This window comes from Oncorhynchus keta, unplaced genomic scaffold (genome assembly GCF_023373465.1).
Source record: "Oncorhynchus keta strain PuntledgeMale-10-30-2019 unplaced genomic scaffold, Oket_V2 Un_contig_14015_pilon_pilon, whole genome shotgun sequence".
Lineage (NCBI taxonomy): Eukaryota > Metazoa > Chordata > Actinopteri > Salmoniformes > Salmonidae > Oncorhynchus > Oncorhynchus keta.
The window spans coordinates 66,705-138,793 of NW_026278494.1; the positions used below are offsets into that span (position 1 = coordinate 66,705).

The 72,089-nt window shown below is 45.4% G+C and overlaps 1 protein-coding gene and 2 long non-coding RNA genes across 6 annotated transcripts; 1 reads left to right on the forward strand and 2 right to left on the reverse strand.

The window, feature by feature from the left end:
• Positions 1 to 13,229: 13,229 nt before the first annotated feature.
• Positions 13,230 to 52,391, reverse strand: LOC127918320 (semaphorin-6D-like). The gene is given in 20 exon segments (XM_052501632.1): positions 13,230 to 17,179; positions 17,182 to 17,289; positions 19,417 to 19,661; positions 22,226 to 22,282; positions 22,817 to 22,875; positions 24,322 to 24,399; positions 24,684 to 24,824; positions 25,436 to 25,609; positions 25,796 to 25,856; positions 25,859 to 25,950; positions 28,239 to 28,370; positions 29,312 to 29,529; positions 31,791 to 31,879; positions 32,280 to 32,399; positions 32,674 to 32,764; positions 32,889 to 32,990; positions 33,568 to 33,630; positions 36,904 to 37,076; positions 38,986 to 39,162; positions 51,755 to 52,391. Coding segments are annotated over 19 exon segments (3,210 nt in total). The 5' UTR covers positions 39,098 to 39,162; positions 51,755 to 52,391; the 3' UTR covers positions 13,230 to 16,084.
• Positions 27,760 to 28,225, forward strand: LOC127918321 (uncharacterized). Of its 2 annotated transcripts, none has more exons than XR_008099768.1 (3): positions 27,760 to 27,781; positions 27,812 to 28,015; positions 28,046 to 28,225. It is a non-coding gene; the product is annotated as an uncharacterized LOC127918321 (long non-coding RNA). The 2 variants fall into 2 exon arrangements; XR_008099769.1 differs by having other exon boundaries at positions 27,842 to 28,015.
• Positions 37,960 to 38,728, reverse strand: LOC127918322 (uncharacterized). Of its 3 annotated transcripts, none has more exons than XR_008099770.1 (3): positions 38,544 to 38,728; positions 38,405 to 38,461; positions 37,960 to 38,022 (listed from the first exon to the last, which is right to left on the reverse strand). It is a non-coding gene; the product is annotated as an uncharacterized LOC127918322 (long non-coding RNA). The 3 variants fall into 3 exon arrangements; XR_008099771.1 differs by lacking the exon at positions 37,960 to 38,022 and adding an exon at positions 38,124 to 38,186; XR_008099772.1 differs by lacking the exon at positions 37,960 to 38,022 and adding an exon at positions 38,247 to 38,309.
• Positions 52,392 to 72,089: the final 19,698 nt, after the last annotated feature.

Genomic DNA, 72,089 nt, shown 5'->3' on the forward strand with positions numbered 1-72,089 from the left:
ACCAATCAACATACAAGGAGGGAGAGGAAAGACAATCAGTGGCAGCTAATAGGCCGGTGACGACGACCGCCGATCGCCACTCGTGACAGCAACAGTTTGGGCCGTCTGGCTCGTTGTGAACTCATTTGCCAGAATTTTACAAAATTCTGACATAACATTGAAGGTTGTGCAATGTAACAGCAATATTTAGACTTAGGGTTGCCACTTGTTCGATATAATACGTAACGGTTCCGTTTTTCATTGAAAGAATAAATGTTTTGTTTTCGAAATTATCGTTTATTCGTTTGACCATATTAGTGATCAAAGGCTTGTATTTCGTTGTTTATTATAACATATGTATGTCTGAATAGTGAATGTCTGAATAGTGTATGTCTGAATAGTGTATGTCTGAATAGTGAATGTCTGAATAGTGTATGTCTGAATAGTGTATGTCTGAATAGTGTATGTCTGAATAGTGAATGTCTGAATAGTGAATGTCTGAATAGTGAATGTCTGAATAGTGAATGTCTGAATAGTGAATGTCTGAATAGTGAATGTCTGAATAGTGAATGTCTGAATAGTGAATGTCTGAATAGTGAATGTCTGAATAGTGAATGTCAGAAGTGAAGGGATAGACTGTTCTGCTGTGGACTCAGTCAGTATTCATCATAATCACTACTGTCTGGTTGTCTGGATATGGTTTGATGTGTCATGGTACTGCTCTTCAGATGTGGCTGAACATTTTATTGCTACATCATCCCAGTTATACAGACGTGTTGGCACATGACCAGTAAACGAACTGTGTGTATGCTGCCAGTTCCTGAGGCCATCGGGACATTTCCCAGGGCTTAGAGCGTCACAGGTGAGGAGGAGGAGATCTGTCAGGTCTTGCTGCCCTGGGGGGAGGGTGTGTGTTCAGGGTGTGTGTTGTGGGGACGTTGCCTGATGAAACATAAAGCATTAAACTCTGTGGCTGCTTTAGGAACCAACCTACTCCTTAGTGGCCCTTTGAAGCTTCCATTGTGGGAAAATCAATAAAGAGGAAAATAGTGTGTCTGTCTGTGTCGTTCTGTCTGTCTGTGTGTGTGTGCGTGTGTGAGCAGAGTCAAGGAACATACTAGCATGGCTACCCCCCACAGAGGGGCTTTCCCAATTCCCACCTGCACCTTCTTCCCCAACCCCTCCCCACCCCCTCCCTCCCCACCTCCCTCCCTCCCCACACGCACCTCTTCCCAGGTGTATGCTGACTCTTTGATAGGCATGCTGGTGCTTGTCCCACACACACACACACACACACAACACACACACACACACACACACACACACACACACACACACACACACACACACACACACACACACACACACACACACACACACACACACACACACACACACACACACACACACACACACACACACAGATGAGAGTTGACAGGTAAGCAGGTTAAGCTGCAGGTATTGGAACAGGAACACTGCAGTGTGTTTCATATTAAATACACACATATAACTCTGGCTCACCTCTCTACACTTCTCACCTCAATCCATCTCTTCCCTCATCCCCCTCTCTCTCATCAATTCTGCCCACCCTCAAATCGTCTCATCCTCTCCCTTGACCCTCTTCTACTCACATCAATCCACCTCTCCACTCAATCCTCCTCTCCATCCCTCCTCTCTCTACCTCTCCACCTCTCCCCTCAACCCTCCTCTCCATCCCTCCTCTCTCTACCTCTCCACCTCTCCCCTCAACCCTCCTCTCCATCCCTCCTCTCTCCACCTCTCCTCAACCCTCTTCTGTTCCACTTCTCTCCACCTCTCCCCTCAATCCTCCTCTCCATCCCTCCTCTCTCCACCTCTCCTCAAACCTCTTCTGTTCCACTTCTCTCCACCTCTCCCCTCAATCCTCCTCTCCATCCCTCCTCTCTCCTCTCTCCACCTCTCCCCTCAATCCTCCTCTCCATCCCTCCTCTCTCCTCTCTCCACCTCTCCCCTCAATCCTCCTCTCCATCCCTCCTCTCTCCTCTCTCCACCTCTCCCCTCAAACCTCCTCTCCATCCCTCCTCTCTCTACCTCTCCACCTCTCCCCTCAACCCTCCTCTCCATCCCTCCTCTCTCTACCTCTCCACCTCTCCCCTCAACCCTCCTCTCCATCCCTCCTCTCTCCACCTCTCCTCAACCCTCTTCTGTTCCACTTCTCTCCACCTCTCCCCTCAATCCTCCTCTCCATCCCTCCTCTCTCCTCTCTCCACCTCTCCTCAAACCTCTTCTGTTCCACTTCTCTCCACCTCTCCCCTCAATCCTCCTCTCCATCCCTCCTCTCTCCTCTCTCCACCTCTCCCCTCAATCCTCCTCTCCATCCCCCCTCTCTCCTCTCTCCACCTCTCCCCTCAAACCTCCTCTCCATCCCTCCTCTCTCCTCTCTCCACCTCTCCTCAACCCTCTTCTGTTCTTCCCTACCTGCCTCTCTTCTACACCTTCTCTCTCATCTCCCATTCTCTACCCAGCTCCCCCTCTGGTCTTCAGCTGTCCACATAGGGTAGCTCGTTGAAGAACTGTTTTTGTTCCAGGTAGAACCATTGTAGGTTCGATGTGGACCTTTTTCCACAGACGGTTCTACATGGAACCCAAAGGGGTTATACTTTGAACCAAAAAGGGTTCTCCTATGGGGACAGCCAAATAACATCCTTGGGAAATCTTTTTCTAAGAGTGTAGAAACTCATGGAACAGAATCTCTCTCTCCATCTCTATGTCTGTCTTTCTCTCTTTCTCTCATTCTCCAGCTCTATACATTCTCTAATGGTTCCTGTTTCTGTGTGTAATTGATTTCTCTCTGGCTGAGGTTCTGTTGAAGAGGGAGACCAGCAGCAGGCCTTACATATACACAACACTGTGTTTCCTTTAGCTGTCAATGTATACGTACGTACCTTCACTGTCTGTACCACTGATATCATTTTAAAGGACTTAAAGGATCAAAGTCACCTTAGATATCCCCACTCTCTCTTATCATTCTCCTTCCCCCTCCCTGTCATCTCCCGTCTTTCTCTCTTTCCCTCCCTCTCTCTCTTGCACTCTCTCTCTTTCCCTCCCTCTATATCTCTCTCTCCTGCACTCTCTCTCTTTCTCATCTCCTCTCAACAGTCTTTTAAGTGTGTCCTCAAAGCTCTGTGTGCCACTAACTAGGCTAACCCTACATTTTGTGGTTCTGTGGGATATGGATTAGTCTAGATGGTTGTGTGTTTAGTATAGCAGAGAGATTTTCCAGGCCTTCCTTCCTCATATAGCTGCTGAAGAACTTCTCTTTTCAACTCCAGGCTGCTGCTGCTGCCAGGCTGAACGGGGGATTTAACCTCCCTGTCATTATAACTGTGGTTTTAAGTGGCTATTGAACCCTTTCTGTGTGTTATGTGTGTGTGTGAGTGTGTGTGCGTGAGTGTTTCTGTGTCTGTGTGTGTTCGCATTTGCCTGTGTGCATGATTGCACCTAAGTGTGTGAGAGAGACTATCGTAGAGAATCACACACAGAACCTCTCACACACCTTTCCATAACTACAGCTCCTAACTGTAATTGCAGGTTTTCATCCACTGCTGTTAAGAAGAGAAGAGGGGAAGAGAGGAGGGGAGCTGGAACGAGAGCACAGTGAACGAGTACAGGGTGATTATTTTGTTTAATTGCTACTTTCAATCTCCAAAGGAGGTCTGGAGGAGATGAGAGAGAGAGAGAGAGAGAGAGAGAGAGAGAGAGAGAGAGAGAGAGAGAGAGAGAGAGAGAGAGAGAGAGAGAGAGAGAGAGAGAGAGAGAGAGAGAGAGAGAGAGAGAGAGAGAGAGAGAGAGAGAGAGAGAGAGAGAGAGAGGAGGTGGGGTGTAGGGTGAACTACATGGACCATAGAGAGTGTAGGTTGAGGGGTGAACTACATGGACCATAGAGAGTGTAGGATAAAGGGGGTGGGGTTCTATTACAGTAACACAGTTTGTTTTACCCCATTGAAGGGTTGCTGTGGAGATCCACCATCCAGGCCAGCGCTTTTATTTTCTCTCACTTCTCTAGCTGTGTGTCAACACGCTTTACTAGATCCACTTACTACAATTACTGTAATCTAGTTATTCCTGTGTTTGTGTGTGGGTGTGTGCATGTGTGTGTCTTTGTGCCTTAGTGTGTTCCCTTCAGCCGGTGGGTGAAAGGGTTTATTTGGGAATGAGCTCCTAGCTATGTCCTTAGACACACACACAGAGCCAGCGAGGCTGAGTGTGGCGTGGGGGTCGAGGGATGAATGAATGACAGGACAGAATAGCTCTGTGTGTTTACTTTGCTCTGCCCTCGCCTATTCAGCCTGGACATCTGATGAGACAGGGGCGATGGGACCTGCATTATAATCTAGAGACAGAGAGAGAGAGAGAGAGAGAGAGAGAGAGAGAGAGAGAGAGAGAGAGAGAGAGAGAGAGAGAGAGAGAGAGAGAGAGAGAGAGAGAGAGAGAGAGAGAGAGAGAGAGAGAGAGAGAGAGAGAGAGAGAGAGAGAGAGAGAGAGAGAGAGAGAGAGAGAGAGAGAGAGAGAGAGAGAGAGAGAGAGAGAGAGAGAGAGAGAGAGAGAGAGAGAGAGAGAGAGAGAGAGAGAGAGAGAGAGAGAGAGAGAGAGAGAGAGAGAGAGAGAGAGAGAGAGAGAGAGAGAGAGAGAGAGAGAGAGAGAGAGAGAGAGAGAGAGAGAGAGAGAGAGAGAGAGACAGACAGACAGACAGACAGACAGACAGACAGACAGCATTGCAATAGTATCTAACAACAATACAACACAAATCTAAAAGTAAAATAATGGAAATATATCCATTCTACATTGAGCAATGTCGGAGTGGCATTGACTAAAATACAGTATAATATAATACAGTATATACATGAGATGAATAAAGCAGTATGTAAACATTATTTAAACATGATTAAAGTGACTAATGTTCCATTAATAAAGTGACCAGTGATTCCATGTCTATGTATAGCGGGCAGCAGCCTCTAAGGTGCAGGGCTGAGTAACCGGGTGGTAGCCGCCTAGTGATGGTGTTTAACAGTCTGATGGCCTTGAGATGGGAGCTGTTTTTCAGTCTCATCTTTGATGCACCTGTACTGACCTCGCCTTCTGGATGATACCGGGCTGAACAGGCAGTGGCTCGGGTGGTTGATGTCCTTGATGATCTTTATGGCCTTCCTGTGACATCGGGTGCTGCACGTGTCCTGGAGGGCAGGTAGTTTGCCCTTGGTGATGCGTTGGGAAGACCGCACCACCCTCTGGAGAGCCCTGCATTTGCGGGTGGTGCAGTTGCTATACCAGGTGTGTCATGAACGTCGTCAGGGAAATGACCGGACCAAGGTGCAGCGTTGATGGTCAGTGGATTATATAGTTTGTCTTTTACTTCTTATCAATGACAACGGCGTCGTATAATTAGAACCGGATGTATCAGAAAGATTACCGTATTATTAGTACCGGAAGGTGGTGGATCTGGATGTATCAGAAAGATTACTAAGACTATGATGCAGCTCAGAGTCACTAATATTCCCCAAAACCGCCAACTCTCTCCTGCCCTTAGTCGGTCTGCTAGGTACCACACCATACTCACACTTCTAGGAGTACACACAGTGATGAATGGTCGGGATAGGGAATCTTTGTTAAGGAGGTAACCCCCGGACCCTGTTGGTACTCGGTTCTTCTCCTAACTCTGTGTGTGACGGCCGGCCGCCCAACAACCTGCCCGCTTGACCCTATCCCCTCCCCTCTTCTCCAGACCATTTCCGGAGACCTTCTCCCTTACCTCACCTCGCTCATCAACTCATCCCTGACCGCTGGCTACGTCCCTTCCGTCTTCAAGAGAGCGAGAGTTGCACCCCTTCTGAAAAAACCTACACTCGATCCCTCCGATGTCAACAACTACAGACCAGTATCCCTTCTTTCTTTTCTCTCCAAAACTCTTGAACGTGCCGTCCTTGGCCAGCTCTCCCGCTATCTCTCTCAGAATGACCTTCTTGATCCAAATCAGTCAGGTTTCAAGACTAGTCATTCAACTGAGACTGCTCTTCTCTGTATCACGGAGGCGCTCCGCACTGCTATAGCTAACTCTCTCTCCTCTGCTCTCATCCTTCTAGACCTATCGGCTGCCTTCGATACTGTGAACCATCAGATCCTCCTCTCCACCCTCTCCGAGTTGGGCATCTCCGGCGCGGCCCACACTTGGATTGCGTCCTACCTGACAGGTCGCTCCTACCAGGTGGCGTGGCGAGAATCTGTCTCCTCACCACGCGCTCTCACCACTGGTGTCCCCCAGGGCTCTGTTCTAGGCCCTCTCCTATTCTCGCTATACACCAAGTCACTTGGCTCTGTCATAACCTCACATGGTCTCTCCTATCATTGCTATGCAGACGACACACAATTAATCTTCTCCTTTCCCCCTTCTGATGACCAGGTGGAGAATCGCATCTCTGCATGTCTGGCAGACATATCAGTGTGGATGACGGATCACCACCTCAAGCTGAACCTCGGCAAGACGGAGCTGCTCTTCCTCCCGGGAAGGATCTCCATGATCTCGCCATCACGGTTGACAACTCCATTGTGTCCTCTCTCCCAGAGCGCTAAGAACCTTGGCGTGATCCTGGACAACACCCTGTCGTTCTCAACTAACATCAAGGCGGTGGCCCGTTCCTGTAGGTTCATGCTCTACAACATCCGCAGAGTACGACCCTGCCTCACACAGGAAGCGGCGCATGTCCTAATCCAGGCACTTGTCATCTCCCGTCTGGATTACTGCAACTCGCTGTTGGCTGGGCTCCCTGCCTGTGCCATTAAACCCCTACAACTCATCCAGAACGCGGCAGCCCGTCTGGTGTTCAACCTTCCCAAGTTCTCTCACGTCACCCCGCTCCTCCGCTCTCTCCACTGGCTTCCAGTTGAAGCTCGCATCCGCTACAAGACCATGGTGCTTGCCTACGGAGCTGTGAGGGAACGGCACCTCAGTACCTCCAGGCTCTGATCAGGCCCTACACCCAAACAAGGGCACTGCGTTCATCCACCTCTGGCCTGCTCGCCTCCCTACCACTGAGGAAGTACAGTTCCCGCTCAGCCCAGTCAAAACTGTTCGCTGCTCTGGCTCCCCAATGGTGGAACAAACTCCCTCACGACGCCAGGACAGCGGAGTCAATCACCACCTTCCGGAGACACCTGAAACCCCACCTCTTTAAGGAATACCTAGGATAGGATAAAGTAATCCTTCTCACCCCCCTTAAAAGATTTAGATGCACTATTGTAAAGTGGCTGTTCCACTGGATGTCATAAGGTGAATGCACCAATTTGTAAGTCGCTCTGGATAAGAGCGTCTGCTAAATGACTTAAATGTAAATGTAAATGTGATTAGCAGTGCTTGTATGTGTTCCTACCTTTTTGCAGTGGGTAACGTGGACCCAAGTGACTCTCTCAGCTATCAAATGGCAAAGGTGGTGGTTAACAGAACCTGATATGGGCCTTCCCAACGGGGCTGCTTCCAGTCTTTTCTCCTCAGAGACTGGATCCACACCCAGTCTCCTGGTTGGATTGAGTGAATCACCTTCTTCTGTAATTCACCTGTTGGACACAACATCTTGGAAATACTCTTAAAATACTCTTAAAACTCAAAAAATAAAAACTTCTAAAGTTCCATGTGTGTGCGTGCCGCTTTAAGATACCTTAGTACTAAGACAAAAGGAAAACTCACCAAACCCAAAAGAAATGGTACACACCAATCAAACATAGTTAACAGGTATATACTATTTGTTGTGTGTGGGTATTTGCAAACCCTAAGTTAAAAACAAACAAAACATTTCCAGGCCTTTTTAATTTGGTAGTTTTCGGCCTCTATCTCACTCACTCTCCCCAAGATTAAAGCCCCGGGAAACATTCCAAAGAGAGACAATGAAACCTCCATTTTCCCAGAAAAAAAAACCCACAAACACTTCTTCAGCATTCATTATACTACACCGATTCAGAAGCCCAAAAGTTAAAGACAAACAAAGCCTAATAATAATGATAATTCCACTGTACTCCCTCAAATCATTCGTTTTAAACTTCCTCAATGTTTATATGTACTTAATTGAACACAATTAAGATACAATTGTCCCCGGAAGAAAGAATCCTGTTGTTTATAAAATCTTTAAAAAGTTGGTGCTGTCTCATCTCCATATCTCTCTACTCTCACTCTCGTTGTCTCTGTCTCTCTCTCCTGCCTTTCCCTTTGGTCTTAAAGTTTTGGGAAATATGCCCTGGTTTATGACAGCTGGAACAGGGTGCCTTGCAGTCTCTAGCAAAATGGCCAGTTTTATCACAATTGAAACATTTCCAATCGCTCCCGGTCCCTTTACCACTGTCTTTCCCAGGTCTCCTACCCTTGAATCCTCCCTTATGCTGGTCTACAATTACCCCGAGAGTTACAATGAGATGCTCTGCTCCTTTCTGTTCTTTCTTTTCTATCCCTGCTTTGAGTCTGGCTTATGTATCTGTTTTATAATTAATTATAGCTTTTCGACATCTAGACGTCCATCAAATTCGTACTTCACTCTCCATTTTGGGCCGAAATAAATGTTCCTTTTATCCTTAGACTCCATATAATTCCAGAACCTCCTTTGAGGATTTACTCCCCATTGTTAATGAACCCTTCTTGTTGTTATCTCCTAGGAATTCAGAATAATGATTTATTTATGACTTTTGATAGAATATTAGGTCTTACACGTTAGAGGGAGTTCCCAACTTCCTCAACACCTCTCTGACCTACTCAAATAATTAACCATTAATTCCTCCCTCTCGGAATAGTCAGACCTATTTGTGCGCCTCTGGTAGATCTCAACTATCCCCCCTGAAATGTATTTCGACAGGTGATCTATATTCATACAAATTATGTCCCTGACCTACTTTATTGAAACTTATCTATAGAGGTGATTTTTGATCGAATATTAGGTCTCACATGTGAGCGGATTATCGTTTTTGTGACTCGACTGATGAATATATCTAGCTCTACTTTTAGACAATAGACTATTAGGTCTCACACCTATAGTTCCCAACTTTCTCAACACCTCTCTGACCTACTCAAATAATTAACCATTAAAGCTATAGTGATTGTTATCATAATTGGGATTTAAAATTCCCTTGACAAGATCAGACCACATTTTCTGAGTAATCAATGCAGAAATCCAGGTAATTCCATAGTGTTCACAAACTTTGTCTTGCAACTGTATATCAATGAATTGACAAGGGCACTAGAACAGTCTGCAGCACCCGGCCTCAACATACTACAATCTGAAGTCAAATGCCTACTGTTTCTGATGATTTGGTGGTTCTGTCCCCAACTAAGGAGGGCCTACAGCAGCACCTAGATCTTCTGCACAGATTCTGTCAGACCTGGGCCCAGACAGTAAATCTCAGTAAAACAAAATAATGGTGTTCCAAAAGGTTCTAGTTCCCAGGACCACAAATACAAATTCCATCTAGACACCGTTGCCCTAGAGCACACAAAAACTATACATATCTCGGCCTAAATATCAGTGCTACAAGTAACGTCCACAAAGCTGTGAACGATCTGAGAGACGAGGCAAGAAGCGCCTTCTATGCCATCAAGTATAACATCAGATTTGACATACCAATTAGGATCTGGCAAACAATACTTTAATCAGTTATAGAACCCATTTCCCTTTATGGTTGTGAGGTCTCGGGTCCGCTCACAAATCAAGAATTCACAAAATGGGAAAAACACCAAATTGAGACTCTACATGCAAAATTCTGAAAAAATATCCCCCATGTATAACGTAAAACACCAAATAATGCCTGCAGAGCAGAATTAGGCCAATACCCACTAATGATCAAAATCCAGAAAACAGCCGTTAAATTCTATAACCACCTAAAAGGAAGCGATTCCCAAACCTTTCATCACCTACAGAGAGATGAACCTGGAGAAGAGTCCCCTAATCAAGCTGGTCCTGGGGCAGCAACACAAATAGTCCTAACCAAATCATGAGAAAACAAAAAGACAATTACTTGACACATTGGAATGAATTAACAAAAAACTGAGCAAACTAGAATGCTATTTGGCCCTAAACAGAGAGTACACAGTGGCAGAATACCTAACCACTGTGACTGACCCAAAATGAAGGAAAGCTTTGACTATGTATAGACTCAGTGAGCATCGCCTTGCCATTGACAAACACTGCTGTGGGCAGACCTGGCATACAAGAGAAGACAGGCTATGTGCACACTGCCCACAAAATGAGATTGAGCTGCACTTCCTAACCTCCTGCCAAATGTATGACCATATTAGAGACATTTATTTCCCTCAGATTACACAGACCCACAAAGAATTTGAAAACAAATCCAATTTTGATAAACTCCCATATCTGTTGGGTGAAATAACACAGTGTGGAATCACAGCAGCAAGATGTGTGACCTGTTGCCACAAGAAAAGGTCAACCAGTGACCTCTTGACTTAGATCTCAGGGTAGGTGATGCCAATGCATGGTTAGTGTTGTGTCACTGCATGGTTAGAGTGGTGTCACTGCATGTTTACGGTGATGTTACTGCATGGTTAGAATGGTATCACTACCTGGTTAGAGTGGTGTCACTGCATGGTTACGGTGATGTCACTGCATGGTTACGGTGATGTCACTGCATGGTTAGAGTAGTGTCACTGCATAGTTAGAGTGGTGTCACTGCATGGTTATGGTGATGTCACTGCATGGTTAGAGTAGTGTCACTGCATGGTTACGGTGATGTCAATGCATGGTTAGAGTAGTGTCACTGCATGGTTAGAGTGGTGTCACTGCATGGTTAGAGTGGTGTCACTGCATGGTTACGGTGATGTCGCTGCATGGTTAGAGTGGTGTCGCTGCATGGTTACAGTGATGTCACTGCATGGTTACAGTGATGTCACTGCATGGTTTCCGTGGTGTCACTGCATGGTTACAGTGATGTCACTGCATGGTTACAGTGATGTCACTGCATGGTTTCCGTGGTGTCACTGCATGGTTACGCTGATTTGCCGTTTTTCCCCATTTTTTTCCCACCTTTATTTAATCTTTATTTAACTTGGCAAGTCAGTTAAGAACACATTCTTATTTTCAATGACGGCCTAGGAACGGTGGGTTAACTGCCTCGTTCAGGGGCAGAAAGACAGATTTTTACCTTGTCTGCTCGGGGGACCCATTCTTGCAACCTTACAGTTAACTAGTCCAACTCAATAACGACCTGCCTCTCTCTCGTTGCACTCCACAAGAAGACTGCCTGTTACGCAAATGCAGTAAGCCAATGTAAGTTGCTAGCTAGCATTAAACTTATCTTATAAAAAACAATCAATCATAATCACTAGTTAACTACACATGGTTGATGTTACTAGATATTATCTAGCGTGTCCTGTGTTGCATATAATCTGACTGAGCATACAAGTATCTAAGTATCTGACTGAGCGGTGGTAGGCAGAAGCAGGCGGGTAACCATTAATTCAAACAGCACCTTCGTGCGTTTTGCCAGCAGCTCTTCGTTGTGCATCAAGCATTGCACTGTTTATGACTTCGAGCCCAGGGAGGAGCGAGGAGAGGGACGGAAGCTATACTGTTACACTGGCAATACTAAAGTGCCTTTAAGAACATCCAATAGTCAAAGGTTAATGAAATACAAATGGTATAGAGGGAAATAGTCCTACAATAACTACAAGCTAAAACTTCTTACCTGGGAATATTGAAGACTCATGTTAAAAGGAATTACCAGCTTTCATATGTTCTCATGTTCTGAGCAAGGAACTGAAACGTTAGCTTTCTTACATAGCACATATTGCACTTTTACTTTCTTCTCCAACACTTTGTTTTTGCATTATTTAAACCAAATTGAACATGTTTCATTATCTACTTGAGGCTACATTTATTTTATTGATGTATTGTATTAAGTTAAGAGTGTTAATTCGGTTTTGTTGTAATTGTCATTATTACAAATACATTTGAATTTTTTGTATGTATGTGTGTGTGTGTTGTAGCGGGGGGGGGTAGCAGGCATGGGGTCCTTCAGGCCCAGGTTTACAGCATGACTGGAAGGGGGGTGCAGGCATGGTGTCCTTCAGGCCCAGTGTTACAGCATGACTGGGGGGCAAATAGAGGAACCATTAAATAGCATTACATCTACCCCTGTAATGACAACACCATGAACCATGGAATCATAAGCAGAACCCCATTGTGTGTTAGTGTGTATATGTAGAACAGAGGATGTCATTCTTCAGCATTGTTATTGCTCATTCAACGGATCAAGCGGGTTAAGAGTAGCCTCCTCATACCCCCACCCAGGCCTGGTCCGCTCTTCTATATCTCATCTCATCACTGTGACCGTACTGGGTTAGTGTGCATGTGTACGGTGTGGTAGTGTGTGTTCAAGGGCCTGGCACAGTGCTGAGGCTCAGATCTTAAGCCCAGAGCAGGGAGGGACCTGATGTTCATCTCCACGGAAACAAACCACTCTGGAAACTTTCCCACATGACCACACACACACACAAATACCCTCTGCTCTGCAACAGATCTCCTCTCAGATGTTTATCACCAATCCTGCGCTGCTATGACCAAAAGGGAATCGAACCAAGGTCATCTGCAAACCTCAAGACCATGTAAGTCCACTAAGGTAAAGCCTAGGCATGCAACAGCACTACTTAGCTTTGGAAATGCAACAAATCAACATTGTTGTTGGCAAGACAACAACACTATTGGCAAGGCAACAATGACTTATTGGCAACCCTAAGCAGAAACAGCCTGGCCTGCAACACCAAATCTTAACAAATCTCCATCCACATTTTGAATTTCTATTTCTGAAACAATGCTGTGTTACATGTTTAACTGTAGATATGTAGCTCACTCAGTGCCAGAGGAAAACAGGACATTATTTGGCAGAGGTGTAAATAGTGCTTGATGTTAGCTAGTGGTTTGTGATGATAGCAGGGGTGCATGGAGGCAAATAGCCTGTTCTTCTGCTGTGGGATATGTTGAAGAAGGAACACTAGTATAAATATAGGCATTAGTGTCCCAGTTAAGATTTCACTCATGAAACTCTAATTAAACAAAAGCTTTGCTAAATCAATACAGTTGAACATGAACAGTATGTTGATGTCTGCCTCCTCTAGTGAGTTCAGTGATCGCTGCATCTTGTACTCACTAACTGGATTAGAGAGTCACTGGTCTAATCCGCTGTCTTCTGAGAATCATGAAAAACAAGGGTCTCTCTCAGAATCAGAATTCTGTGCAGTAATATTTTATTTCAACTATACATGCAGTGTTAAAAAAAATTCAACAAGAAGTCCTGAAACAAAAGACGATCATTTTGTACACATTCACAGTTCCAACTTTACAACATATCTACAAACACTCTGAACAAACATCAGGAGGGCTTACTGTCCAATCAGAACAGTATTAGAAAGGTAATGTCAACGAGGCTGGTTCATCTGCACACACAGAGCATAGATAGACAGGAGGGTAGGAACGCTTTAGACTGACACTGCAACACAAAGACCCAGGTCAATATGGCAATGCACAAGACAGCTGAGCACAGCCTGTCTGGACGCATGGAACAGGGGTGTGTGTGTGTGTGTGTGTGTGTGTGTGTGTGTGTGTGTGTGTGTGTGTGAGCCCAAACGCTGGTTAGCAGAGGACGACTGATAGACAACAGACTTTAATTAATACCATTATCTTTTTGAAACAAAATGCGGCTTCGGGTTACAAACAGGCAGACAAATTAATTCCCCAAATAAAGTAAATGTACCCAAATCATGAACCTCATTGTCAATGTGAGATCTGACCCACATCCTGTTGTTTTACATGTCCCGGTTACATGACCACTGCTCACTCTAATGGAACAGTTTATTAAGACATCAGATACACATCTTTGATCTATTATCATTACCCGGAGTGTTTACCTTAATACTGGGTTGGATGGTTTATTGAGTACTGTATTGACTGTTTACTGTATATTGGCTGTATAGTGCCATGTTGAGCTGAGTGTTTTGAAGCTAAGCGTTTAGAGAAAAGACAAGAGTCAGTCTACATCCCCATGCCATAATAGTACATTCACTGCATGGAACCTCAGCTTGGTCTATCAGCAGCCTTCTTCTTCATGAGGTCATATACGGATACTGTAATCCCAGCATGCTTTGCTTCAGTCTGCATTCTGTAATGGAATGTTGGTGACTAAACCGACTCTTAGTTCTAGAATCAAAATAACTGCAGTTTGGTAGATAAATACAAATTGAAATGCAGAACACAAATTTCACTCTGAATTCAAATAATCAGAGTTGCTTAGGTTATATTGTAACAATAATGACATTCAGGACCAAATCACTTTTTTCCCTCAATATTTCTGTATATCAATCATTCGTTGAATTAAGGCACACGATGCACAGATTGGGGTTAACTGGCCTAAAAATATGTATACTCATATATTTATAATATGTACAGTATCTTGTCATTACCAGCATGACTTGGTAGGACACATTGGTAGATGTTGGTGTGATTGTACACTTGTCACTCACTGGGAAACTGCAAACACAACACTGCCTCTGGAACCAAAATGGCAACCAGAGAACTGAAGATCTAAGATCAGTTACCCTGGAAATGGTTAAGATTAGGTTTGAGAGAGGGTAAGCTGATCCTGCATCTGTACCTTGGGGCAACTATCACACAGAGAGCAGTGTGTGAACTCCCAACGGAGCACAGAGACTAACACTAGTGATGGACATGCAGTTGGCAGGTGAGACAGACAGACATGTTACAGGACGCCATTTCAACCTGACAGAACTAAACCCATTGGTGTTGCTTAAAATGTTTACGTCTTTCATTTCTGAATAAAATAAAGAAAACCAAACCAAAATCAGCCTGTTGAAGTGGGTTGGATGAAATGTTTCTAAATACCACTCTGCTACATTGAAAGACTGGAGGAAAGGTCTCTGCATCGCCCGTTTGTATCTGTGTGTCTGTGTGAGACAGGAGAAGAGTGGTATGTGTTGATAGAGGACTCTGATGTCACTGGAGCCTGTTATAACAGTGCATTGCATTGCATTGTCTGTACGCACACACACACACACACGTCAGGAGACAACGGCAGCTGTAGGGTACAGACACATAAGAGGACTAAATACACTCAACATACATTACTCATCATAAACCAATAGCAGCAAACGTGTTTAGTAGTTATCCCAGTGAGTTACAGAGGGTCCCTGTTAGGGTACGTAGGCAGCCAGGCCTTTCACCTCCCCAAGCAAAGTGTGTGTGTATGTGTTTGCTGTACATTGGGTTTTACCCTCCAGCTGACACACAGTGGTGTTCTCTCTGTTGCCTTCCTTCCTCCTCAGTCTTTATAGTTGAGTTAAACACCTCTAAAGGGACACTAAAGGGACACTATGTTTAGTGTGTCTCCTCACTGCTCTCCCCCATCAGTCAGACAGATAAGATACAAACAGTTCTATTGTATTCCTCCCCCTTGTTCAGTTCAGTCCAGTTCACATTCATGGGAAGACATAGGGTGTCCCCCAAATGGCACCCTTATTCCCTATATAGTGCACTAGGTACAACCAGGCCTATGTGCCGTGGTCAGAAGTAGTTGACAACAAAGGGGAATAGGGTGCCATTTGTGACACAAACAGACAGTGCTTAGTGACAGTGAGACATCAGACCCATTCTTCAAGTAGTTCTCGGAGTTAGACCTCGTACCGTCCACAGTCGGGATCATAGGGCCAGGCTACACACTGGGGGCCACGCTAGTCCCCTTCAGGACCCCTACCCCCATCTACCCCCACCCTGCCTTATGTCCTGGGGGTGGGCTGGGGTTAGTGAGTCAGGGCCAGGGGTCAGGGTTAGGGGAGACTGACCAGTGTGTTGTGAGATGGAGAGAAACATGGAGCCACAAGACAAGACACAGACCTCCACGTCACATCTGGTGTGATTTTCTCTTTTTAGAGTGAAGGAATGAATCATTCCACGGGGAACACACCCCGACACCCCTTCTCACAACCAGTCTGGCTCTAGAGCATACTCAGTAGTGCCCCTGCCCCGTCCCAGTTAGTACACTTGGTAGTACACTCCATAGTGTCTATGGTGTCCTAGTAGCTGTACTTGTTGACCACCCTCATCTGAGGAGTCTGTGGGGTGAAGGCGTTGGGTTTAGGGGGGACGTCAGGCTTTAGGGACGGGGTTCGTTTAAGCCCCTGGCGGGGGAGCGAGCCGTGCCCACTGTAGCTGCTCTGGCGGGACAGGGAGGGGGGGTGGGGGTGTTGATGGGGGGAGTGAAGCCCCCTCTGGGAGTCCAGTCTGGAGGGAGGGGTGGGGGGCATGTACCCCCCTCTGTTCATACTGTGTTGGTGGGACAACGACACCCCCATACTGACCCCGTTGGGAGAGGTGGCGGTGAGGGAGTGTCTGTGAGAAGAGATCCTGTGATGAGAGCCGTACCTCCTCTCCAGGGTGCCGCTCATGCTTCCTCCCATACCCAGGCTGCCTGTGGGGGAGCTAGGGGTGGAGGGCAGTGGGACGTCTACCCTCTTGGTGGGGCTGTGCCTGGGCAGGGATGAGGAGGAGGAGGGGGAGTAAAGAGAGGCCTCTCGGCTGGGGACCTTGGGGGGAACCTCAGTGATGTCCCCTAGAGGCTCCAGCATCAGGTGTTGTCTGCTGGGTCGGGGCGCTGAGCCGGCCCCCTCTTGGAGGATAGCCTTGGAGCTAGCATTAGCCGTGTTAGCATCGTTCAGGTGCTTCAGCAGGTCGTTCAGTGTGTTCCTGGCATCCAGCGACCTCTTCTGCTCTTTCCTGCTTCCTTTAGAATGAGGGGGCGTGGCCTGCAGGTGTTCCATGTTCTCTGGCTTCCTGTCCAGGGTGCGCGGCGGCGTGACGTCGTCGGTCGGGTTTCCATGGTAACCACTGCGGTATTCGTGCGTGGCGTTGGGAAGGACGACGGCGCTGGGGATGTGGGAGTGTCCCAGCGCAGGGTGGGGGTGGGGCTGGGGGTGAGGGGGGGGGGAACTGGGGTGGAACTGGGGACTCTTGGCAATGGAGGAGGAGGTAGAGTTGGAGTTCTTCCTGGATCCGTTGATCTTCCCGTGGTGATTGGCTCGCTCCCATTGGTTCCTGATTGGCTGCAGGCCTTTCTGCTGCAGCACAGGGGTAGACTCGGGGGTGGGCAGGGCGGCCAGCTCCGGGGCTGACAGCCGTCCCGGAGGATCATGGTCTTGGTGTCTCCGTTAGGCGTCAGGTCCTTACCACTGCTCAGTAAGTTGGTGTACAGCTTGGGACAGTCCAGACTTGGCTGGTACTCCTGGAGACAAGACAGGACAGAAGAGAGGGCTTTGTTAATTTGGTTCCTCCAGCCAACACATACTGTACATACATACATACATACATACATACATACATACATACATACATACATACATACATACATACATACATACATACATACATACATACATACATACATACATACATACACACACACAGTGCCTTCAGAAAGTATCCAGACCCCTTGACTTTTTCAACATTTTGTTACATTACAGCCTTATTATAAAATGGATTAACTAAAAATAAATCCTCAGCAATCTACACACAATACCCCAAAAATGTCTGCAGCATTGACGGTCCCCAAGAACACAGAGGCCTCCATCATTCTTAAATGGAAGAAGTTTGGAACCACCAAGACTCTTCCTAAAGCTGGCCACGTGGCCAAACTGAGCAATCGGGGGAGAAGGGCCTTGGTCAAGGAGGTAACCAAGAACCCAATGGTCACTCTGACAGAGCTCTAGAGTTCCTCTGTGGAGATGGGAGAACCTTCCAGAAGGACAACCATCTCTGTAGCACTCCACTTACCATCAGGCCTTTATGGTAGAGTCGCCAGATGGAAGCCACTGCTCAGTAAAAGGCACATGACAGCCCACTTGGAGTTTCCGAAGGCACTGTAAATGTGAATTACAGGGGAGCCAGGGGGGGGCTCAGCTCCCCTGAATAAAACAAAAGTCCAACTTTTGGGAGGGGGGGGGTCTAAATAATAATATAATATAATATATAATATAATAATATAATAATAATAATAAATAATGCTAAATAAATAATGCTAATTTAACTATTCTCCTATTTGTTTAAAAGCAGTGGTAAATATGAAAATAAATGTTTATAAATTAATCGAACACCCCACCTTTCTGTCATGGTTTCTGTCACCATTGATTTCTATGAGGCTGCACAAACCGTCTCCTGTCCACAGCACTGTCCACTCACTAGTGCTGAATTTCAGCCTCAGCTGAGCTCCTTTAAACACAGGTTTTTCTTTGCACTTGCTCATTTTTCTTTGCACTTGCTTAAAAATAGCCTTTAATTCCAATGCATTACATTTATCCGTTCATTCATAATTGTTTGCTTTTGTCAGTCAGCTGTTCAGAGCGCTCATTGCTTTGTTTCTCAGGCGGGCGCGGGTATCGCTGTTCTCTGTGCCCTCCGCGACCAGAAGTAGACCATTTATTTAGCTTTATTATTTTCAATCAATATCAGTTTTCTTGCCTGGATCAGCTGATGATTGTCTCCAATATCACTAGACAACCAGCCTACAGCTAAATAGCAATGTGCAACCATTCCATCCAACGGTTATTAAAACGTCATGCCAAAGTAAACCTACGCCAAACACAGCCCTTATTTGAAGTGTTTCTAAAATCCTCTATGGGAAAAATGTATGGTGGAAAAACGATTGAGGGTATTATGACTCATACTGTGGTACTCTATAGGCCTACACATTGTAGCCTAGTCTAGTAAATTGACCATGTGTGTCAGGGTAACCACCCATTTTAACCAGACCCATTTTTTCCCCAGGAACAAAACATTTAAATTTGTCAGCAGACCCATTTCAATGGTAGCCGAATGTCTCTACTTTTCATGCAGGAACAAAACATTTAAGTGATTTGTCATGTCAAGTGATCAGCAATTAATTTGGCCTAATCAATGGTATTCCAGTGATCAGAGTACATGCAATGTCAGTAGGCACACTATTTTTGGTGTTTCAGTGATCAGAGTAACAGATCTATTTCCAGTGATCAGAGTACATGCAGATGTCTATTTCCAGTGATCAGAGTACATGCAGATGTCTATTTCCAGTGATCAGAGTACATGCAGATGTCTATTTCCAGTGATCAGAGTACATGCAGATGTCTATTTCCAGTGATCAGAGTACATGCAGATGTCTATTTCCAGTGATCAGAGTACATGCAGATGTCTATTTCCCCCGCCCCCCAAAATAAAATAAATTGTGGACGCCGCACCCTGAATGTCACGGTATAATTCGCACTCTGGTTCTATCTATCTATCTACATAAGATGCAACGACAATGTCAGTCTGTAACACTCAGTTACTGAATAATGTGTTGACTCATAAATTGCACTCTGTATTCAGGGCTCCAGGTTACCTTGACAGGACTGTCGAAGAGCCCGTTGAGCTTAGCGAAGGATCCGGTGGAGTCGCTGCAGGAGGGGGCTGACTCTGCATCTTTGTGGGCGTGCCGGGGCTTGTGGCGGAGGAAGGAGTCTCTGTAGCAGAACACCACCAGGCCGGCCACTAGCGCCCCCAGGAGGAAGGCAGCCAACACACAGCTGATCAGGATATTCATGTGGACCATCTGATTGGCTTCTCCCGCCTGGATCTCCCACACACCTGAAGTCACACACCCCATTGGTTAACGAACACCCTGACACACACAATCACAGCCAATCACAGTTTTACACTACACCTCTATATCAGGTGTGTTTGTAGACACTCAGTCATGCATGGTTTCTCTGCTTTTCCCCTTAAAGGTATTCTGTCTGCTATCCAACAGGGATTTTATCGTTGCCAAAACCATTCAGATTGGCTTCCACTCTCGTCATTCTTAATTGTAAATACATGGTGAAAATGGTTAGGATCCCACAACCACTCCGGTGATGTAAGCCAATCTAGAAGAAGTAGTTTTATGTTAGTTTGAACAGGAAGAATTGAAGTGTTGCTTTTTCCCTACCAAGTGTCAAACGTTTGTCCTGATAGAAATAGGGTTAGTGCATTCCTAACCAGGGTTAGTGCATTCCTAACCAGGGTTAGTGTATTCCTAACCAGAACAGAGAAAGACTTGTTCTCACAAAATCAGAAAAGACAATGAACCATTGACTCCCCAGCGTTGTCAAAGGGAAGAGGTTGTAGTTTGTTCTCGACATGGTGAGGCTGTTCTGTTTCTAGACTGCAGCTTGGTTAGTAACCACAGACATGGACGAGTTAAACATTCACAGAGCAGGAGAGAGACAGAGAGAGGTCCTGGAGCCGGAGGGGTTAATGGACAGGCCTGGGACGTGCTCTAACGCTCCTAGGGTTACAAAACTCCCAGGGTTAACCCTTTACACCCGGGAACAGGGTTAACCCTTCAACTGTAACAGCCAGGGTTATAGGGTCTACTGGCAGAGAGAGAAACAAGGGAAAAATAAAGAGTCTGAAGAAAGAATATAGAAGTGCAGATGGTTTGAAGATAAGATTTGAAAGAATTGTTTAAAAAAGGGAGAAAATACATTTTCACCATGTAGAAAATCATTATAATCATGACAATAAATCAATAAATAAATCAAAATACATGAAGTTGGATGAAATATAAATCATAACAAAATCTGAAAAATGTAATCTGCTATATCAATTGATGGTAATCCCAAATACCTGCCCTGAGTGTGTGTGTGTGTGTGTGTAGGTGTGTGTGTGTGTGTGTGTGTGTGTGTGTGTGTGTGTGTGTGTGTGTGTGTGTGTGTGTGTGTGTGTGTGTGTGTGTGTGTGTGTGTGTGTGTGTGGTGTGTGTGTGTGTGTGTGTGTGTATGTGTGTGTGTATGTGTGTATGTGTGTAGGTGTGTGTGTGAAGGTGTGTGTGTGTATGCGTGTGTGTGTGTATGCGTGTGTGCGTGTGTGGGGTGCGTGTGCGTGCATGTGTGTGTGTGTGTGTGTGTGTGTGTGTGTGTGTGTGTGTGTGTGTGTGTGTGTGTGTGTGTGTGTGTGTGTGTGTGTGTGTGTGTGTACAGTACCAGTCAAAAATGTACACACCTACTAATTCAAGGGTTTTTCTTGTAGAGGGTTTTTCTGGGGTTTTCTGATTGGCTACAATGTAGAAAATAGTAAAAATAAAAAAAACCCTTGAATGAGTAGGTGTGTCTGGACTTTTGACTGGTACTGTGTGTGTGTGTCAGGTACTGGTACTGTGTGTGTGTGTGTCAGGTACTGGTACTGTGTGTGTGTGTCAGGTACTGGTACTGTGTGTGTGTGTGTCAGGTACTGGTACTGTGTGTGTGTGTCAGGTACTGGTACTGTGTGTACTGTGTGTGACTGTCAGGGCTCCATACAGTGTGGTGGCAGCAGTTCTCTCTCTCCCTGCTAGGCCTTACCCTCTAGGCCCCCTGGGAGTGACTCTAGTGAATGGGAGGTGGCCGGGTCATCCTGCTGCACAAACCCTGAGCCATACAGGTCTGGAAAACCAGCCCCAGGCCCTTCCCCAGGACCAAACCCAGGATGGGGGCTCAGGGTGGGGGTGAGTACTGGGGTACTGGGGGTGTATGGGCCCACTGGGCTGGTCTGTGAATGACGTAGATGACAACTCCATGTCTGTGGTGACAAACAAACTGTTAACACGGTGTGTAGACATGAGGCCAGCAGGCTGTTAGCTTACATCCTGGTTAGTAGGCATGGATTGGTATGTGTACGCACATGTGGGTTAGTATACATAACATAATAGCTTTTATGTTTTATGATAATGCTGTTTGAAAAAATCATACATTTTCTGATTCAAGAGCTATTTTATTTATCATTACCAGTCATAGAAATACAGTTGTAAGATTCATTTTGTTGAGACAGGATACAGTTTCAAAGGGGAAAAGGGTGAGAGTTGTCTGAGGAAGGTATTTGGTACACAGCAGCGATGATTTCATAGCAGTGATGACGTCAGAGGAGGGAGGGGCGCCGAGTGAGCATGCAGGAAGTAAAGAGGAAGTGCGTGAGGAAGATGAAGTGAGGAAATGAGTCCGTGTGGAGATGGAGATTTCTGATGAGACCCGGTGATGATGTTTGTTGAGATGATGAAGAAGATAAAAAGGTGTTGAAGAAGAGGAGGTTTGTTAAATAAGATGAAGAGTGAGCAGCGTTGAAGGAAGGATGGAAGGAGAGAGGGGTTCGGAGTTCAAGGAAAGAAAGAAACCAGCTGAATAAAAGATCCAACTAACCAGAGGTCGGGTCACCAAATGATTTGTAATCTGTCGCTGATGTAGTGGCCAAAAACACTAAAACAATTAAAGGAACAAGAAATCAGTATAAAGGAACCCAAAAGTAAAGTCCCAAAACAAAAAAAAGCCCCGATAACTAAGAGTGTAGTTCTTTTGAATCAAATGATAAAATGCTAAAGGACAGGTTGTCTGAGTAGGCCTATTGCTCCAAGTCTTGTCTGTCTCTAGAGGAGAGACAGCTATGCATGGCCTCTATCCCCTGTTCTAGTTCTATGGTTCGGCCTGGTGTGTCTCCTATAGCAACACTGTCTTAGTACTGCTACTGGTAGAGCACGTCTATGTTTCTCCCCTCCAAGTAGGCAGCATTAGTTACAGGTGGCCTGGCTGTGTACAGTATGTGGATCTACGGTGGATGTGTATGTTAATACTGAACATAGAACCATGTAGGGAGGGTTACTGATTGGTGTGTTGGTATGGTGTGGTTACTGGTGTTACTGGTAGTGTGTTACTGGTTGGTTGTGCAGACTGATGGTGTGTGGTAGCAAGAGAGAGTGAGAAAGAGATGGGTTGGTATGAATGGGAGGGGCTCACCATGGCAGTCTCCCAGCTGAACCGTGTTCCCAAACTCTACATCCTGCTCATAACCAGACCTGAAAGAGAGAGGCAGAGGGGAGAAGATTAGAGCCGAGAACCAAACCTCTCTAACCAACATTTCCTTCCTTTATTCAAGTTTTTCCTGAACTCTGTAGTATGTACCCTAGCTTAGTACTGTGGTAGTGTTGTAATATTTAATACGCACAGGGCTCTAAATTTACATTTTTCATTGGTAGCACTGGTCCTCCCGCCTTTAAAAAGGTTAGGAGAACCAGAAAATCTGATTTTTGAAATGGATTGAGATGTAGCCTATATGAAGTCTAGCTGCTCTACAGCCCATGTTGTGCCCTAAAAACTCATATGGAACCCTGTAAATACATGTGTTTATTATAAAAACCTAAAATGTTGATACAGATACCTGTCATTGAAATGAAAAAGTAATTTTGGGGAATATAAGGTTTCTACTTTATGTAAAAGCACTATTTTCCTATTGAGATGCATTACATCGAAAATTGTTCACTGTCTCTTTAAGAGCATTTGTGATGATGTCATGCAGGACATCTCTCATTCAAATCAAATACAATTTTATTGGTCATGTACGCATATTTAGCAGATGTTATTGCGGGTGTAGCGAAATGCTTGTACCATTCATTGTTCCATTCATTCATTGATCTCCTGAAGAAGCTATTCCCTTTCTTTCTGTGCCTCCAAATGTTTGGATATACTGGTAAAGTTACCAGGTCGTTTGCTAGCTAGCTAATGAGCTAACAAACATGACTGAACAAGGTGTAAAACAAATGCTAAATGGCATATATCAAATGCGGCCCGCAAATAGTTTTAGAAAGGCCCGTGACATGTTATGAATGTAAAATGTGTCCTGCCAATAGTTTTAGAAAGGCCCGTGACATGTTATGAATGTAAAATGTGTCCTGCCAATAGTTTTAGAAAGGCCCGTGACATGTTATGAATGTAAAATGTGTCCTGCCAATAGTTTTAGAAAGGCCCGTGACATGTTATGAATGTAAATAGAAAGGCCCGTGACATGTTATGAATGTGTCCTGCCAATAGTTTTAGAAAGGCCCGTGACATGTTATGAATGTAAAATGTGTCCTGCCAATAGTTTTAGAAAGGCCCGTGACATGTTATGAATGTAAAAGCCAATCAGTGACCGGAAGAGATAAATGTTGCTCCAGTAATATGAGTCAGATCTTTTGAAATGTTTGGGCTAAAAACAAGCAGTTTCCACTGGATTAATGGTGCAATCATGGTGCTAACGAATCTGCGCTCGGGAAACAACGTTACAACGAAGCCTTATCATTACAAACATTATTATTAAAAATAAAGAAAAACAAATATTTAGATTTTTGGGGTTACACTGGTGCTCCCAAATGAAAAACTCCAGGTCGCACAGCAAAATATTTTGTTGCATATGAGATCAAATTGATCGCACTTTAGGGCCCTGAGTATGCATACTATTTAGTATTGTAATACTTGGTACTCACAGAACTCCAGGCAGGATCCTCTCACAGGCTCCATGAGGCATCCAGCCACAGTAGGGGTCCCTGGACGCTATACAAGACCTAGGGGAGAAACACAACACAGGGTTAACATATATCTGTAAATATACAGTTCACCATACAGGGTTAAATAGACAGCACCAGTTAACCTCTGTCTGGCTGTATATTAACCAGTGTGCTTCAGGTACTCAGTGTTTATGACATGTAGATAGAGAAAAACACATCAATAAACACACAAACCTGTGACCAGGTACAGCAGAAAGTAACCTTGGTGTGGAGTGTGTGCATGTTTCTGAATGCGCGTGTCTGTGTGTGTGTGTGTCTGTATGCGTCTGTGTCTGACTCACTTGTGGCAGTTAGTGTGTCGCTCACAGCGGCTGAGAGGCATGCGAACCACACAGCTAGAGAAAGCTACATACACACTGTGTGTGTCTCTGTCAACATGGAGCGACAAAATATGCCTGTCATCCTCACTGTTAGACAGACACCTGGGAGACAGAAGAAAAGAGAGGGAAGAGATGGGTTGGGAGAGGAGAGGGAGTAGGGGAGAGAGAGAAAGGGAGGGTGGGTGGTGGAGGGGAGACAGAGGAGAATCAGAAATCAGATTACAGGTTACTTGATCGGTTGTTTATCAGAAAGGCCTGTCTACGGTTTCACTCTCCAGATGTAATCACAGTGGCACTGTTTAGCCCTGATACCCTTACTGACAAGAGAGAACGAGAGACAGAGAGAGAGAGAGAGAGAGAGAGAGAGAGACAGACAGAAGAAGAAAGAGGAGAGCGAGAGAGACAGAAGAAGAAAGAGGAGAGCGAGAGAGAGAGAGAGAGACAGAAGAAGAAGAGGAGAGCGAGAGAGAGAGAGAGAGACAGAAGAAGAAAGAGGAGAGCGAGAGAGACAGAAGAAGAAAGAGGAGAGCGAGAGACTGAGGAAGAGAGAGGGAGAGACAGACGGTGTGAGACACACAGCGTGAAAGAGAAAAAACACAGAGTGAGAGATGAGACCAAAAAGAGAAAGACAGTGAGAGACAAGAGACTAAGACAGAGACGCAAAGGGAGTAAGAGAGAGAGACAGTGAGAGACGTGTAGTGAGTGTTCCGTACTTGGCTCTGTTGAACAGGTCAATCTCCTCCAATAGGATGCTGTCGTTTAGGGACAGAGGGGAAGTCTTGGCTAGAACCTTCAGCACCACGCCCGCCTCTGAACCAATGAACAGCACCGTGTAGTTACCATGTGGACCAGCCGCGTTGTCCACCGCCAGGGCTGTCAGCCTGTACCTAGAGACAAGGACAAGACAGGAGGACAGTCAGACTTCAGTAGGAATTATCAAGCCAGTATTTAAAGGCCATCCGTGCGATCTACAAATGAGCATTTTGATTGAGTTTTTTGTTGATTGTTACCCGGGAATTTAGATCCCACAAGCAACTCTTGCGATGTGTGTGTGTTTGTCTGTGTGTGCTTACCTGACGCGTGTCTTGGTGAACCAGGGCTCGTCTCCTATGTTAGGCACGGAGGAGTCCATGAGGGGTGAGACTTGATGAAGAGGAGGGTCTCATCAGGGAACTCTATAGAGGTCTTATAGGACTCAGCCTGGCCGTGACCCGCACAGCAGCCTGGCCTGGAGTCATAGGGGTCAGAGAGGGGTCAAAGGTCAACACAGGTCACACATGAGCCCAGCTACCATCACCCTGTAGGGACTAATAATGTTGACTATTGAATTGAACTGAGGAGAGGGGTTAGGGTATGAGAGAGGAGCAGATGCCTGTCAGGACAACAAAGAGACGTGCTGCTGTATCACCGTAAACATAAAGTCATAACAGAGGATTAGAATGTTCATTATTTACCACCATAATGAGCAGCTCTGTGGACTTCGTGTGGGAGAGAGCTGAGCTACGCGTCTAAATATCAGATTAATTATTTACTGCTAATAATGTGTGTGTGTGTGTGTGTGTGTGTGTGTGTGTACATGCGTGTGGTCATAGACCATGTCTCTCTACTGTAGGTATAGTACCTGGGCTTGGGTCGGGGTTAGAGACGAACATACTGTAGGTATAGTACCTGGGCTTGGGTCATGGTTAGAGACTGACATACTGTAGGTATAGTACCTGGGCTTGGGTCAGGGTCAGGGTTAGAGACTGACATACTGTAGGTATAGTACCTGGGTTTGGGTCAGGGTTAGAGACTGACATACTGTAGGTATAGTACCTGGGCTTGGGTCAGGGTTAGAGACTGACATACTGTAGGTATAGTACCTGGGCTTGGGTCAGGGTTAGAGACTGACATACTGTAGGTATAGTTCCTGGGCTTGGGTCATGGTTAGAGACTGACATACTGTAGGTATAGTACCTGGGCTTGGGTCATGGTTAGAGACTTACATACTGTAGGTATAGTACCTGGGTTTGGGTCAGGGTTAGAGACTGACATACTGTAGGTATAGTTCCTGGGCTTGGGTCAGGGTTAGAGACTGACATACTGTAGGTATAGTACCTGGGCTTGGGTCAGGGTTAGAGACTTACATACTGTAGGTATAGTACCTGGGCTTGGGTCAGGGTTAGAGACTGACATACTGTAGGTATAGTACCTGGGCTTGGGTCAGGGTTAGAGACTGACATACTGTAGGTATAGTACCTGGGAGTGGATCAGGGTTAGAGACTGACATACTGTAGGTATAGTACCTGGGTTTGGGTCAGGGTTAGAGACTGACATACTGTAGGTATAGTACCTGGGCTTGGGTCATGGTTAGAGACTGACATACTGTAGGTATAGTACCTGGGCTTGGGTCAGGGTTAGAGACTGACATACTGTAGGTATAGTACCTGGGCTTGGGTCAGGGTTAGAGACTGACATACTGTAGGTATAGTTCCTGGGCTTGGGTCATGGTTAGAGACTGACATACTGTAGGTATAGTACCTGGGCTTGGGTCATGGTTAGAGACTTACATACTGTAGGTATAGTACCTGGGTTTGGGTCAGGGTTAGAGACTGACATACTGTAGGTATAGTTCCTGGGCTTGGGTCAGGGTTAGAGACTGACATACTGTAGGTATAGTACCTGGGAGTGGATCAGGGTTAGAGACTGACATACTGTAGGTGTAGTACCTGGGTTTGGGTCAGGGTTAGAGACTTACATACTGTAGGTATAGTACCTGGGTTTGGGTCAGGGTTAGAGACTGACATACTGTAGGTATAGTACCTGGGCTTGGGTCAGGGTTAGAGACTGACATACTGTAGGTATAGTACCTGGGCTTGGGTCAGGGTTAGAGACTGACATACTGTAGGTATAGTACCTGGGTTTGGGTCATGGTTAGAGACTGACATACTGTAGGTATAGTACCTGGGCTTGGGTCAGGGTTAGAGACTGACATACTGTAGGTATAGTACCTGGGTTTGGGTCAGGGTTAGAGACTGACATACTGTAGGTATAGTACCTGGGTTTGGGTAAAGGTACCGGTACATATCTGGGTTTGGGTAAAGGTACAGGTACATACCTGGGTTTGGGTAAAGGTACAGGTACATACCTGGGTTTGGGTAAAGGTACAGGTACATACCTGGGTTTGGGTAAAGGTACAGGTACATACCTGGGTTTGGGTAAAGGTACAGGTACATACCTGGGTTTGGGTAAAGGTACAGGTACATACCTGGGTTTGGGTAAAGGTACAGGTACATACCTGGGTTTGGGTAAAGGTACAGGTACATTCCTGGGTTTGGGTAAAGGTACAGGTACATACCTGGGTTTGGGTAAAGGTACAGGTACATACCTGGGTTTGGGTAAAGGTACAGGTACATACCTGGGTTTGGGTAAAGGTACAGGTACATTCCTGGGTTTGGGTAAAGGTACCGGTACATACCTGGGTTCGGTAAAAGGTACAGGTACATACCTGGGTTAGGGAAAGGTACAGGTATATACCTGGGTTTGGGCAGTCTCTCCTCTGGGAAGGCGGTCCAGACAGAGTCAGGTGTTTTCTGTTCTTTAAATCGTCCTCTGAACACCGTCTCTATATCATCCATGGAGAACGCACACACTGCAGACCCTGGGATACTGAAGAGAGAGGAACACAACCACACACTTTTACACAACTACTATTAACTATAGCTACTAATATACACACTGTAGGCCCTAGGATACTGAAGAGAGAGGAACACAACCACACACTGTTACACAACTACTATTAACTACAGCTACTAATATACACACTGTAGGCCCTAGGATACTGAAGAGAGAGGAACACAACCACACACTGTTACACAACTACTATTAACTATAGCTACTAATATACACACTGTTACACAACTACTATTAACTATAGCTACTAATATACACACTGTAGGCCCTAGGATACTGAAGAGAGAGGAACACAACCACACACTGTTACACAACTACTATTAACTATAGCTACTAATATACACACTGTAGGCCCTAGGATACTGAAGAGAGAGGAACACAACCACACACTGTTACACAACTACTATTAACTATAGCTACTAATATACACACTGTAGGCCCTAGGATACTGAAGAGAGAGGAACACAACCACACACTGTTACACAACTACTATTAACTATAGCTACTAATATACACACTGTAGGCCCTAGGATACTGAAGAGAGAGGAACACAACCACACACTGTTACACAACTACTATTAACTATAGCTACTAATATACACACTGTAGGCCCTAGGATACTGAAGAGAGGAACACAACCACACACTGTTACACAACTACTATTAACTATAGCTACTAATATACACACTGTTACACAACTACTATTAACTAGATATGGAGAAAACACACACAACAAGAGATTCACAATAACAACACATCTGTTACACCAATATTACAAAGAGTGTAGCCCAAATGGCACCCTATTCCCGTATAGTGAACCACTTTGACCAGATCCCTATGGTCCCTCGTCAAAAGTAGTGCTCTATACAGGGAATAGGGTGCCATTTGGGATGCAGCCTCAGTGTGTCCATCCTTACCTGTTCATCTGTGTAGTGAAGACTCCCACCACAGAAGGAACTCCGTTGATGTTGATGATGTCAGTGATGGACTGTAGAACATCGAAGTAGAAGAACGATTCTCCAGGAACAGAACAGTTGAGTCTGGCCTTGACGAAGGACGTCCAGTGTTTCTCCAACACACGCTGAGACCCGCCTACGTCGTTCTTACAGATACGAGCCACTCTGGAGTAGACGGCCTGGAAAGGAAAGGGGGAGCAGGGGGGAGAGAGAGAGACTCTGCAATCAGCATCACTAAAACACTTCCGCCCTCTGAATAAGACATCTGCCTCATCCTGTGGCCTCACAGTGTGACGCACACTGACGCATACACAAGCACACGCGCGGGCGCACACACATGCTTATCCAGGACCCTGTGTCAGAGAGGACATTTGTTTGAAGCTCCGATTGAACAAACGCCTCACACTCACACCTCTTAGCCCTAAACCTGATTCACACACACCTCTTTACTCAGTCTGATTAACCTTGAACTAGGACAGAGCTGGGCTATAGGACTGGGCTATATGATAGGGGCTAGGCTATATGATAGGGGCTAGGCTATATGATAGGGGCTGGGCTGTAAGACGGTGCTATTTGATAGGTACTGGGCTATAGGACTGGGCTATAGGACGGTGCTATATGATAGGCACTGGGCTATATGATAGGGACTGGACTATAGGGCTGGGCTATAGGACTGGGCTATATGATAGGGACTGGGCTATATGATGGGGACTGGGCTATAGGACGGGGCTATATGATGGGGACTGGGCTATAGGACGGGGCTATATGATAGGGACTGGGCTATATGACGGGGACTGGGCTATATGACGGGGACTGGGCTATAGGATGGAGCTATATTATAGGGCCTGGGCCATATGATGGGGACTGGGCTATAGGAAGGGGCTATATGATAGGGACTGGGCTAGATCTCTGGGCTAGAGCTCTGGGTGTTGGACTGTGGGGGACTAGGGCTCTGGGTGTTGGAGTGTTGGGCTGTGGGGGACTAGGGCTAGAGCTCTTGGTGTTGGACTGTGTGGGACTAGGGCTAGAGCTCTGGGTGTTGGACTGTGGGTAGGGGACTGGGTGGGCTGGGGGAGAGCTCTGGGTGTTGGAGTGTGGGGGACTATAGCTAGAGCTCTGGGTGTTGGAGTGTGGGGGACTAGGGCTAGAGCTCTGGGTGTTGGAGTGTGGGGGACTAGGGCTAGAGCTCTGGGTGTTGGAGTGTGGGGGACTAGGCTAGAGCTCTGGGTGTTGGAGTGTGGGGGACTAGGGCTAGAGCTCTGGGTGTTGGAGTGTGGGGGAGGGCTAGGGCTCTGGGTGTTGGAGTGTGGGGGACTAGGGCTAGAGCTCTGGGTGTTGGAGTGTGGGGGACTAGGGCTAGAGCTCTGGGTGTTGGAGTGTGGGGGACTAGGGCTAGAGCTCTGGGTGTTGGAGTGTGGGGGACTAGGGCTAGAGCTCTGGGTGTTGGAGTGTGGGGGACTAGGGCTAGAGCTCTGGGTGTTGGAGTGTGGGGGACTAGGGCTAGAGCTCTGGGTGTTGGAGTGTGGGGGACTAGGGCTAGAGCTCTGGGTGTTGGAGTGTGGGGGACTAGGGCTAGGGCTCTGGGTGTTGGAGTGTGGGGGACTAGGGCTAGAGCTCTGGGTGTTGGAGTGTGGGGGACTAGGGCTAGAGCTCTGGGTGTTGGAGTGTGGGGGACTAGGGCTAGAGCTCTGGATGTTGGAGTGTGGGGGACTAGGGCTAGAGCTCTGGGTGTTGGAGTGTGGGGGACTAGAGCTCTTGTGGTTTAAATGAAGCGTGTGAAGCAGTCAGCAGAAACAGCTTAAATAATTGACCAGTGCAAAGCTCCATCTGCCCAGGTGTTATCCCAGACCCATCAGCATCGACACACACACACACACACAGGAACACACACACATCCCAGCATTAGTAGCACTAAAATATTTATCATCCCACGGTTTCAGCCTGGCCGCCCATTCTTTGAATGATGCATCATGGGTAAATATGAGGCCTGTGGTGGCTAAAGCAACTAACAACTGCATAAAACATCCATTACCACCAAGGGTGTGGTGTGTGTGTGTGTGTGTGTGTGTGTGTGTGTGTGTGTGTGTGTGTGTGTGTGTGTGTGTGTGTGTGTGTGTGTGTGTGTGTGTGTGTGTGTGTGTGTGTGTGTGTGAATCCTCTCCATGGGTAAAGGGTTTACATGTAAAGTAGTTTGACCTACAGTTCAGTCACTACCAAACTACACCTTACACATTCTGCTGTACTCGGCACTTTTCTACAACACTGTCTGTTGTCTGGTAATATAGTGTTTACTATTTATAATACATCAATATTTATAATACACAATGTTGTCTAGTAAACTGTGTGTGTGTGTGTGTGTGTGTGTGTGTGTGTGTGTGTGTGTGTGTGTGTGTGTGTGTGTGTGTGTGTGTGTGTGTGTGTGTGTGTGTGTGTGTGTTACCTTGCCCAAGTTGTTGTGTTCTGCTGCGATCTCTCTGTAGAAGAAGTAGACATAGTTCCCATAATCCACTGCATGCAGGAAATGGGGCTCTGGAAGAGAGAGGGGACAGAGGTTTTGTGTTGTCACGTCTCTTTTTTCTCTCCTCTCTTCTTTTTCTCTCTGTCTATACATAACTACCTCTGTCTATACATAACTACCTCTGTCTATACATAACTACCTCTGTCTATACATAACTACCTCTGTCTATACATAACTACCTCTGTCCTACCCTTCAACTCTGTCTCTCTCTGTTCAACTCCTCCCCTCCTCCCTTCTTCCCCACTTCTCTCTCTCTCTCTCTCTCTGCATCCATCCTGAATATTTCAGTGTTCCTGTTACAGCTGCGTGTAAAAGTTGACCTAGATAGTGTGACAGAGCAGAACTACAGGACGTCTTCGCAGGACAGGGACATGGACAGAGTCTGCGGTCAACACACACTGCTATGTTTACCTTTCAGCCATTTGGAGTCGTATTTGATAGTCCTGAGGGCCGAGCCGTCACCCATACTACGATAGATCACTGCGTCGCTCGCCAGGAAGTCAGCAACCGTTGCCGAGTACAGCTTCCCGTCTGAAACAACACACACACACACACAGGTCAGACAAACACATTCCATTCTGTCAGACTGGACATGTGGATCTGACACCCTGGTACAAACTGTTTGTTTACAGACTGACTTATGAACCCTAGTTGCTATGGTCACAGTGTGTGTGTGTGTGTGTGTGTGTGTGTGTGTGTGTGTGTGTGTGTGTGTGTGTGTGTGTGTGTGTGTGTGTGTGTGTGTGTGTGTGTGTGTGTGTGTGTGTGTGTGTGTGTGTGTGTGTGTGTGTGTGTGTGGTTATACCAGCGAACAGAGCGACGTTGGTCTGCTTGGCGTCAAACGGGCATCGTGCTAGTCCGCTGATTTCCTCCCCATCAAACTCCAGGTTATCCAGCTACACATAGACACACATGCACTCCGTTAACAAAGACACGGATGGCATAGTAAACAATAGGTGCTTATGGAGGCAGAGCGGGAGGGAGAGAGAATGTTTCTCACACACCCTGCTGTTGTCTTACCCTGTAGTACCGGCACATGGGGTTGAAGCCGTTTGTTCCACAGATGAACACCAGGTCATCATTTCTGGGAACCAGAACCTTGATGTAGTTATGACACTCATCCTGGAGGAGAGAGAGAGAGAGAGAGAGAGATCATATTATAAAGTTTAGCCAGTAGCTATAATGGCAGCTATCATAGCTTATAAACCAGTAGCTATAATTTAGCCAGTAGCTATAATGGCAGCTAGCCAGTAGCCAGTAGCTATAATGGCAGCTATAGCCAGTAGCTATAATGGCAGCTATAGCCAGTAGCTATAATGGCCAGTAGCTATAGCCAGTAGTTATAATGGTAGCTATAGCCAGTAGTTATAATAATGTAGTAGCTATAGCCAGTAGCTATAATGGCAGCTATAGCCAGTAGCTATAATGGCAGCTATAGCAGTAGTTATAATGGCAGCTATAGCCAGTAGCTATAATGGCAGCTATAGCCAGTAGCTATAATGGCAGCTATAGCCAGTAGTTATAATGGCAGCTATAGCCAGTAGCTATAATGGCAGCTATAGCCAGTAGCTATAATGGCAGCTATAGTAGATGATAAGACATATGAGGTGAGAGGTAAAGCCGAGAGTAGAGAGTCTATAGTAGTCAGTAGAAAGGCAGTGAGTAGTAACATAGTATAGTAAGTATAGTAAAGTCTTACTCTGTGTTTCCCCTTCATGGCACAGTTCTTTCTGTCTGCCTCGCCTGACCTCCATGTTAACTTCTGTAAACATCAACACACACACACACATATTGAGGCACATACATTCAGGCAAGCACAAACATACACAATTCAGCATTTGGGATTTCCCACACTGGACAACTTTTTACAGCTACAATCTGCAAAAACAATGTCATGTCATTACATGAAGATGTAATGGGGGATCATAGCTATATTCAATCAAAGTTTACTTAAAAACCTATGTTTAACCTTTTATCATGATTGGCGTCTTGACGGATTTGTCCAAAATCGTATTACATAAAAAATTACTTTTCTGTCCTTGCATTTATGGCAGTGTAAGTTGTCGTTATATCATATACTGTATAAAGCAGTAATCAGTTCAATTAGACATTGAACTTTAACCCTGTAAGAATCCTGGATATAGCTGTTGGGCAGTTTTGTTTTGTATAGAGATCTCAGAAATGCAGTGTAACCATTTCTTGTCTCCTTATGTTATGAAAACTGTTTTTATGGGCACACAAATCCAAAATAATGTATGTGATTGCAAAAGTTAATGCTTCTAACCGAAAGAGTCAATGTACCTTGATACTTAAAACCTAAATTGATCATTTATTTATTTCACCTTTATTTAACCAGGTAGGCAAGTTGAGAACAAGTTCTCATTTACAATTGCAACCTGGCCAAGATAAAGCAAAGCAGTTTGACACATACAACGACACAGAGTTACACATGGAATAAACAAACATACAGTCAATAATACAGTAGAAACAAGTCTATATACAATGTGAGCAAATGAGGTGAGATAAGGAGGTAAAGGCAAAAAAAAGGCCATGGTGGCAAAGTAAATACAATATAGCAAGTAAAACACTGGAATGATAGATTTGCAAGTGGAAGAATGTGCAAAGTAGAAATAAAAATAATGGGGTGCAAGGGAGCAAAATAAATAAATAAAATAAATACAGTAGGGAAAGAGGTAGTTGTTTGGGCTAAATTATAGGTGGGCTATGTACAGGTGCAGTAATCGGTGAGTTGCTGTGACAGTTGGTGCTTAACTCTTGGTGCTAGGGGCAGTATTTTCATTTTTGGAAAGAAAACGTTCCCGTTTTAAACGGGATATTTTGTCAGGAAAAGATGCTAGAATATGCATATAATTGACAGCTTTCAATAGAAAACACTAGCGTTTGAGGATGGATTCTAAACAACGTTTGCCATGTTTCTGTCGATGTTATGGAGCTAATGTGGAATATTTTTCGGCATTGTGGTGACCGCAATTTCCGGGTGATTTCTCAGCCAAACGTGAAGAACAAACGGAGCTGTTTCACCTACAAAAATAATATTTTGGGTAAAAATGAACTTTAGCTGTTTACCTGGGAGTCTAATGAGTGAAAACATCCGCAGTTCATCAAAGGTAAACGATTTAATTTGATTGCTTTTCTGATTTCCGTGACAAGGTTACCTGCTGCTAGCAAGGCATAATGCTATCCTAGGCTATGATAAACTTACACAAATGCTTGTCTAGCGTTGGCTGTAAAGCATATTTTGAAAATCTGAGATGACAGGGTGATTAACAAAAGGCTAAGCTGTGTCTCAATATATTTCATTTGTGATTTTCATGAATAGGAACATTTTCTAGGGATATCTATGTCCACTGCGAAATAGGAAGCCAATTCTAGATTTAACTTTGGATTGGAGATGTTTGATGTGGGTCTGGAAGGAGAGTTTACAGTCTAACCAGACACCTAGGTATTTGTAGTTGTCCACGTATTCTAAGTCAGGCGGGCAGGTGCAGGCAGCGGTCGGTTGAAGAGCATGCATTTAGTTTTACTTGTATTTAAGAGCAGTTGGAGGCCACGGAAGGAGAGTTGTATGGCATTGAAGCTTGCCTGGAGGGTTGTTAACACAGTGTCCAAAGAAGGGCCAGAAGTATACAGAATGGTGTCATCTGCGTAGAGGTGGATCAGAGACTCACCAGCAGCAAGAGCGACATCATTGATATATACAGAGAAGAGAGTCGGTCCAAGAATTGAACCCTGTGGCACCCCCATAGAGACTGCCAGAGGTCCGGACAGAAGACCCTCCGGTTCTTCAATAATTATGCTTAATACTTGTTGGGTGATCATTTGGTGTCCAGCTGATTAGGTACGCCGTAATATTTTCACACATCATCATCTGATCCAGGAAGGAATTTTCTGAATGACAGTCAAGTGCTGAACGAACAGCTGTTGTGAAAGCGTATGCAATGCAACTACAGCCAGAGTGCTGGGAAAAAATCATATTTTGGTGTCTCATTCGTTACACCGGTGAAGACAGTTGTTCCTGGATCCACGTTGGATCTAATATCCCTTGTGAATTCATGCGGATCCTCTGTTGTTTCCTGCTTGATTTACAGCAGGGCCTCGTTAGATTTAACAGAGAAAACTTTTATGTACTGAGTACATGTTTTCATATGTTTTTGTGCCTCCGATTGGACATGGAGTCTACTGTGCGCAGCACCAATGCTATTCCTATGAATTATTCTGGATATAATGCCAACAAATTACACAGCCTAGTGGGCTTATTGACATTATGATCTGGTAATGAAATAACGAGACAAAGACATTTTTTTCTCCATGTTATACCTGCAATTTGAAACAATACAAGGAGGCTTGAAGTAGCCTACTTGAAATTAAATTTGGAGCTCAGAAATTCAAGAACTGGAATAGGCCTACCTTGAAAATCTGGTGCTTGAAAATTATTTTTAATTCTTGTAGCCCATTTATAAGTTCCCCTGCTCCCTTATAATTATCTGTGATTTCATTTTTGATCCGTTTTTGTGAGAAATGTGGCCACAGTTTCCCACCGTTTCAATGGAATTCAATTGAAGGGTGTTGCAGTACTCTGTTGGTAAAACCATGTGCAGTTATTATGAAGACATCTGTTGGCTTCCCATACAAAGTCTTCCATTAAAAAGGAACCTGCTTTTTGTTCACTTTCTCATTATTAAACCAGGGATGGTGAGATTAATGCTACCATTATTCATGGCTTTATTATGTATCCCTGCATCAACCACATAGGCTACCGAAACAACACCATGTATGCATCCAATCTATTTCATCTATGAAAAAACATTTCATTTTAGTTTCAAACCACTTTGAAATGTTGATCCCAATGTCACACATTGGCCCCATTATTTATAGAAAGAACCATTTCCACTCTCATTTATAGCCTGTTAATTATGTGATTGATGGGGTCGTTTTTCTACAGACGACTTGTGTGTAACTCAGTAAGTAACTTGTGGTTAGACAGACAGACAAACTCAAAGACAGGCAGACTTACCCTGTAGGGAATGATCTCATTCCTGTAGGATTCTCGGAGACTCACTAGATACACCTGGTCTCTTCCAGCGATGAACAGTGTATCCTGTATCTTGGTCATCAGTTGGAAGTCCAGTCTGTGCTGTGACTCGTTCCCCGACGGACGACCTCGGAACACTGGGTACTGCCGCGAGACTGAAACACACGTACACATGTTAGTTAGAGATCACGCACATGTAAGCTTTCAGAGTGCTACACACACACACTGGCTCTGAGGGCCACACACTATCAATCAGGTTATTGATTAAGCATAAACATGTTGTGTGTTACAGCTTTATAGAAATGTCTCAGTAGTGTAATTCAGGCTGCTGATACAGCACGGTGGTCGCCTCAGGAATAGTAAACGAACAGAATTTTGTTGGTCCCCACAAGGTCAAATGCCGTTTCTAGGGAATTTAGGGTTAAGGTTTAGGGTTAGTAGTTTGGGTTTAGTTTAGGTTCAGGTTACAGTTAGGGTTAAGGTTTAGGGTTAGTAGTTTGGGTTTAGTTTAGGTTCAGGTTACAGTTAGGGTTAAGGTTTAGGGTTAGTAGTTTGGGTTTAGTTTAGGTTCAGGTTACAGTTAGGGTTAGTAGCTAGGGTTTAGTTTAGGTTCAGGTTACAGCTAGGGTTAAGGTTTAGGGTTAGTAGTTAGGGTTTAGTTTAGGTGCAGGTTTTGTGCGTCCCCCCCAAGGTTAGTTATACAAGACTGAGTGAGAGAGAGAGTTATGGTATGCCAGGTCAGCAGTCTTTGTATTCCCTGTGTACATCACAGAGGAAGGGAATCTAGTTAATGCCTGACGATGGACAGGATTGACATACTACTGATCAGATTGAGTACACCATTATATTCAGGACATTACATTACCATGAAGACCTTACAGTACACCATCAATACACTATTCACTGAGCACATTACATTACCATGAAGACCTTACAGTACACCATTAATACACTATTCACTGATACACATTACATTACCATGAAGACCTTACAGTACACCATTAATACACTATTCACTGATACACATTACATTACCATGAAGACCTTACAGTACACCATCAATACACTATTCACTGATACACATTACATTACCATGAAGACCTTACAGTACACCATTAATACACTATTCACTGATGCACATTACATTACCATGAAGATGAAGACATTAATACACTATTCACTGATACACATTACATTACCATGAAGACCTTACAGTACACCATCAATACACTATTCACTGATACACATTACATTACCATGAAGACCTTACAGTACACCATCAATACCATGAAGACACTATTCACTGATACACATTACATTACCATGAAGACCTTACAGTACACCATCAATACACTATTCACTGATACACATTACATTACCATGAAGACCTTACAGTACACCATCAATACACTATTCACTGATACACATTACATTACCATGAAGAGACACTATTCACTGATACACATTACATTACCATGAAGACCTTACAGTACACCATCAATACACTATTCACTGATGCACATTACATTACCATGAAGACCTTACAGTACACCATCAATACACTACACATTCACTGAGTACACCATCAATACACTATTCACTGATACCATTACCATGAAGACCTTACAGTACACCATCAATACACTATTCACTGATACACATTACATTACCATGAAGACCTTACAGTACACCATTAACACACTATTCACTGATACACATTACATTACCATGAAGACCTTACAGTACACCATCAATACACTATTCACTGATACACATTACATTACCATGAAGACCTTACAGTACACCATCAATACACTATTCATTCACTGATACACATTACATTACCATGAAGACCTTACAGTACACCATCAATACACTATTCACTGTACACCATCAATACACTATTCACTGATACATGCAGGACAATGGGACATCAATAATTCATGACAACAGGGTGCAGCATAAAAGCTGATTGGAAATTAAATTGTACTGAGACATGATGCTGCTGTCTTGTGAGTGAGACTAACCTGAGTGTGTGTGTACGTGCAGCGTGTGGGTACTCACAGTGTGCATCGACAGCGTCCAGGGGTATACTGTCCTCTGGGAAGCTGGCAGACATGGTGTGTGTGGCTGTAGCTAGCAGTATGCTGAGCAGAAGGCCTGCTCTCCAAACCATGACTGTTGCTGCTTTTGGTCTGAGACCACTCCTTCCTGCCTGGTTCTCACCCAACAAGATGTTACCTGGAAACACAGTGACGATCAGTCATGAAATACAGATACACACATCGTCAGGAAAGTCCAAAACTAACAGATTTCAGTATTGATACCAAATACCTGTATATTCTAAATCGCCAAAGAAAATTATATTTTCCTCTGTCATTTTCTGTAATCGCTCTCTATAGCTCTCTCTCTCACACACACACACACACACACACACACACACACACACACACACACACACACACACACACACACACACACACACACACACACACACACACACACACACACACACACACACACACACACACACACACACACAATTTCTCTCTCATTCTCTCTCTGAAGCCCTTTTACCAGGGACTATTGTACACAGGTCTATTGTAGATCACATGATTGAATGTTTAGTGATTTCAAGTTGAGATCATTTATGACATGAGCAGTACCTCGGACAGCCTGATCAGCAAGTGTGTGTGTGTGTGTGTGTGTGTGTGTGTGTGTGTGTGTGTGTGTGTGTGTGTGTGTGTGTGTGTGTGTGTGTGTGTGTGTGTGTGTGTGTGTGTGTGTGTGTGTGTGTGTGTGTGTAAGAGCAGCCCTTTAGAGACGACGTGTGTGCATATTAATGAACGTCCAGTCAAATATTTATAAGACAAACAAATTATTCATGTGGACAGTCTGAACGGATATACACAATTTACCACTACACACACACACACACACACACACACACACACACACACACACACACACACACACACACACACACACACACACACACACACACACACACACACACACACACACACACAAACGGGGATGGATTAGCCAGCAGCACACTGAGACACACACACACACACAAAAGTGTGCACACAAGCAGAGTATCCCAGAGTACCACTGATGAGCACGTCATCTCTTTGCGCACACGCACGCACACACAGCCACACACACACAAACCAGTATTGACACGTTTTCAATTAGCCCAAGGTCCACCTGCTTCAGAGCAGAGCTAACTGGCAGCAGCCGGTGTGTCTGTCTGGCCAGCCCATTAGTATCTGATTGATCCAGTCAGGATGTATGCCTCACTAGGCTTATATACATGTTCACCTATATGAACTATTATACTAACTACAACAGCCTCTATAGGTTAACACACCACAGCAGTTTACCTATGGAGCATTATATTATATCTTCAGATCTAAGAAATATTAGATGTCATCGTTAGAGCAGCACAGATGACCATTGAGAATGAGGATGTCCGCAGGGGGTCAGATGGAACAATCAACACACTGCAGACTAAATCTACTCTCCCTGTCTAATACTGTTAGCTGGCTGAATACACACAGCCTTAGATCTATGGTATCTATGTGGCTGTTAAAGTGGCCTGAGGAGAGTTATATCACTGTGGTGATGACAGAGACAGAGAGAGACAGAGAGAGACAGAGAGTCAAACCAAGCTATATGACTGGCAGTGATGCATCACCAGCCACTATGGAGGTACACATGCACTACTGCACAACCAGCCCAGTGCCAGCTGGCAGAGCAGATCTGCTCTTCTCTTCAATTAGTGGTTTTAGTGGAGAAATTAGAGTTCTGAAAATCAGAGCAGAAAGAAGCAGAGCAGAAAGATCTCTGATGATCGAACACACATTGATGAGGCTGGCTACAGGATATCCCATACACAAATGATTCACTGGTCCATACCGAACAATTCATATAATCTATATAGAATGATTCATAGATCTATAACGAATGATTCACTGATCTGCAACTGTCAGCAATTTTATCCCTCACCCTAATCAGTGAAGAAGAGGAATTGATATAGTGGAGAAAGAGAGACAAGTAGAGACAACTACATGGGGACATGCTGCTTTAGCTACTTAAAGGGGTAATGTGAGATATTGGCAATAAATACCTTTTTCTACTTACCCAGAGTCAGATGAGCTCATGGGTACAATCTGTATGTCTCTGCATGCAGTTTGAAGGAAGATGAAGGTACCGTTCCTTCAGAAACTATCCACACCCCTTGACTTTTTCCAAATGTTGTTGTGTTACAAAGTGGGATTCAAATGGATAAAAAAAAAAAAAAATTCAATGATCTACACAAAATACTCTGTGATGACAAAATGGAAGAAAATTCTAAAAATATATATATGGAAAATAAACCACTAAGTAAGTATTCAACCCCTAAGTCAATACATGTTAGAATCACATGTGGCAGTGATTACAGGTGTCTTCCTGGGTCTTCCTGGGTAAATCTCTAAGAGCTTTGCTTACCTGGATTGTACAATATTTGCCCATTATTCTTTAAAAACATTATCAAGTCGGTTCTTGATCATTGCTAGACAGATATTTTCAAGTTTTGCCAGGATTTTCAAGCCGATTTAAGTCAAAACTGTAACTAGGTCACTTAGCAACATTCAATGTCATCTTGGTAAGCAACTCCAGTGTATATTTGGCCTTGTGTTTTAGGTCATTGTCCTGCTAAAAGGTGAATTTGTCTCCCAGTGGAAAACAGACTGAATCAAGTTTTCCTATATGATTTTGCCAGTGCTTAGCTCTATTCCATTTATTTTTATCCTAAAAAACTCCCTAGTCCTTGCCGATGACAAGCATACCCATAACATGATACAGCCACCACCTTGCTTAAAAATATGAAGAGTGGTACTTAGTGATGTGTTGGATTTGCTCCAAACATAACACTTTGTATTCAGGACAAAACGTTTATTTCTTTGCAGTATTATTTTAAGTGCCTTCCTTACTGCCTATTCTGTACAGGCTTCGTTCTTTTCACTCTATCATTTATGTTAGTATTGTGGAGTAACTACAATGTTGTTGATCCATCCTCCGTTATCTGATTCTACAGACATTTTAAACACTGTAACTGTTTTAAAGTCACCATTGGCCTCATGGTGAAATCCCTACGCAGTTTCCTTCCCTGGTCTTTGTGGTTGAATCTGTGCTTGAAAATCACTGCTCGACTGAGGGACCTTACATATAATTGTATGCAGGTGCGCATCTTTCACTGGGGACAGGGGGGGACATGTCCCCTCCACATTTTGAAATTGCATTTTTGTCCCCCCCCTGTTTTATCATTGGAATGTGGTCCAACAACGAGGCACCGTGTGTGTGCTCCAGGACCATGTGGTCAGGTAGGTGTTTGGAGTGTTTATCCGACTGGATAAAAAAACATTTAAAAAACACAAGTTATGCCCCCCCCCACTTCTAAAACCGAAGGTGCGCCCCTGATTGTATGTGTGGGGTACAGAGATGGGGTAGTCATTTAAACGCTGTTATTGCACACAGAGTGAGTCCATGCAACTTATTATGTGACTTGTTGAGCACATTTTTACTCTTGAACTTATTTAGCCTTGCCTTAACAAAAGAGTTGAATACTTATTGACTCAAGACATTTCAGCTGTTCAGTTTGAATTCATTTGTAAACATCTCTAAAATCATAACTGCACTTTGACATTATGGGGTATTTATTGTGTGGAGATCAGTGACACCAAATCTCAAATGAACACATTTTAAATTCAGGCTGTAACACAACAAAATGTGGAAAAGTTCTAGCGCTGTGAATACTTTCTGAATGCACTGTAGTTTCACCAGTCGTTGCTAACTAGCATTAGCACAAGGCCTGGAAGTCTATCAGAACAGCTAGCATGCTAGCTTAATTGCCAAAATCTGGCAATATCCCCGCTGCTGTTGTTACTCTCCCTACAATTCAGACCTTCAAATCGATTCCAAAAATCCAAAAAGTTGTCCAAGAGAAAATGTCTTGTTTTCCAAATGGTTCTCGAGACAACAACTGATAATTAAATCTCTAAGAAGAAAACAATGAATACAGATACAATCAATAAAGTATAAACCCTGGGAAAATGATATGAACATTACTATACTGCCTCAGGGCTGCCTCAAGATACAACAAGGCTCCTTTCACTGGTTAATCATTTATTCACAGGTAAATCATTCATCTCCCTTGTTAAGGATTATTTTTATTTATTTTTCCTTTCTTTCTTCTTTCTAATGCTATCTTTTTCTCCCTCCCTATCCTCTCTCTTTTTCTCCTTCCTTCCATTTCATTCCCTATCCTCTCTTTTTCTCCCTTCCTTCCCTATCCTTTTCTCCCTTTTCTCCCTATCCTTCTCTTTTTTTCTCCTTTTTCCTTCATTCCCTATCCTCTCTTTTTCTCCCTTCCTTCCCTATCCTTTCTCTTTTTCTCCCTTCCTTCTCTATCCTCTCTTTTTCTCCCTTCCTTCCCTATCCTTTCTCTTTTTCTCCCTTCCTTCATTCCCTATCCTCTCTCCTTTTCTCCCTTCTTTCATTCCCTATCCCTTCTCTTTTTCTCCCAACCCTTCATTCCCTATCCTTTCTCTTTTTCTTTTCTTTCAAGACTCTCTCTCTCTCTGTTATTGTGGAACACTTGGGCTGTAACTTCCCATGATGCCTAGCGGTGGAGCAGCAGTTGTTCCTGAGCAGCTCTAATGTAAAACAGAACAGAGAGGGAGAGGAAGGGGAGACATGGAGGGGTCAGCCTGCTAAAATTACCCTCAATCTGAGGCCAACCTAGCATGTTCCCTATTCACTATCCTACTCCTACCCTGCCGAATGTTTGTGTGTGTGTGTGTGGGGGGGGGCTCAACAGTCCCTGAGACGCAGGAATAGAGCTACTCACGCAACTCTGTCCTGTTCAGCCTTCCCCCTCCTTCTCTCTCTCCTCTCTCTGTCTGTTATTACAGGCTTTTCAGTATCCTACAATCACTCTCTCACTGCTGATGTTGTTGGCTCAGACTTGCGCTGTTTAAACACCAAGAGGAGGGTGTGTGCGTAAGTATAGTGTGTGTATGTGTGTGTGTGTGTGTGGCGGGGGTTGTTGGCTGGTTGTTCGTTATTGGCAGGATCTGCACCAAGTTGCCCTATGAAGCTTGTTCTAGTTGCAGTGTTTCAATCACAGAACCTGACCAACACCTACATTGTGGTAATGTTGTAAGTAGCACAAGGTTATTAACAGAGAACTTACAGACTGGGAGCAGCAATCAGTGTGGACAGGACTTCCTCTCTCTGCATATATATATCAATACCTGTCAAAGGTTTAAACAACACCCACTAGTTCAAGAGTTTTTCTTTACTTTTACTATTTTCTACATTGTATAATAATAGTGAAGACATCAGAACTATGAAATATCACGTGTGGCATCATGTAGTAACCAAATAAGTGTTAAACAAAAATAAATATATTTTATATTTGAGATTCTTCAAAGTAGCCACTCTTTGCCTTGATGACAACTTTGCACACTCTTGGCATTCTGCCAACCAGATTCAAGAGGTATGACATGCATTTCAATTAACAGGTGTGCCTTGATCAAAGTTCATTTGTGTAATTTATTTTCTTGTTAATGTGTTTGAGCCGATCAGTTGTGTTGTGACAAGGTAGGGGTGGTATACAGAAGATGGCCCTATTTGGTAAAGACCAAGTCCATATTATGGCAAGAACAGCTTAAATAAGCAAAGAGAAATGACATTACTTTAAGACATGAAGGTCAGTCAATCCGGAAAATTTCAAGAACTTTGAACGTTTCTTCAGGTGCAGTTGCAAAAACCATCAAGCGCTATGAAACTGGCTCTCATGAGGACCGCCACAGGAAAGGAAGACCCAGAGTTACTCTGCTGCAGATGATAAGTTCATTAGAGTTACCAGCCTCAGAAATTGCAGCCCAAATAAATGCTTCACAGAGTTCAAGTAACAGACACATCTCAACATCAACTGTTCAGAGGAGACTGTGTGAATCAGGCCTTCAGGGTCAAATTGCTGCAAAGAAACCAATACTAAAGGACACCAATAAGAAGAAGAGACTTGCTTGGGCCAAGAAGCACAAGCAATGGACATTAGACCAGTGGAAATCTGGCCTTTGGTCTGATGAGTCCAAATTTGACATTTTTAGTTCCAACCACCGTGGATGATCTCTGCATGTGTGGTTCCCACCGTGATGCATGGAGGAGGAGGTGTGCTGATGTGGGGGGGCTTTGGTGGTGACACTGTCTGTGATTTATTTAGAATTCAAGACACACAACCAGCATGGCTACCACAGCATTCTGCAGTGATATGCCATCCCATCTGGTTTGCTCTTAGTGGAACTATCATTTGTTTTTCAACAGGACAATGACCCAACACACTTCCAGGCTATTTGGGCTATTTGACCAAGAAGGAGAGTGATGGAGTGCTGCATCAGATGACCTGCCCTCCACAATCACCCAACCTCCACCCAATTGAGATAGTTTGGGATGAATTGGACAGCAGAGTGAAGGAAACAAGTGCTCATTATATATGTGAACTCCTTGGAAAAGCATTCCAGGTAAAGCTGGTTGAGGGAATGTCAAGAGTGTGCAAAGCTTTCCTCAAGGCAAAGGGTGGCTACTTTGTTAAATATATATTTTAATTGGTTTAACACTTTTTTGGTTACTACATGATTCCATATGTGTTATTTCACAGTTTTGATGTCTTCACTATTATTCTATAATGTAGAAAATAGTAAAAAATAAACATAAACCGTTGAATGAGTAGGTGTTGACTGGTACTGTTGACTGGTACTGTTGACTGGTACTGTTGACTGGTACTGGTGACTGGTACTGTTGACTGGTACTGTTGACTGGTACTGTTGTCTGGTACTGTTGACTGGTACTGGTGACTGGTACTGTTGACTGGTACTGTTGACTGGTACTGTTGACTGGTACTGTTGACTGGTATTGTTGACTGGTACTGTTGACTGGTGCTCTCTCTCTCTCCCTACCCGCCTTCTCTCATTCTATTCTCTCACTCCCTCCCTCCCTCCCGCTGTTCCCATTCTGCCTGTAGAAACAACACCAGAGCAGTCTCTTCTCCTGCAGGTCAGTACAACTGGGGCTGTGGAGGAATTGGCCCAATCAAGTGTGGTACACAATAAGACTGCAGTAATGTAACCCCCATGACCCCACCCTGTGTGTTGTTGTAAATACCCCTCCATCAGTATGACCAGGGTGAATAGAACACCACTGAACAATAGATGCTGCTCCAGGGACAACCCAGCCCAGCCCTATGTTACACACACACACGTTTTACTATACTTGTGGGGATCAAACAATTTATTTACATTAAAAATCATATTTTCCCTAACCTTTAACCTAACCTTTAAACCCTTAACCCTGATCCCAAACCCTATTTCTAATCCTAAACCTAATTGTACCCCTAAACCTAACCGCTAAGCCTAAAATATATTTTTTCCTTGTGGTGACCATCAAATTGTCCCCACTTGTCCAAATTTGAATTGTTTTAGTATCCTTGTGAGGGCTTCTGGTCTCCACAAGTATAGTAAAACCAAAGACATACAGCCATACGCACAACGTAGAGGAAATCAGATAACCTCAGTACAAACTGTAGTATTACTTCTACTGGACTTCACTGAATACAATTACATTTTACTAGTAGAATTCCCTGTGTGTGTGCAAGTGTCTGCCTGACTACACGCATGTGTGTGTGTGTGTGTGTGTGTGTGTGTGTGTGTGTGTGTGTGTGTGTGTGTGTGTGTGTGTGTGTGTGTGTGTGTGTGTGTGTGTGTGTGTGTGTGTGTGTGTGTGTGTGTGTGTGTGTGTGTGTGTGTGTGTGTGTGTGTGTGCTTGCCTACGTGCGTGCATGTGTGCAGCCACGCCAAATTGGATGTACTAAATAACTTTGTTGTCCTCATCAGGGCTTTGGGAAAGTAATCAGTTTGTGACCGAGCAGCCAGGCGATTAGCAGACCTCCATCAGAGCAGACTAGAGAAACCATTACTGCTCCCTCTCCTTCTCTTCAATAACAACATGAGCCAGTCATCTCAGTATTTACTGAGGATTACATCTGAAGAGCCTGACTTGTTGCTACAGAGAGAGTTGGCAGAGAAAGAAGGCTGTGCCACCTCACACCATCCCTCCCTCCTCTCTACTTCCCTCCTTTCCTCCCTCTTTCTTTCCTTTCGTGTGTAGAGGGGTATAAGAGGAGAAAGACAGTTGTCTCTCTCCTTGTCTCCTTTACTCGCTCTTTCCATATACCTTGGTGAGAGGGGGATTGTAAGAGGAGAAAGGCTCCATGGTAGTTCAGCTGTAGTGAAGCACAAAGGCCAGAGCTGCAGGTGTGACAGGAACAATAGAGGCTTTGGGCTGGGCTGTACAATGGAGCTACCGCCCCATAACACTGTCCAACTCTCTGGGGGTTAGTAGTCGTGGCTCTCCACTGTCCAACTCTCTTGGGGTTAGGGTTAGTAGTAGTGGCCCTTCACTGTCCAACTCTCTGGGGGTTAGGGTTAGTAGTAGTGGCCCTTCACTGTCCAACTCTCTGGGGGCTAGGGTTAGTAGTCGTGGCTCTCCACTGTCCAACTCTCTGGTGGTTAGGGTTAGTAGTAGTGGCCCTTCACTGTCTAACTCTCTGGTGGTTAGGGTTAGTAGTAGTGGCTCTTCACTGTCCAACTCTCTGGGGGTTAGGTTAGTAGTAGTGGCTCTTCACTGTCCAACTCTCTGGGGGTTGGGGTTAGTAGTAGTGGCCCTTCACTGTCCCAACTCTCTGGGGGTTAGGGTTAGTAGTCGTGGCTCTTCACTGTCCAACTCTCTGGGGGTTAGTAGTCGTGGCTCTTCACTGTCCAACTCTCTGATGGTTAGGGTTAGTAGTCGTGGCTCTCCACTGTCCAACTCTCTGGGGGTTAGGGTTAGTAGTAGTGGCTCTTCACTGTCCAACTCTCTGATGGTTAGTAGTAGTGGCCCTTCAATGTCCAACTCTCTGGGGGTTAGTAGTAGTGGCCCTTTACTGTCCAACTCTCTGGGGGTTAGTAGTAGTGGCCCTTCACTGTCCCAACTCTCTGGGGTTAGGGTTAGTAGTAGTGGCCTTCACTGTCCAACTCTCTGGGGGTTAGGGTTAGTAGTAGTGGCCCTTTACTGTCCAACTCTCTGGGGGTTAGGGTTAGTAGTAGTGGCCTTCACTGTCCAACTCTCTGGGGGTTAGTAGTCGTGGCTCTTCACTGTCCAACTCTCTGGGGGTTAGTAGTCGTGGCTCTTCACTGTCCAACTCTCTGATGGTTAGGCTTAGTAGTAGTGGCCCTTCACTGTCCAACTCTCTGGGGGTTAGGGTTAGTAGTCGTGGCTCTTCACTGTCCAACTCTCTGATGGTTAGGGTTAGTAGTAGTGGTCCTTCACTGTCCAACTCTCTGGGGGTTAGGGTTAGTAGTAGTGTCTCTTCACTGTCCAACTCTCTGGGGTTAGTAGTAGTGGCCTTCACTGTCCAACTCTCTGGGGGTTAGGGTTAGTAGTGGTGGCTCTCCACTGTCCAACTCTCTGGGGGTTAGGGTTAGTAGTAGTGGCCCTTTACTGTCCAACTCTCTGGGGGTTAGGGTTAGTAGTAGTGGCCTTCACTGTCCAACTCTCTGGGGGTTAGGGTTCCAACTCTCTGGGGGTTAGTAGTCGTGGCTCTTCACTGTCCAACTCTCTGATGGTTAGGGTTAGTAGTAGTGGCCCTTCACTGTCCAACTCTCTGGGGTTAGGGTTAGTAGTAGTGGCTCTTCACTGTCCAACTCTCTGATGGTTAGGGTTAGTAGTAGTGGCCCTTCACTGTCCAACTCTCTGGGGTTAGGGTTAGTAGTAGTGGCTCTTCACTGTCCAACTCTCTGGGGTTAGTAGTAGTGGCCTTTCACTGTCCAACTCTCTGGGGTTAGGGTTAGTAGTCGTGGCTCTCCACTGTCCAACTCTCTGGGGGTTAGGTAGTAGTGGCCCTTTACTGTCCAACTCTCTGGGGGTTAGGGTTAGTAGTAGTGGCCCTTCAATTCCAACTCTCTGGGGGTTAGGTAGTGGTTACTGTCCAACTCTCTGGGGGTTAGGGTTAGTAGTAGTGGCCCTTCACTCTCCAATTCTCTGGTGGTTAGGGTTAGTAGTAGTGGCCCTTCACTTCCAACTCTGGTGGTTAGGGTTAGTAGTAGTGGCCCTTCACTGTCCCAACTCTCTGGTGGTTAGGGTTAGTAGTAGTGGCCCTTCACTGTCCCAACTCTCTGGTGGTTAGGGTTAGTAGTAGTGGCCCTTCACTGTCCCAACTCTCTGGTGGTTAGGGTTAGTAGTAGTGGCTCTTTACTGTCCAACTCTCTGTTGGTTAGGGTTAGTAGGCGGCCCTTCACTTTCCAACTCTCTGGTGGTCAGGATTAGTAGTAGTGGCCCTTCACTGTCTAACTCTCAGAGTGGTTAGGGTTAGTAGTAGTGGCTCTTTACTGTCCAACTCTCTGTTGGTTAGGGTTAGTAGCAGTGGCCCTTCACTGTCCAACTCTCTGGGGGTTAGGGTTAGTAGTAGTGGAGTTGATTAAAGGAGTTAGCGTTGGTTAATTTCATATTCAGCACAATATTACTTTGTAGGGAAACACCAGAGTGGGTTTGGTACTGGCAACACCAGAGTGGGTTTGGTACTGGCAACACCAGAGTGGGTTTGGTACTGGCAACACCAGCATGGGTTTGGTACTGGCAACACTAGAGTGGGTATGAGTCTGGCAACACCAGAGTGGGTTTGTAACTGGCAACACTAGAGTGGGTATGAGTCTGGCAACACCAGAGTGGGTTGAGTCTGGCAACACCAGAGTGGGTTTGTAACTGGCAACACTAGAGTGGGTTTGGTACTGGCAACACCAGAGTGGGTTTGGTACTGGCAACACCAGAGTGGGTTTGGTACTGGCAACACCAGAGTGGGTTTGGTACTGGCAACACCAGAGTGGGTTTGGTACTGGCAACACCAGAGTGGGTTTGGTACTGGCAACACCAGAGTGGTTTTGGTACTGGCAACACCAGAGTGGGTTTGGTACTGGCAACACCAGAGTGGTTTTGGTACTGGCAACACCAGAGTGGGTTTGGTACTGGCATCACCAGGGTGGGTTTGGTACTGGCAACACCAGAGTGGGTTTGGTACTGGCAACACCAGAGTGGTTTTGGTACTGGCAACACCAGAGTGGGTTAGATTCCAGCATTGGCCATATACTGAATATATGTGTTTACTGTAAATCACTTAATGTAAGTCAACTGTTCAAGTTGCTGCTATATGCAAATTCAGCACCAACATATCCCTGAATATATTGCTATATTGATGGGTTTGAGCCTGGACACCCTGTAGACCTGCTACTATTGACCAGGGTGAATGGGGAATCATTTTACTGGATTACATTTGCCCTTAAAACAAGAGTTTACAATTATATTCAACTTTCCATATCATTTCAGTCACAAAAACTATCTAGTTCTTGTGATATTATGTATGTCACATAAAAATCAGAATGGCATCAACTATTTGCTAATTTTACCTAAATAATGTGTCTAAACTAAACGAGGCATGGCCATCCTAAACACAACATACAGCGTGTGAATATTGACTTGAATAACTTATCTTCCCGACACAGTCCTTCCACGGCTGTCATTCAATTAGCTGACTCTATTGCGCCGATTCATTCATTCTCCGACGTTAACCCCTACACTACCGCACCCCAACTCCCCCTAACCTTAACCCATTCATCCTATCACTGGATTAGAACACAGATGTTCAGGGATCCAGAGCTGCGGGACAATCTGGCTATTTACCCTAGCGGACAGGGCAGGCCAGGGAGAGTGCGTGGGGGGAGCTTTCTAGTGCCGGTGGACCCAAGCCACATCCCGGCTCCACAACACCTATTGTCCCGGCTGGGAGGGAACGCATTCAACATTGATCTGTGCTAACCTTTATACTCCACATGAAATGCGAAAGACAACAAAGACGTGAGGGAGAGCAGAGGAGTGACACACCAGTAATGGGGAGAGGAGAGAATTGATTGTTCCACTAATGCATGGATGCAGGGATGGGCTCGGAGGCGGGCGCATTCACTAAAAGGTCCCTACCACGGCGGACGGAACGAAGGCTGATTAGTTCACAGGAAACACTGATTTATTTAGACTAATCAACAATCCCTATTTACCAACATGTTTAGACGTGTATCTTACTAAAATACAATCTAACAACAAATGAAATTAACCATTGGATAACACGTTTAGGTAGTCGCCTACCTATCCAACCTAACGCCAATAACGAATAAAATATCTCGTTTCACAATCACAATGAAGGTGCACTTTCGCTGGTCATGTTCTGTTGATCAGTACCAAAAGTCCACTGTGTGAGAATGTGAAAGTTCACATCTTATTCCCATTGCTTACATGCCTATACACCGTCACGACCCCAACACAATGTGAGAAACGCTTTCCTCACCTGCGCTTTAAATCAACAATCAGGGCTCATCCATCTTATCTGCGCCACAGTATTAGAACAATACTGAACTATTTTATTCTCTGTAAATATAATGATGTGTATTTGCTCATCTTGCTCATCTATCCACGAGAGTACAACAAACTAATTACGCTATTACTTTATTCACTACAACAATAAAGTGCTGTTATCTGAAATCTATTGTGAATTCTGTACCAATAGGACGAAAACTACAGTCAAACAAATGTAGTCTAGATAATTAACAGAAAGTCCAATGCCCAATTAGAAGAAGAAAATATATTTTAACAAACCTATTTTACGCACTTTTCAAACGGTTTATTATGAACACTAATAACCTACCTTGTGGTTCCAAAATGATTCATGAAAGCGTATTGCAGATCTCCTTCCAATCCCAATGAAGGCTATATTCCCTATAACGTTCATCCATTATAATAATTCCATTTGGTGGAGTTATAAACGTATATAATTCCTTATTCCCAGTGCCATATGGTCTCCACACTTCTCTTTTCCAGTCGCGGACCGCGGACATTAATTCAGAGTCGCGGACTTCTCCTTCTCTCTCTGCGTCCTTGGGCCCGGCTCAATGCTTACTGATCTTCAAAGCTCAACCGTGATCAAATAGCGCTACAGTCCCCTCGTACGTTCATTCCCCACCCCCTTTACTATTAACTTTTAAACCAGAGGGAAAACGTAAATAAGAGACGTGCGCTTTCCGTTCAGCCCTGAGCGCGCACATAGAACAAATCAGGCAAAAGAGATACAAGCAGAACGATAATGTTTTATAAACTATGATTATATAGGCTGCAACCCATACGAAGAAAGCCCATGTATAAATAGCCCGGTCGACAACTATTTCTGTAGTATTCACCACTTGTGCAGGGCAGCCCTACAAGCCGACTCAGTTTGCAACAAATACAACCTTTCCCCTTCAGTTTGCAAGGGCACTTTCGCTGCTCGTTGCTGATTTAAAGAATAAACTCACCTCATCGGGTATATATATTTTTAATCCTTTTTAGTTTCTATACAATCACAAAATCACGAATAGTCCAACTGGTCGCTGTTAGCTTGCAGTGGGCAGCCAGAAAAACAATCTAATGCACGGCAAATGGTGTAACTCGATCCATACTGAGTCAATCCATCACACAGCGCTCTGCCTGTCTTCCAATAGGCCGAGCTCTCGCTTCAGTCCCTCCCACATCTTTCTCCCTCTCCGCGTCTCTCTCTCCAGGGCTGTGGGTTTTGGAGACTCTCCCTCCCCGACCGCTTTCTTTCCTACGAGAGAGAAAAGAAAGAGAAGAGAGAGGCCCCCACCTTCCCACATGACCCTGCCTTGCCCCCCTCTCCTTTCTCCCATCCCCCACAGCCAGTAAGTGAAGCCCTTGGTAAATATTTTCAGCAGAATTGTTTTTGGAGGGGAAAGGGAGACTTGCTGAGAAAGGAACTATCTTTAAACCATTTAACTCCTGTCTGCAATACTGGACGACAGCTAGCCTAATGCTATGACCTTTCTACACCAACTTGCAGTTGTTGAATGCAATAGACCAAATGCATGGTTATGTATGAAACTTAGACATCGTTATTCATGTACTTTACCCATGTGTACCCTTTCTGCCATTCCACAAATGGATCCCACAGTAAATGTGTGCATCACGCAACGATGCTGATGGATTTAAACATTTGTCTTTAACACACCAGTAAGTAATGCCCTGATCTAACAACAATGCACACACACACACACACACAAATGCAGAGCCCAGCGATGCACTGAACTGAACAATTGGTATGGCCTATGGTAATAAATTCTTACAATTTGTTCCATTAACCCAGATTGTCAGTGAGAATCACATCAGAGGGATAACGAAGGGCTAGCTAGGCGGAGACGAGGGGCGAGGAGTGGAGGAGGGTTGTGGATGGGGAGAGGAGGGGAGAGATACAGACAGAGAGATGCACTGGAAGTAGACACAAATACAGTTACAATCTATCAGGAAAGGAAATCCCCCATAAATCAAATCAAATCAAATCAAATGTATTTATATAGCCCTTCGTACATCAGCTGATATCTCAAAGTGCTGTACAGAAACCCAGCCTAAAACCCCAAACAGCAAACAATGCAGGTGTAAAAGCACGGTGGCTAGGAAAAACTCCCTAGAAAGGCCAAAACCTAGGAAGAAACCTAGAGAGGAACCGGGCTATGTGGGGTGGCCAGTCCTCTTCTGGCTGTGCCGGGTAGAGATTATAACAGAACATGACCAAGATGTTCAAATGTTCATAAATGACCAGCATGGTCGAATAATAATAAGGCAGAACAGTTGAAACTGTTCAAGCCCTTACATTACTCAGACCCCAGGACTCACTGACTCAATGTCTATGACATGGCTCACACACTACTATAACATGCTTCAGTCACTCCTATAACATGCTCCAGTCACTCCTATAACATGCTTCAGTCACTCCTATAACGTGCTCCAGTCACTCCTATAACATGCTTCAGTCACTCCTATAACATGCTCCAGTCACTCCTATAACATGCTTCAGTCACTCCTATAACATGCTTCAGTCACTCCTATAACATGCTTCAGTCACTCCTATAACATGCTTCAGTCACTCCTATAACATGCTTCAGTCACTCCTATAACATGCTTCAGTCACTCCTATAACATGCTTAAGTCACTCCTATAACATGCTTCAGTCACTCCTATAACATGCTTCAGTCACTCCTATAACATGCTTCAGTCACTCCTATAACATATAACATGCTATAACAGTCACTCCTATAACATGCTTTAGTCACTCCTATAACATGCTTCAGTCACTCCTATAACATGCTTAAGTCACTCCTATAACATGCTTCAGTCACTCCTATAACATGCTTAAGTCACTCCTATAACATGCTTCAGTCACTCCTATAACATGCTTCAGTCACTCCTATAACATGCTTTAGTCACTCCTATAACATGCTTCAGTCACTCCTATAACATGCTTTAGTCACTCCTATAACATGCTTCAGTCACTCCTATAACATGCTTAAGTCACTCCTATAACATGCTTCAGTCACTCCTATAACATGCTTCAGTCACTCCTATAACATGCTTCAGTCACTCCTATAACATGCTTTAGTCACTCCTATAACATGCTTCAGTCACTCCTATAACGTGCTCCAGTCACTCCTATAACATGCTTTAGTCACTCCTATAACATGCTTCAGTCACTCCTATAACATGCTTCAGTCACTCCTATAACATGCTTCAGTCACTCCTATAACATGCTTTAGTCACTCATCAAATCTGCAAGACTGTGTTCAAGCAGCAGATGATTCTCGATGAACATTTGGAGAATCAGAATGTGTGTCTGTTTATGTGTGTGGGTCTCTCTGTCTGTGTGTGTACAGTATGTGGTGTGTGTGTGTGTGTGAGAGAGAGAGAGAGAGAGAGAGAGAGAGAGAGAGAGAGAGAGAGAGAGAGGGAGAGGGAGAGGGAGAGGGAGAGAGCTGGGCTGGGAGGGGAGTGAAAGTCCTTATTGACCGTGTCATTCTAGGGCAATTTACCCAAACAGTGGCCGTCCATTTGCAACACGTTAGTAGATGTATGTAAACCCCCCTCACACATACTCTGCCCCCCAACACATACACACCTCCCCCACACACACACTCTGTTCCCCCCACACACATTATTCCCCCCCCACCTCCCCCCTCACACACACACTCTGCCCCCCACCTCCCCCTCACACACACTCTGCCCCCCCACTCCCCCCCTCACACACACTCTGCCCCCCACTTCCCCCCTCACACACACTCTGCCCCCCCAACACACACACACCTCCCCCTCACACGCACTCTGCCCCCCCCCACACACACACTCTGTCCCCCCCACACATTATTCCCCACCTCCCCCTCACACACACACACCTCCCCTCACACACACTCTGCTCCCCCACCTCCCCCCTCACACACACACTCTGCCCCCCCCACCTCCCCTCACACACACTCTGCTCCCCTACCTTTCCACACACACACTCTGCCCCCACCTCCCCCTCACACACACTCTGCTCCCCTACCTTTCCACACACACACTCTGCCGAACGACCCCCCCATTAGTAATTATGAAGGTGGATTTCCATGTGAATGGTTCGACAGGAAGAGCCAGTTTACTTCTGTTGATGTGTCTGATTCACTGGCTCTCTACTGATTCACTGATTCTCTACTGAACTCTCTTCACTGATTCACTTTCTCTACTGATTCACTCTCTCTACTGATTCACTCTCTTACTGATTCACTCTCTCTACTGATTCACTCTCTCTACTGATTCACTCTCTCTACTGATTCACTCTCTTCACTGATTCACTTTCTCTACTGATTCACTCTCTCTACTGATTCACTCTCTTACTGATTCACTCTCTCTACTGATTCTCTACTGATTCACTCTCTCTACTGATTCACTCTCTTACTGATTCACTTTCTACTGATTCACTCTCTACTGATTCACTCTCTTTACTGATTCACTCTCTCTACTGATTCACTCTCTCTACTGATTCACTCTCTCTACTGATTCACTCTCTCTACTGATTCACTCTCTTCACTGATTCACTTTCTCTACTGATTCACTCTCTTCACTGATTCACTTTCTCTACTGATTCACTCTCTCTACTGATTCACTCTCTTCACTGATTCACTCTCTCTACTGATTCACTCTCTCTACTGATTCACTCTCTCTACTGATTCACTCTCTTCACTGATTCACTCTCTCTACTGATTCACTCTCTCTACTGATTCACTCTCTCTACTGATTCACTCTCTCTACTGATTCACTCTCTCTACTGATTCACTCTCTCTACTGATTCACTCTCTCTACTGATTCACTTTCTCTACTGATTCACTCTCTCTACTGATTCACTCTCTCTACTGATTCACTCTCTCTACTGATTCACTCTCTCTACTGATTCACTTTCTCTACTGATTCACTCTCTCTACTGATTCACTCTCTCTACTGATTCACTCTCTACTGATTCACTCTCTCTACTGATTCACTCTCTCTACTGATTCACTCTCTTCACTGATTCACTTTCTCTACTGATTCACTCTCTCTACTGATTCACTTTCTCTACTGATTCACTCTCTCTACTGTTTCACTCTCTCTACTGATTCACTCTCTTCACTGATTCACTCTCTCTACTGATTCACTCTCTCTACTGATTCACTCTCTCTACTGTTTCACTCACTCACTCTCCCCTGTCTGTCTCCAGTGGTGTAAAGTACTTAAGTAAAAATACTTTAAAGTACTAAGTAGTTTTTTTTTGTATCTGTATTTTACTCTTTATATATTTGACAACTTTTACTTTTCCTTCACTACATTCCTAAAGAAAAGTATATACTTTTTACTCCATACATTTCTCTGGCACCCAAAAGTACTCGTTACATTCTGTATGCTTAGCAGGACAGAGAAATGTCCCTGGTCATCCCTACAGCCTCTGATCTGGGGGACTCATTAAACACATTTGTTGTGTTTGTAAATGATGTCAGAGTGTTGGAGTGTGCCCCTGTCGATATGTAAATAAAAAAAAACTAGAAAAATGTGTCATCTGGTTTGCTTAATAAAAGGCCATTTTAATTATTCATACTTTTACTTTTAATACTAAGTATATTTGACCAACTGTATTTACGTTCGATACTTAAGTGTATTTAAAACCAAATGCTTTTAGACTTTTACTCAAGTAGTATTTTACTGGGGGACTTTCACTTTTACTTGAGTCATTTTCTATCAAGGTATCTTTACTTTTACTCAAGTATGACAATTGGGTACTTTTTCCACCATTGTCTGTATCTCTACAAGTACCCTGTCTGTATCTCTACCAGTACATTGTCTGTATCTCTACCAGTACACTGTCTGTATCTCTACCAGTCCCCTGTCTGTATCTCTACCAGTCCCCTGTCTGTATCTCTACCAGTACCCTGTCTGTATCTCTACCAGTACCCTGTCTGTATCTCTACCAGTACACTGTCTGTATCTCTACCAGTACACTGTCTGTATCTCTACCAGTACCCTGTCTGTATCTATACCAGTCCAATTTCTGTATCTCTACCAGTACATTGTCTGTATCTCTACCAGTACACTGTCTGTATCTCTACCAGTACACTGTCTGTATCTCTAACAGTACCTTGTCTGTATCTCTACCTGTCACGTTCTGACCATCGTTCGTATGTGTTTTCCTTGTTTTAGTGTTGGTCAGGACGTGAGCTGGGTGGGCATTCTATGTTGCGTGTCTGGTTTGTCTATTTCTATGTTTGGCCTGATATGGTTCTCAATCAGAGGCAGGTGTTAGACATTCAAATCAAATCAAATCAAATCAAATTTATTTTTCAAATTTATTTTTTCAAATTTTTTATTTTTTTTATTTTTTATATAGCCCTTCGTACATCAGCTGATATCTCAAAGTGCTGTACAGAAACCCAGCCATTGTCTCTGATTGGGAACCATATTTCAGTAGCCTGTTTTGTGTTGGGTTTTGTGGGTGATTGTTCCTGTCTCTGTGTTTGCACCAGATAGGACTGTTTAGGTTTTCACTTTTCTTGTTTTGTTTAGTCTGTTCATGTATAGTCGTCTTTATTAAAAACATGAATAACCACCATGCTGCATTTTGGTCCGTCTCTCTTTCACCAGAAGAAAACCCTTACAGAATCACCCACCAACCAAGGACCAAGCGGCGTGGTAAACAGAGGCAGCAGCAGCAGCAGCAGCAGGAGAGCGACAGGTGCAGCAGGAGCAACAGCAGCAGCAGCAAAGGCAGCAGCAGGAGAAGCAACAGAGGCAGCAGCAGCAGCAGCAGCAGCAGTGGGAGAGGCTGCACTATTTGGATAAATGGACTTGGAAGGAGATCCTTGACGGAAAAGGACCAAGGGCAGAGCCAGGGGAATATTGCCGCCCAAAAGCCGAGCTGGAGGCAGCGAAATCAGAGAGACGGCATTATGAGGAGCTAGCACGGCAGAGCGGCTGCAAGCCCGAGAGGCACCCCAAAAAAATTCTTCGGGGTGGCACAGGGAGAGTGTGGCAGTGTCAGGAGTCAGACCTGAGCCAACTCCCCCTGTTTACCGTAAGGAGCCATGGATGGAATTGGAGCTGTCGGCGAAGCTGAGTGCTGAGTCTGAGAGTGTTGAGGATGTATTGGACAGAGTAGAGAGAAAGCTGTTGGTTTGGCATAGTATGCACGGCATTCGCCCTGAGGAGCGTGTTAGCTGTCCGATGTCACCCGTGTCAGTTCCTCATACTCAGCCTGAAACGTGTGTTGGAGTTCCGGGGGATTTGATGCCGGCTATACACACCAGGTCTCCAGTACACCTTCACAACCCGGTGTGTCCTGTTCCTTGCACTCACCCAGAGGTGTGTGGCCCGGTACCACCAGTGCCGGCTCCCCGCACCAGGCGGTTTTTCCGTCCCATCAACACAGTTGCTCCCGCCTGTCCGGCGCTGCCAGAGCTCCCGCCCCTCATTCCAGAGGCACCAGCGCTCTTCATTCCAGAGGCGCCAGTGCTGCCAGTCTGCCCAGCGCCGCCAGTGCCGCCAGTCTGCCCAGCGCAGCCAGTCAGCCAGGATCCGCCAGTCTGCCAGGATCCGCCAGTCTGCCAGGATCCGCCAGTCAGCCAGGATCTGCCAGTGACATCAGTCAGCCAGGATCCGCCAGTCAGCCAGGATCTGCCGGAACCACCAGCCAGCCAGGATCTGGTAGATCCATCAACTTGCCTGAGCTTCCCCTCAGTCCTGAGCTTCCCCTCAGTCCCGAGCTTCCCCTCAGTCCCGAGCTGCCCCTCAGTCCAGTGGGGCCCGTTGTTAGGTTTCCTAGGCCAAGGTTAGCGGCGAGGGTCGCCACTCAAGGGACGCAAAGGAGGTGGACTAAGACAATTATGGAGTGGGGTCCACGTCACGAGGGGGGGGGGGTCCTGTCACGCTCTAACCATCGTTCGTATGTGTTTTCCTTGTTTTAGTGTTGGTCAGGACGTGAGCTGGGTGGGCATTCTATGTTGTGTGTCTGGTTTGTCTATTTCTATGTTTGGCCTGATATGGTTCTCAATCAGAGGCAGGTGTTAGTCATTGTCTCTGATTGGAAACCATATTTCGGTAGCCTGTTTTGTGTTGGGTTTTGTGGGTGATTGTTCCCATCTCTGTGTTTGCACCAGATCACTTTTCTTGTTTTGTTTAGTCTATTCATGTATAGTCGTCTTTATTAAAAACATGAATAACCACCACGCTGCATTTTGGTCCGCCTCTCTTTCACCAGAAGAAAACCCTTACACTACCAGTACACTTTCTGTATCTCTACCAGTACCTTGTCTGTATCTCTACCAGTACACTGTCTGTATCTCTACCAGTACCCTGTCTGTATCTCTACCAGTCCCCTGTCTGTATCTCTACCAGTCCCCTGTCTGTATCTCTACCAGTCCCCTGTCTGTATCTCTACCAGTCCCCTGTCTGTATCTCTACCAGTCCCCTGTCTGTATCTCTACCAGTCCCCTGTCTGTATCTCTACCAGTCCCCTGTCTGTATCTCTACCAGTCCCCTGTCTGTATCTCTACCAGTACCCTGTCTGTATCTCTACCAGTACCCTGTCTGTATCTCTACCAGTACCCTGGCTGTATCTCTACCAGTCAGTCTCCTGCCTGTCTCTACCAGTCAGTCTCCTGCCTGTCTCTACCAGTCTCCTGCCTGTCTCTACCAGTCAGTCTCCTGTCTCTACCAGTCAGTCTCCTGTCTGTCTCTACCAGTCAATCTCCTGTCTGTCTCTACCAGTCAGTTTCCTGTCTGTCTCTACCAGTCAGTTTCCTGTCTGTCTCTACCAGTCAGTCTCCTGTCTGTCTCTACCAGTCAGTCTCCTGTCTGTCTCTACCAGTCAGTCTCCTGTCTGTCTCTACCAGTCAGTATCCTGTCTGTCTCTACCAGTCAGTATCCTGTCTGTCTCTACCAGTCAGTCTCCTGTCTGTCTCTACCAGTCAGTCTCCTGTCTGTCTCTACCAGTCAGTCTCCTGTCTGTCTCTACCAGTCAGTCTCCTGTCTGTCTCTACCAGTCAGTCTCCTGTCTCTACCAGTCAGTCTCCTGTCTGTCTCTACCAGTCAGTCTCCTGTCTGTCTAGTAAACTGTCTGCTCCCCAGAATGCTGGTCAGATGGCTGTGTCAGCATGGAGGAAGGAGAGGCATCTGTTCTCATTGTGAGGATGGATGTAGGGATGGATCAATGTATCCAATGTTGGCGGAATGGAGAGATTGATGTATTGACGGTGCTAGATGGACAGGAGTAGGTTGTGTGGGAATGGATGGATTGAGGGTGGGGGAGGATGGACAGATGACAGAAGGAGAAAGTGGTGCTTCCAAGCCCTTGTGTGTCCGAGAAGAGGGAGAGGGTGGTGGGGTGACCATCGGGGTGCAGGGGCCTGAGACTTAGGGGGTATGGATCCTGTGTCCTCAGGGGTGTGTGGGATGACCTTAGGGGGTCAGAGGGCCACACCCCCTAAGTCTCAGGCCCAGCCCCTGCACACCCCCGACAGGGCTGTGCTGGGCCAGGGGCCAGAGGGCCACCATTGCAACAAGATGTATAGACAGAAATGCCTCCAGATGGCCTAGGGCTCATTCCTGTGGGGCTGGAAGTAGAAGCTGGGGTAGGAAGATGGGGCTCTGAGGTAGGGGCTGGAGGCAGGGTTGGGCTGAGCTGTGTCTTGATGCTGTGGGGCTAGGCCTTGATACTGAGGCCTGAGGTAGAGGCTGAGAATGAGTTAGTAGCTGGTTGTACAAGGCTGGGGATACAGAAATTATATTAGCTGAATTAATCCATTCAAAAGATTACGTGTTGACCAGGTTACGTTAAAGACAAGGTTACAGCGAGGTTAATTCCCAGCCAGCAGGGTGAGGCTGTGTACCTGTCTGAGCTGTGGTCTCTGTCTGACTCCTGAGTCACTGTCTGAACCAGCTGTATCTCACCCGGCAACACAGGTAGAGGCTGTGTACCTGTCTGAGCTGTGGTCTCTGTCTGACTCCTGAGTCACTGTCTGAACCAGCTGTATCTTACCCGGCAACACAGGTAGAAGCACATTAAATGTTCCAGAACACTCAAATGATATCCCAAAAATGTGAGAGGAACTAAGTTGACAGAATAGCAGATGGAAGGTATAGGTTTGGCAGTTGAGATATGACATGGGAAATATGGACATTTACCAAGCAGATGCTTTTATCCCAAAACGATAACAGCACCAACTAACTGAGCTACAGAACCACATCTTTACCCCCCAAATAAATAGTATTTTTTACCTTATTGTGTATTTTATATCACCATGAGTGGTCTATCAGATGGTTCTCTATGGGAGGCTGGATGTCACTCTCCTGATCTCTGGCTGATTTAGAGGCCATATCTGGCACTCTGCCTGCCTGGTCACCATTTGTCACTCAGGGTGTGTCCCAAATGGCACCCTTTATAGTGCACTGCATTTGACCAGGGACCATGCTCTTTTGACCAGGGCCCATGCACATTTGGGACACACCCTAGTGTTTAGTGCTCCTGAGACCCACTATCCCTCCACCCTCATGCTCAACCTAGTAATTTTGTACCAAAGTCATAATTTCCTTCACCTTATTTGTCTACACAACTACTACACACCCTGTGAGCTGAGGTTAAATGAAATGCTACCTACAGTATGTTGTGGATTTTCCCTACTGGTCGTGGTGGTTGGAAACAGGCAGGATGTGATAATGTCACTATGTGGGTTAGAGTTTAGAGAGCAAAGGGACATTTCAACAGGCTTTAAAGGTATTTCAACTTGGCTTTGCTTTTTTTCTGTCAGCATTTGTGAGTGTCTGTGTGGGTAGGTTGTCTGTGATGTTACAGTGCCTGTATCCTGATCCTGGGCCAGATCCAGTTTGGATTGATTTGAAAGGTTTGAGTTTGACATCAGAACCTGTTTATTTCTGTTAAGCGTTTGACATTTCAACCTATTCTGCCTAAGTATTGCTATCATCATCACAACCATGATTTTGTTAATAAAAGCAGTACTTTGTCTGGTAGAGTCCTGCTTGCCTAATGAATCAGACTGTGAAACCAGCTTTCTGCTAACACAGTCTGAATTATAGCACTGCAAAAACCAGGAAGGTTTCCTTATAAGCCAGAATGTTGAATAAAATGACATTTGAACTTACTTGACCGGTTGTCTATGCAGTTGGTCCTTATTCAGGTGGAAATGTGAGAAAAACATTACAATAAAACCAATCAACGTTGGTTCCACATCACACGCATGTACCTCTGTCTTGTGCGAGTGCCTTCCAACTGGGCACACTGGTTGAATCAACGTTGGTTCCACATCACACGCATGTACTTCTGTCTTGTGCGAGTGCCTTCCCACTGGGCACACTGGTTGAATCAACGTTGGTTCCACATCACACGCATGTACCTCTGTCTTGTGCGAGTGCCTTCCCACTGGGCACACTGGTTGAATCAACGTTGGTTCCACATCACACGCATGTACCTCTGTCTTGTGCGAGTGCCTTCCCACTGGGCACACTGGTTGAATCAACGTTGGTTCCACATCACACGCATGTACCTCTGTCTTGTGCGAGTGCCTTCCCACTGGGCACACTGGTTGACACACTGGTTGAATCAACGTTGGTTCCACTTCACACGCATGTACCTCTGTCTTGTGCGAGTGCCTTCCCACTGGGCACACTGGTTGAATCAACGTTGGTTCCACATCACACGCATGTACCTCTGTCTTGTGCGAGTGCCTTCCCACTGGGCACACTGGTTGAATCAACGTTGGTTCCACATCACACGCATGTACTTCTGTCTTGTGCGAGTGCCTTCCCACTGGGCACACTGGTTGAATCAACGTTGGTTCCGCATCACACGCATGTACCTCTGTCTTGTGCGAGTGCCTTCCCACTGGGCACACTGGTTGAATCAACGTTGGTTCCACATCACATGCATGTACTTCTGTCTTGTGCGAGTGCCTTCCTACTGGGCACACTGGTTGAATCAACATTGGTTCCACATCACACGCATGTACCTCTGTCTTGTGCGAGTGCCTTCCCACTGGGCACACTGGTTGAATCAACGTTGGTTCCACATCACACGCATGTACCTCTGTCTTGTGCGAGTGCCTTCCCACTGGGCACACTGGTTGAATCAACGTTGGTTCCACATCACACGCATGTACCTCTGTCTTGTGCGAGTGCCTTCCCACTGGGCACACTGGTTGAATCAACGTTGGTTCCACATCACACGCATGTACCTCTGTCTTGTGCGAGTGCCTTCCCACTGGGCACACTGGTTGAATCAACGTTGGTTCCACATCACACGCATGTACCTCTGTCTTGTGCGAGTGCCTTCCTACTGGGCACACTGGTTGAATCAACGTTGGTTCCACATCACACGCATGTACCTCTGTCTTGTGCGAGTGCCTTCCCACTGGGCACACTGGTTGAATCAACGTTGGTTCCACATCACACGCATGTACCTCTGTCTTGTGCGAGTGCCTTCCTACTGGGCACACTGGTTGAATCAACGTTGGTTCCACATCACACGCATGTACTTCTGTCTTGTGCGAGTGCCTTCCCACTGGGCACACTGGTTGAATCAACGTTGGTGGGCACACTGGTTGAATCAACGTTGGTTCCACATCACATGCATGTACCTCTGTCTTGTGCGAGTGCCTTCCTACTGGGCACACTGGTTGAATCAACGTTGGTTCCACATCACACGCATGTACCTCTGTCTTGTGCGAGTGCCTTCCCACTGGGCACACTGGTTGAATCAACGTTGGTTCCACATCACACGCATGTACTTCTGTCTTGTGCGAGTGCCTTCCTACTGGGCACACTGGTTGAATCAACGTTGGTTCCACATCACACGCATGTACTTCTGTCTTGTGCGAGTGCCTTCCCACTGGGCACACTGGTTGAATCAACGTTGGTTCCACATCACACGCATGTACTTCTGTCTTGTGCGAGTGCCTTCCTACTGGGCACACTGGTTGAATCAACGTTGGTTCCACATCACACGCATGTACTTCTGTCTTGTGCGAGTGCCTTCTTACTGGGCACACTGGTTGAATCAACGTTGGTTCCACATCACACGCATGTACTTCTGTCTTGTGCGAGTGCCTTCCTACTGGGCACACTGGTTGAATCAACGTTGGTTCCACATCACACGCATGTACCTCTGTCTTGTGCGAGTGCCTTCCTACTGGGCACACTGGTTGAATCAACGTTGGTTCCACATCACACGCATGTACTTCTGTCTTGTGCGAGTGCCTTCCCACTGGGCACACTGGTTGAATCAACGTTGGTTCCACATCACACGCATGTACCTCTGTCTTGTGCGAGTGCCTTCCTACTGGGCACACTGGTTGAATCAACGTTGGTTCCACATCACACGCATGTACTTCTGTCTTGTGCGAGTGCCTTCCAACTGGGCACACTGGTTGAATCAACGTTGGTTCCACATCACACGCATGTACTTCTGTCTTGTGCGAGTGCCTTCCTACTGAGCACACTGGTTGAATCAACGTTGGTTCCACATCACACGCATGTACCTCTGTCTTGTGCGAGTGCCTTCCGACTGGGCACACTGGTTGAATCAACGTTGGTTCCACATCACACGCATGTACTTCTGTCTTGTGCGAGTGCCTTCCCACTGGGCACACTGGTTGAATCAACGTTGGTTCCACATCACACGCATGTACCTCTGTCTTGTGCGAGTGCCTTCCTACTGGGCACACTGGTTGAATCAACGTTGGTTCCACATCACACGCATGTACTTCTGTCTTGTGCGAGTGCCTTCCCACTGGGCACACTGGTTGAATCAACGTTGGTTCCACTTCACACGCATGTACTTCTGTCTTGTGCGAGTGCCTTCCTACTGGGCACACTGGTTGAATCAACGTTGGTTCCACTTCACACGCATCTACTTCTGTCTTGTGCGAGTGTCTTCCTACTGGGGACACTGGTTGAATCAACGTTGGTTCCACATCACACGCATGGTCCTTCTGTAGCTAAGTTGGTAGAGCATGGCGCTTGTAACGCCAGGGTAGTGGGTTCGATTCCCGGGACCACCCATACGTAGAATGTATGCACACATGACTGTAAGTCGCTTTGGATAAAAGCATCTGCTAAATGGCATATATATGTACCTCTGTCTTGTGCGAGTGCCTTCCCACTGGACACACTGGTTGAATCAACGTTGGTTCCACATCACACGCATGTACTTCTGTCTTGTGCGAGTGTCTTCCTACTGGGCACACTGGTTGAATCAACGTTGGTTCCACTTCACTTCATTGAAATGACGTTCAACCAACCTGGAATATACATTGAATTGACCTCTGTGCCCAGTGGGTTAGGTGATTAACAAACAAGTCGTGATAGAGACACGCATGTTCAAGTTACGTTAACAACACTTTACAGTGGATGTTTTGTCTCGTATATCCAGCTGAATAAGCAGGAAATCAGTAGAGTAAGATCAAATGTTTTAGTGCATATGTTGTAGCCGAGTGAAGAAGGACATTCCACACTCGGATTTGAAAGGGGCATAAAGGTTGACCTTTATTGTCATGAGTCTTGTTCTGGAGGCAGAACTGAGCCATTTCCCCTTAGATATGCAAGCTGCAAAGTCAAAATTGGCTGGGTTTAAATAGTATATTCCATAACTAACCTGTTTAGTTATATTTGGGTTTAAATAGTATATTCCATAACTAACCTGTTTAGTTATATTTGGGTTTATATAGTATATTCCATAACTAACCTGTTTAGTTATATTTGGGTTTATATAGTATATTCCATAACTAACCTGTTTAGTTATATTTGGGTTTATATAGTATATTCCATAACTAACCTGTTTAGTTATATTTGGGTTTATATAGTATATTCCATAACTAACCTGTTTAGTTATATTTGGGTTTATATAGTATATTCCATAACTAACCTGTTTAGTTATATTTGGGTTTATATAGTATATTCCATAACTAACCTGTTTAGTTATATTTGGGTTTATATAGTATATTCCATAACTAACCTGTTTAGTTATATTTGGGTTTATATAGTATATTCCATAACTAACCTGTTTAGTTATATTTGGGTTTATTTAGTATATTCCATAACTAACCTGTTTAGTTATATTTGGGTTTATATAGTATATTCCATAACTAACCTGTTTAGTTATATTTGGGTTTATAATGTATATTCCATAAATTACCAGGAAATGCCCCAGTCTGCTGTAGTGTGATGAACCAGATGACTGGAACGGCCTGTAAAGGTAGAATGTAATCTGTGACAGCTGATGATTGTGGTTATTATAGTTGTTCTGCCCAGAATGGGATGCATAATCATATTCATAGACCAGCGACTGGCTGAATCGTGACAGTACACACACACACACACACACACACACACACACACACACACACACACACACACACACACACACACACACACACACACACACACACACACACACACACACACACACACACACACACACACACACACACACACACACACACACACACACACACACACAGCTGTTGATTGAGAAAAAGAAAGTAGATGACATTCTGAGCTCATAATGTCTTGATTCCTCCAGCTCCTATCATAATGTTGTCGTCTGCTGCCCAACATTAGCCCTCACAGGGGGCGTTTCTACTGTTTAGTGGTCATGGAGGTTGATGCTTTAAATGTTGAAATGTTTTCAAATGAGGCCTCTGTCTTAGACTAGGATAAACAACTCCAAACACATCCCATAATATCCCCTGTTTTGTGACCTTGACACTGTTAGATCATGTTGTTTACTCCTTTCCAGGTCTCTATTCTAACCTGCAAGGCCTTCTGGCTGTGTGGCTGTTGGTTCATTATTATCATTATGAAGGAGGAGAGGTTCATTACTATAGCAAATGATAATGAGTGTTTCCTCCCACACACACACACATTAACACCGACACACACACACTGCCCTTTGCTTCGTTAGGCCAGCGATCTCGTTAAAGGTTCTTGGTAAGTCTATCATCATAACTCCTGTAATGACGGTTCTTAACCAAACAACCCACCCCTCAGGTCAGAGCAGGGCCCTCAACACAGGTAGACAAATTCTGATATTTTGCCACTAATTGGTATTTTGACCAAGTGTTCTAGAGGTTATAGATGTATGAAAAAGTGTTCTAGAGATTCTAGATGCGTGGAGAAGTGTTATAGAGGTTATAGATGCATGGGGAAGTGTTATATAGGTTATATATGCATGGAGAAGTGTTATAGAGGTTATATATGCATGGATAAGTGTTCTAGAGGTTATATATGCATGGATAAGTGTTATAGAGGTTATAGATGCATTGAGAAGTGTTATAGAGGTTATAGATGCATGGAGATGTGTTATAGAGGTTATAGATGCATTGAGAAGTGTTATAGAGGTTATAGATGCATTGAGAAGTGTTCGAGAGGTTATAGATGCATGAAGATGTGTTATAGAGTTTATAGATGCATTGAGAAGTGTTATAGAGTTTATAGATGCATTGAGAAGTGTTATAGAGGTTATAGATGCATTGAGAAATGTTCTAGAGGTTATAGATGCATGGAGAAGTGTTCTAGAGGTTATAGATGCATGGAGAAATGTTCTAGAGGTTATAGATGCATGGAGAAATGTTCTAGAGGTTATAGATGCATGGAGAAATGTTCTAGAGGTTATAGATGCATGGAGAAGTGTTCTAGAGGTTATAGATGCATTGAGAAGTGTTATAGAGGTTATAGATGCATTGAGAATGTTATAGAGGTTATAGATGCATGGGGAAGTGTTATAGAGGTTATAGATGCATGGAGAAGTGTTCTAGAGGTTATAGATGCATTGAGAAGTGTTCTAGAGTTTATAGATGCATTGAGAAGTGTTATAGAGGTTATAGATGCATGGGGAAGTGTTATAGAGGTTATAGATGCATGGAGAAGTGTTCTAGAGTTTATAGATGCATGGGGAAGTGTTATAGAGGTTATAGATGCATGGGGAAGTGTTATAGAGGTTATAGATGCATTGAGAAGTGTTATAGAGGTTATAGATGCATGGGGAAGTGTTATAGAGGTTATAGATGCATTGAGAAGTGTTCAATATACTGCTCTTGAGGTTCAATGGCTTTATTATTGGGGAGATATTTGGTTGGTTGTTTCTCAGAGTACATCTATTTTCTGAGCTTCCGCAAGATGTACATATGTGTGTGAGTGTGTGTGCATGTGTTCATTCTGCTCACACACTCTTTGGGGGTTATCTATTCCTGTGTCTGTGTGTGGGGCCATGGGGAAAGAGAGAGAGACACACACATGCACATGGGGGGTATTCAGACAGGTGTTGTGGAGATGTGCTGACTGGACAGCAGTTGTGTGGAGGAGCGTCAGTGGCAATTCGGGTGGTAATGGTTCTACATTCTCAGACTGACCAACCGGACACAGCCCCCCCACCACCACCACCACTCCCCACACCCACAGATATGCACGCCCAGACAGTTGTGGGGTGGCATTCACAAGCCCTGAAATGGAGAAAGCTCTTAGTCCCTGGGCCTCTCTAAGTCCACCTTCAGCTTTATCCCCTGTTGGATACGTCAGCCAAACCTAAGCCCCAGCCTAGCGCCATACCTCAGCCCCAGCCTAGCCCAATAGCTCAGCCCCAGCCTAGCCCCATGCCTAAGCCCCAGCCTAGCCCCATGCCTCAGCCCCAGACTAGCCCCATGCCTCAGACCCAGCCTAGCCCCATACCTCAGCCCCAGTCTAGCCCATGCCGCAGCCCCAGCCTAGCCCCATACCTCAGCCCAAGCCTAGCCCATACCTCAGCCCCAGTCTAGCCCCATACATCAGCCCCAGCCTAGCCCCATACCTCAGCCCCAGCCTAGCCCCATGCCTCAGCCCCAGCCTAGCCCCATACCTCAGCCCCAGCCTAGCCCCATACCTCAGCCCCAGCCTAGCCCCATGCCTCAGCCCCAGCCTAGCCCCATACCTCAGCCCCAACCTAGCCCCATACCTCAGCCCCAGCCTAGCCTCACACCTCAGCCCCAGCCTAGCCCCATACCTCAGCCCCAGACTAACCCCATACCTCAGCCCCATACCTCAGCCCCAGCCTAGCCCCATACCTCAGCCCCAGCCTAGCCCCATACCTCAGCCCCAGCCTAGCCCCATGTCTCAGCCCCAGTCTAGCCCCATACCTCAACCCCAGCCTAGCCCCATACCTCAGCCCCAGCCTAGCCCCATGCCTCAGCCCCAGCCTCATACCTCAGCCCCAGCCTAGCCCCATACCTCAGCCCCAGCCTAGCCCCATGCCTCAGCCCCAGCCTAGCTCCATACCTCAGCCCCAACCTAGCCCCATACCTCAGCCCCAGCCTAGCCTCATACCTCAGCCCCAGCCTATCCCCATACCTCAGCCCCAGACTAACCCCATACCTCAGCCCCAGACTAGCCCCATACCTCAGCCCCAGCCTAGCCCCATACCTCAACCCCAGCCTAGCCCCATACCTCAGCCCCAGCCTAGCCCCATACCTCAGCCCCAGCCTAGCCCCATGCCTCAGCACCAGCCTAGCCCCATACCTCAGCCCCAGCCTAGCCCCATACCTCAGCCCCAGCTCCAGTCCCACACCTCAGCCCCAGCCTAGCCCCATACCTCAGCCCCAGCCTAGCCCCATACCTCAGCCCCAGCTCCAGTCCCACACCTCAGCCCCAGCCTAGCCCCATACCTCAGCCCCAGACTAGCCCCATACCTCAGCCCCAGCTCCAGTCCCACACCTCAGCCCCAGCCTAGCCCCATACCTCAGCCCCAGCCTAGCCCCATACCTCAGCCCCAGCTCCAGTCCCACACCTCAGCCCCAGCCTAGCCCCATACGTCAGCCCCAGCTCCAGTCCATCACCTTAGCCTAACCTTCCTGTATAACCTGCCAGCCCTGTGAATTGTAGGGTTATCAAGGGTTTAAGAGAAAAGCTGTTTATCCCAGGACTTTCACTGGCACAGCCTCTACTACAGACCAACAGGAAAACACCAGCTCTCAGCAGAACCGTACCAGAGCTGTAAATAGTATCTCTCTCTGCCTGTCTGAAGCTGTGAGGATTTGTAGAACTGAGGACGGTATTTGGTATCTATTATTTTATATGGGGACCCTGAAAGCAGGGGAATGTTCTCCCAAAGAATCCACATTTAACTGGTATCCTTTAACAATAGTAGATCTACTGTTTATACCCCTGTTCTGCAATTCCACTCCCCCAGTGTCTAGTACATACATTTCTGCCCATCACAGAGGATGCGTTCATATGCTTCATATGCTATAGGATTCTATGTTCCCTTCTAGGCTTCTGGGTCCTTCGTGCAAGGATGAGGAAATTAGAAGAAATGTACTGTAGATATATAGCGTGTTGCTAGGTGAGTCTAAAGAGGCCTGTGACTGTTCCATAGTACTGTAGGTATGTAGCGTGTTGCTAGGTGAGTATAAAGAGGCCTGTGACTGTTCCATAGTACTGTAGGTATATAGCGTGTTGCTAGGTGAGTTTAAAGAGGCCTGTGACTGTTCCATAGTACTGTAGGTATATAGCGTGTTGCTAGGTGAGTCTAAAGAGGCCTGTGACTGTTCCATAGTACTGTAGGTATATAGCGTGTTGCTAGGTGAGTATAAAGAGGCCTGTGACTGTTCCATAGTACTGTAGGTATATAGCGTGTTGCTAGGTGAGTCTAAAGAGGCCTGTGACTGTTCCATAGTACTGTAGGTATATAGCGTATTGCTAGGTGAGTCTAAAGAGGCCTGTGACTGTTCCATGGTACTGTAGGTATATAGCGTGTTGCTAGGTGAGTCTAAAGAGGCCTGTGACTGTTCCATAGTACTATAGGTATATAGCGTGTTGCTAGGTGAGTCTAAAGAGGCCTGTGACTGTTCCATAGTACTGTAGGTATATAGCGTGTTGCTAGGTAAGTCTAAAGAGGCCTGTGACTGTTCCATAGTGAGTAGTAGTGAGTAGTAGTCCCAGTGTTGCCTGGATATGGTATTGGTACAGCCTCCCCCAGTATTCTCAGGCTGACTGACAGACAGACTGGACACTGGGCTAATCTGAGGATTAAGGTTCCTGTCTTTAGGAATGTCTACGACTGACCAGGTGTCAACCCAGCTGGAGGTGTGTGTGTGTGTGTGTGTGTGTGTGTGTGTGTGTGTGTGTGTGTGTGTGTGTGTGTGTGTGTGTGTGTGTGTGTGTGTGTGTGTGTGTGTGTGTGTGTGTGTGTGTGTGTGTGTGTGTGTGTGTGTGTGTGTGTGTGTGTGTGTGTGTGTGTGTGTGTGTGTGTGTGTGTGTGTCTTAAAAGGGTCGGACCCGGTTACCCTGCATGACAATAGCAAGTGCTGGGCTTCACAAGAGGGGCCAGTATGCCAAAGTATTACACACATACAGTTTAAGTGTAACTCAAAACGTTGAATTAGACAACACGTAGGATGAGTGTTGGTTTACCACTCTGTCCTCTCTCACCCCATCCCTCATACTGGAGGCATGGTACTGTTTTCTACTAGCCCTTACAGATCATTCCCTTATTGCTAAACAATTGCTCATAGATCATGTTGTTTCCTGAAGGATCTGTTCCGGAAGTATTCCTCATTTTATTCCTATACGTCTCCACAGACAGTCTTAGTTCCACGTCATTATTAGTAATAGGACTGACACACTGAGCT